Below are 54,350 nucleotides of genomic sequence, written 5' to 3'. Positions count from 1 at the left end.
CACAGGGCACCACTGAAATTTGAGAGCCCAAAGCCCACCACTGCCTTTACAGATGGCCCCATCGATTTCTCTCACCCTCTGTTTGTGTGGAGGTGAGTCTCCCAGAGCTATGGTCATATGATTGATACGGGATGACCCAAAGATTATTTTGTGGTACAGGGCTATACTAATGCAGGCTCTTTCTTTGCCCCCAGTGCAAAGTAATGGGACACCATGCCTGAAAGGACGGCAAAACATTAAGACAGAAATGTTGCTAGGACACTTCTAAGGAACATGGCATGGACCTGTGGCATGGAAACATGGTTTGGGATGGCCCGAGGCTTAATAAGCGATGACGACATTTTGTTCAGGCCCCAGTTCTTGATTTGGGCTCCACCTAAGAACATATGAGGAGCTCTGCTCAGCCAGGCCAAAGGTCCATCTAGTTCATGATCACAGTGACCAATCAGATGCCTACGAGGAGCTCACAAGCAGGATCTCAGTCCAACAGCATTCTCTACACTTGTGATCCCTAGCAATTGGTATTCAGAAGCATACACTCTCCAACAGCAGATGCAGAATGCAGCCCTCTATAACCTTATCCTTCATGAATTTGTCCTGAACGTTTGCATTCAATTAAAAATTGTGGAGTCACACACCATATGCTTCTTTCTATTGGAGAGGAGGGATTTTGACTGGGGAAAATCACACTGGGTGGTGGGTGGGCTGGGGAGGATCCCTCCCTAGCTCCACTGCTGTTCTTAACTAAAAATATTAGTACTTAAAAGTCAACCTGGGATTTCCCTTTTCTTGAAAAGAACTAATAGACACGTTTGGATTAAACAGGACCATGTTGCCTGAACACATGGCCAATTTCATATCGATCAATAGTCTCATATTCACACCCCCTTCAGATCTTTCCAGCCATTCAGAAGGCAAGCTTTTGAGAGGACTCAGCCAATCTCCCTAAAAATACAACTGCACCTAGCAATTTTGCTGGGTCTAGTAAGGCATCTTCTAGCTTCATTAACACTCTCCTGGCCACCATACCCTTATCTTACAAAAACATAGCCACAGCACAGTTTTTAACAACATGTACACAGAGGCACACTGTAAGTGACATGCATCCTCCCCCCTCCACTGACCTGGCACACCTAGAGCTGTATTTTTTCATACACAGGCATGCCCAGTGCCACAGTCTATCCATGCGCAGAAATACATGCACAGAGCCCAGAGGAGACCAAACACCGTTCTTCCTCTCTCCCAGACAGGCAAGGTTAGTGTGAAATGGTGCATAGTCTGCTGATCCAGCAAAACAGTTCTCTCCCCTGCCTAGTAATAACAGTGGCGGAAGATTCCTCTTCAGATTGAGTTGCCTGGGCAACTCTACACTTGCTGGAGAGGGCTCTAGGTATATTGGGCTTCACCCCAGCGACAAGACCATCCCAGCAACTTCTCTGCAAGGCAGGCCAGCAGCTTCTGCTTCTGCTTTTGTAGCCATGCTGCTGTCATCGTCATCTTGCTCCTTTGCTCAGAATCAGCCTTGGACAAACTCCTAGTTAACAAACAAACTAAATTGTGGTGGTGACAAATGCTTGGCTCATCCCAAAGCTGGGAGGGAGGTAACTGGTCGGTCAGAGAATGGGAGATTGATGGAAATTTCTCCCCAAACCTCTTTAGATTATGATGGAAGGATGTATGCGATAGGAAAGTCTGTGGCTTTGAGATGGGCGGGTGGGGTGGGGGGCTTCTTAAAAAATTTGCTTGACATTTTGCTTGGTAGGACTCAACGCTGGTTGCCCTAATGGACCAGTGCTTCCTGGCTTGAAACAAGAAGTAGGAGAAATGAAAAGTGGAAACAACACAACTAAAAGTCTGGAATTCCAGACCCTCCAAGTGTCCCTATTTTCCAGGGACAGTCCTGGATTTACAGAAGCCGTCCCTGTTTCTGATTTGATCCCAGAATGTCTTGCTTTTCCTTAGGACATCCCTATTTTCATTGGAGAAATGTTGGAGGGTATTGAGTTAGGCAACCCCTGAGCCAAGAGGATAAGTAACTATACAACATTTAGAAGACATCTTTAGAAGGAAGCCCTGTATAGGAAAGTTTCTTAATGTTTAAAGTTTTATTATATTTTTATATATGTTGGTAGCTTCCCAGAGTAGCTGGGGCAACCCAGTCAAATGGGCGGGATGATGATGATGATGATGATGATGATGATGATGATAATAATAATAATAATAATAATAATAATAATAATAATGGAATGGGATGCCCCTATTTTCATCAGAGGGTATGGAATTCAGCAAAGTCAAATTTCAAAGGTACCCTCTCAGTTAACAAGGTATACTAGTAACTTTGGGGGGTACTCAGCCATACTAGGCCCTAATTCTGCACATACTTGTAATTCTGCCTCTGGCCCTTGATGATCCTGTGACAACACAAGAGCAGCCAGTGCCTGGCACAGAGCGCACAGAGCGGGAGAGTGTGATCTGTGAGACAGGATTGGCTTGAGACCATCTCAGATGTTGCAGGGGCAGTTTCCCCCTCCCTAAAGGAGAGCGGCTTGCAAGGCCCGCCATCCCTCAACATTCACCCTTGCAGAAAGGACACAGCCCCTGTACCAAATCATTCAGGTAGATGTGTTCAATATAAAGCACATTGGTTGCTGTTATCAACCCTTCTCTTTCTAACAATACAGAAAGATGGAGGTCAGAAGGCAATTGTTTGAATTTGTACGGCCTGAAGCAAGTGTCTCACATTTTTTCATTGGTAAGGCAAGTCCCAAACTCCGCAATCTGCCCCACAGAATACTGCCTTTGGGATAAGTTTATTGAGGACTATATTCTCCTGTGGTATAAATTTCAGTGCTGATGAGACACTCGGATGTGAGTTGTTCCTCTTCTGTTGAGGGCCACCTCCACAGCATCCGTCAAGTGAATGACTCTAGCAGAAAAAGTGTTTGGAGCTGGTAGTCGAGGGCTATTCTTCCAGTATCTCATTCTATGTGTACTTGTCTCTGATGCTTTAAACCCCTTTACTAGATGGCCTTTGGGGTCTCTTACAGTGCTACAAGTCCAGCAGTTTGGAAGCCACTTCTGCATGAAGCAATCCCAAACTGCAGGGGGGCAGGGGGAGATGTGTGAATAATGCAAACACATTGAGGGACTCACCCAATTGCCCCAACCCATGTACTTGCATCATTCCCATAACATGCCCTCCTTAAGACACCAGAGTGCATCATGTGGGGGTGGTTCTTAAACTGCAGGTGTGAAGGGGGCCTTAGAGCAGGGTTGGTTAAACTGCGGCTTTGGACCAGCAGCAGTTCTCGGTGCACGTTCAGATAGTGCTCTCACTCAAATGTTTAAGAGGCAAATGCTGAAGTGTTAGAGCGTTCTTTGGCATGCCCACATAAGCTGAAATTGGATCAATGTTCAGGTTTGATTTTAAAACTGTTTTCTCCGTTTCTGATGTTCAGGCTCTGAGCGCTGCTGCTTGTGTTGCCAAAATGGCACCGTTTACACACACAAGAGGGAAGCACCAAGAGGCTTGAGAGGGCCCCAAGGCTAACAAAAGTACAAAAACATTTTTAGGGCAAACACTCTAACGATGGGAACCCAAAAACAACCCAATGAGTGCTACATTCAGTAACAATGGAATAGTTACTGGCTGTTGTGGGGACTGGATGGGTGGAGGAATGGAATGGTACTGAATCTTCAAGAGGGCAGGCTCCAATGTTTAAGCTGAAAAACAACTGCTTTGGAGACTCTTGGTGGCTATCCTCAGAGTTCGTCTCATTGTCTGCATATATTGCATTATAATCTGGAAGCCTCTGAAGCAACCTCCCACATGGTGTCCGTAAGATAAGACAATGGGGTGATCCACAAAGATCAAGCAAGTGCAAATAGTGACCTACAATAAAATAAATTGTAAAACAGGTTGCAAGGAAGGGGGATGAAACAGCTTTGCAGAAAGGATGTAGGAAAGTGGGGGGGGGGGGAGGGTATAAATCCAAAAAAATCTGAAGCAAGCCAACAAACTAACTTGAAAAATCACCTCCATAATTGATTTCACCAGTTTTGAAAGCAGGAAGGTGCTTCTATCAGAAACCTTCCTTTTATTACTACTTGGCAGTTTATAGGGCTTATACAAGTATATATCATTTATACCCTTTATTCCTCGCTGATGTATCAACCACTGAATTGTCATTTTAGACTGCAAACTCCTTTTCACCAAGGTAAGGCAGTTCTTTCCATTTCTCCCCTTGAGCAGCTTTTCTACCACAACCTTCTTTTTTCTTCGCTCCTCTTTGCACTCATTTCAGTTTCTACTCTCTCTCCTTGAATGCAGGTGAGCCAATTTTGACCTAGCATTTCAAGCAAAGGCTTTGCTTGTGCCTTAGTACCAGGGTATTTCTAGATTTCCCTGCCTCTTCTGGAATGTCACACCCAATTCATTGCAGATAAGAAACTGGACAAGATGAAGGAAGCTATTTCCCTCGAAAGGTCCAGGGAGCCCGTTCAGTGGAAGGGGCTTGTATTGCTGAGGAACATAGGAAACTGCCATAAGCCGAGTCAGACCTCTGGTCCAACTGGCTTAATTTTGCCTGCACTAACTGACAGCAGCTCTCCAGGGTTTAAGGCATACTGGGAAATAAACAGGTGACCTTCTGCATGCAGAGCAGATGATCTGCCATTGCACTTCTCCTTACCAGATGAGGTATGTGCCTTTGCCCCAATGCTGTCTCAGACCTACGACCTCCCCAGAAGGACCCACAAAGAAGTCACTCACCTAAGTCGAGTGAGGCTGATGGTCCTTCACTAGCCAGCAGCATCTCTGACTTCTGTCTCCTCCAGAGCAGCGAGTTCTTCATAACTTCCCAGCAAGGGCAGGAGTAGCGGCTTCAGATCTCACCCCTCCTTCTCAGGAACTGACAGGCTTATCAGTTTTCCATGCTCTGCTGTGATGTCCATTTTCCTAGACAGCAAACCGGTGATGCTCCGCTGGCTTTCGTACCAGCTCCATGAACGGAGGGGGGGGGGGGATAAGGACTATTGTCCTGTTTACAATGATCTGCTTTGTTTGTGGAATCAAAGTCCTTTCCTGCTGCAGGGAGAAGACAGCTTAAGCAAGGCAATTATTGCACCCTGGAGGTAGCCCAAGACTAGGAAGGGGGTGCTGCTGTTGAATTCTCCGCACCTGGAATGGGGCTGGGAGGCTGCTGCTGCTGCTGCTGCAGTAGTGACTGCTGTTTCGCTGTGGATGGCACAGGCTGTCACATCTGGGCTTTGCCTGGCCTTTTAAAGCGCTGTCTGTCATTCAGAAAGAATTCTACTGGGTCCTAAGCACCTCCCCCCACAGAGATACATAGGCTTGAGTGACCCAGGACACCCTGTTGTAGGAAATGGGTGTTCTGAGGCTGCTGAACCTCTGGAATTTTCAGCTCTGCAAGGAGGATAATTGGGCCAGGCCATTCCATTCAGATTGTACAAGCGGTACCTAAGGGGTAAAAAGAGAAGCATGATGCAGAGGTGTGTATGGTTTTTCCCCCTGCAGTGAAAGCAGAGCAAAGACAGCTCCCTGCTAGTTCACTGAGGCCTGTGTTACCAAGCGCAGGGGGTTTTTTTACTAGGAAAAGACAAAGCAATCTCTTTCCAATTGATGTAGATTTTGCACATGTTCATTCATCCTGTCCCATTTCCACATTAATATGATTTTTTTAAAAAAATTAAAACATGCCAGGAAATTCATATTTAAGTACTTCTATATGAATTTCATCACAAAATACAGATTTATGATTGCACTTTATCTCAATGTATGTAAGCATTCATAAATGTATTTTATCCTAAAATACCGTTTTTTATGTGTTTCATTATGTTTTATGAATCACAGAATCATATAACTGTAGAGTGGGCTATCTAGTCCATGGGCAGGCAAACTAGGGCCCAGGGGCCGGATCTGTCCCAATCACCTTCTCAGTCCGGCCCACAAACAGTCCGGGAATCAGAGCATTTTTACATGAGTAGAATGTGTCCTTTTATTTAAAATGCATCTCTGGGTGATTTGTGGGGCATAGGAATTCATTCATATATTTTTTCCAAAATATTGTCGCCCCCCCCCCACAAGGTCTGAGGGATAGTGGACCAGCCCACGGCTGAAAAAGTTTGCTGACCCCTGATTCTAGTCCAACCCTCTGCAATGCAGAAATCTCAAAGCATCCCAAACAGATGACCATCCAACCTCTGCTTTAAAACCTCCAAGGAAGGAGAGCCCACCACCTTCCAAGGGAGTCCATACCACTGTCAAACAGCTCTTACTGTCGGAAAGCTCTTCCTGGTGTTTAGTCGTAATCGCCTTTCTTGTGATTTGAATCTATTGGTTCGGTTCCTAGCCTCTGGAGCAGGAGAATACAAGCCTGCACCATCTTCCATGTGAAAGCCCTTTAGATATTTGGCATTCATATCTCTTCTCAGTGTTCTCTTTACCAGGCTAAACATACCCAACTCCTTCCACAGTTCCTCTACTTTTCAGTAGAGAGCTGTATTGCAAAATTCTGAGAATGGTGAAGCCTGAACGTTAATTAGGTTTTGATCCACACATTAGTCCAAGTGGACTTCACTTCACTTCAAAATTCAAAGAAGTCAAAATCCTCAAGCACCCCTAATTTCTTCCCAGCCTACTTAAAATAATACTTTCCAATTTTACAATATGTATAGCTTGTCATGTATATTTTATCTCGGACTCAGAGCCAGGTGACAGGCAAATGTTAAATGTGCGTACATTTCCATGAATTACCATAGCAAATGAGCAATGGCTCTTTGTTTCATTTGATCTATGTGACAACATTATTCTCATGATTGGCTCATAGATTAATAGCCAGCTGTCATGAGGGGATTGTCGTCAAAAAAAAACCAGGGACATGTTTTACTGTCTCCCTTGTGGTGGTGGAAGTGTGGAGCTCTATTTGCAAGAGTAAGGAATCCCTGGCACACCCCTTCACTAGATCCCCCTGATCAGTTAGAGGGACAGCAAAGGCCATAGGGACAAGGAGTTTGAGAAGAGTCCATACATGGATCTTCCCCTCACAACAGCTGCAAAAACACAAACCATCATCACAGCTCAGTCATTAAAGAGAGAATTTCCGTAACACTTCAGATTCCTGCAAACAGCTTCTGCATTCAGCTGAGAATCATCCAGTGATGTTTTCAAGTGATGTACAGCCATTGCTGTCACCTAACCAGGCTACCTGGGGGCCAGAACTCGGGGATATTTAAGTGCAGTCAAAACAGCTATTCTTGTTTTCCTAGATAGGCACATGTTAGGAGCTAAAGGTCACAGAATTTCTCCTGTAAATTTGCTAGAGACAACTCTGAGAGACACTCCCACTGTGCCCTGACTGAAAGAGGGCATAGCTATATATCCTCCTCCTCCTCACCCCTCTTTCTGCTTTTTCCACTTTCACAGGCCAGCAATGTGAGAACACCTGCAGTCTGAGTTCAGACTCCATTTTAAAGCTACTTAAGTGCAGGTCCCCCCTTGAGCAGGGGTTACATTCTGGGCCCCCACAGACATAAGTGAACTTGTGTATAGTGGGCAGCACCTCTAAGCACCCGTTAAATGCCTTCTCTTATACTCTCTCTCCATTCCACACCAAAAATACTGTAGCAAAAAGGACCACAACTTGAATTGAAGCTCTGGGGCTGGCAGGAGTCTGGAGGACGTGTGTGGAAATGGCGACTTCTGCTTTGCTACCCCAAACATCAGCTGTTAGGCGGGGAGGCTGAGCAGCCTAAACAAAGCCCCACTGTGCTTGAAGTCTCTTCTGGGCTTCCTACGCCCTCAATGACATCTTCTTTGGGCTCCGGGGAAGGTCTCCTCCCAAGCCACGAGAACCTTCCAGCTCTCACTCGCCATTTCTGGGTTTGAATTGAATTATTTAATGATTTCCTGGTGCCCCGTGTAAGGGGTGGGGGGAGATGCCTGCATATCTTTGTAACCGAATTACATTTTAAGCCTGCCCGAATAAAGCTTCTGTATCTGTTGCTCTTCAAGAAGTATTCTGAGTGTGCAAATGTTATTTTTACCTTTTACATCCTTGTTTGTGTGATTATTGATTTATGGGGGGAGAAAAGGGAAATCCCGTCTACCTTAAAGCATCCTGGATTACTTAAACTAAAAGGCTAAAACTAGCCAATCTCAAACTTCCCTTTTAAGCTGCAAAAGGGATGGCACTCCACTGAACTCACACACATGAGGAAATCAGAATAATATCCAATACCCCCTCCTAGTATCTAATAACACCCCAACAAGAACACTTGCTTTTGTATCTGGGGTGATGCCTATACTTGCTGCCTCTTCTTCAGGGTAAATAGTACACAGCTCATAATCAGATTATGATGGGCACTGCTGGCTCCAAGTTTGAGGGGGAAGCATTTACTCTTCATCAGTGATCAGCCCTTTTGAAAGAGGGGAGAAATGAAAATGAATTTTATTTATTTCATAAAATTTATACACTGCTTGATTGTAATAAAAACACACACCTCACAATAATTTCATATCAGAAACTGTGAGAGGGCTTTCTGGCCTTTAGGTACTATGTTAAAGGTAAAGGACCCCTGGACTGTTAAGTCCAGTCAAAGGCGACTATGGGGTTGTGGCGCTCATCTTGCTTTCAGGCTGAGGGAGCCGGTGTTTGTCCACAGACAGCTTTCCGGGTCATGTAGCCAGCATGACTAAATCACTACTGGCGCAGCGGAATACCATGACAGAAGCCAGAGCACACAGAAACACCATTTACCTATTTATCTACTTGCACTGGTGTGCTTTCGAACTGCTAGGTTGGCAGGAGCTGGGACAGAGCAACGGGAGCTCATAAATGGTGTGGAGGATTGCTAGGTAGTACTGTCATTCACTTCTGAGCTACTTTGGGATGTGATAGTATTGGAAGCTGTTAATTGGCCTTTTAGTAAACTTTATGCTCACTTAAATTTGAGATCTTTTAAATGAATCGTTAATTGTTGAGTTGTTAAGTGTTTAAGGCTACTAGCCAGCTTTGACACATGGCTGGGACCACTCACCTGAAATTTCTATTGACAAGCAGATAGTTACAAACAGAATATTTCTATACTTAGAGCTCAGCTCAGTGACATCAATTGTTCGTTCCAGTTCCGGGGTTAAAAACTCCAACCAATAAACAAACTTAAAAAGCATGCATTTGTAACAAACGCTAGCAATATTCTTGCTCATGTATTGATTGAACACTGGTTAATTTTTAAAGCTTCCAATTTCTCTATCAGAAGGGTCAGAGATAAGAACTGTCACTGGTCTACAGTGGCTCACTTCCTTTTGTTTTCCATTATCACTGATTTGCATGTAAGAAAGTGTTTTCTCAGACCTTTCTGTTTGTCCAATTAATTAAATGTTTGCAAAGCCCTCAGTAAAGAAGATTCAAAGAAAGCAGGTAGCAGTCCCTGCCTTGCTTCCTTCCTAACAGCACTGATAAGAACCAGTGAAGAAAGAGAGGCTTGCATGCCCTGAGAAGAAAGGGAGGCCTGTAGCTCACATGAACACACAACCCGCAGCCAACAGCTCTTCATACTTGCCGAATAATACTTAGTAGTTTATATACTGCTTCACCTAAAAAATAATTTAAAAGGTAAAGGACTCCTGGATGGTTAAGTCTAGTCAAAGGCGACTATGGGGTGCTCATCTCGCTTTCAGGCCAAGGGAGACAGTGTTTGTCCACAGACAGCTTTCTGGGTCACGTGGCCAGCAGGACTAAACCGCTTCTGGCGCAATGGGACACAGTGATGGAAGCCAGAGCGCACGGAAACACCGTTTACCTTCCCGCCCAGTGGTACCTATTTATCTACTTGCACTGGCATGCTTTCGAACTTCTAAATTGGTAGGAGCTGAGACAGAGCAACGGATTTGAACCGCCAACCGGATTCCGATTGGCAAGCCCAAGAGACTCAGTGGTTTAGACCACAGTGCCATCCACATCCTCACACAGCTTCACCTACATTGCTGTTTGATAGGGGATACTAAACCAACCCTACTTACCGCTTTGCCAAACACCATGACCAAAGGCTCTTACCTTTACATCTACCCCTCCCTTCACAGCTCACCCCAAGTGCCCTTTTAAAAGAGGGGGAGCTGCTTCACAGAGAATTGGTGTGTGGACTGCCTCCCTGCCTCCACTAAACCTTGCTGTAGGCGTGTTCAAGCTGTTAAACCGTTCACATAGGCAGTCTGCCACTCACACTGCTTCCTTCCTCACCTACCTGCCATTTGTCATGCTGCAGTTGGTGTGGCCACCAATAGGCAGCTATGTGATCTGCAGCATGATGACAGCACTACAATTTTATTTCCATAGGAAGATATTGACATACGGGACAATTTACAGAATATAAAACAACACATCTACTACAGCCCTGTGGGATGGGCCAGTCTTATTTCCAAGTGTCAAGACTTAGTAGATAATTTGGGGCATTGGAATTAGGAGAGGTGAGTTAAAGCCTGATCAGCTCTGGCCTGCCTGGGTAGCTGCCTCTTTCTCTCTGTTGCACATGCTGACTATGCCCTAATAGTAAAACAGAAATGTTAATCAATGGTCTGCATAGAGTTGCTCTGAGGATGGTTACAATTAAGTTCAGTAAAGTGGTCTGTGTATTAGAAAAGTGCAGTCAAAGGTGTCAATAACTCTAGAACATGCTCATTGCACAACTGCATACTGGTTTTCATCCTCTGACATGGGTACAGTACCACAGAAAAATCCAGACAAACATCTGCCCTGGGTGATTTTAGGTACAAGGTATCCAGGGAGCAGATTGGACCAGAGAGTTTATAGGCTCCCTTCTAAATATATATGAATTATAGAACTTGGCAGAGCAACAACAATGGCTGTCATAATGGGCCTGTAAAATGTCAGGCTGTCTCTGAAGCAGCACTGCTTCAATGTTCCAAGGAAACAGGAGCCATCACTCATCTCCCAACTCTTGCAGGAAGCACTGATGCAACCCAAAGTTCAAATTGCTACTGTTATTCCGCAGATGTTGGCAACCTACAGTAGCTATTACCACCGACAAAAGGAAAAATAAGGTACTTAGAAGAAGAAAGGAGAAAGTCAGGTCAACCTATGATTTTGTTTGCTGTTTTGCTGAAGCAGTTGCCACTGTAGGAGAGATACATTTTATGCCTGACAGCTGGATTTTAATTTTTTATCAATATTGCAAACCATTCAGAACTTTATTATGTGGTTAAATGTAAATATAAATATAAAATCAATTTGGTCATGTCCACAGAATGGAAGATGGCAGGATCCCCAAGGCCGTGCTCTGCACTGCTTCAGGCATCAGGCCCATTGGCAGACCAATTTTGTATTACAAAGATGCCTGCAAATGAGACACAAAGGCTGGCAACATCAGCCCCACCGTTTGGGAATCCCTGGGAGAAGGCCGCAGTGCCTAGAGACAGACAGATGGATCATGTACCCACAGCAATGACCAGAGGAGAAATTACTGCTGGGAGGAGCGCAGAGAGAAGAAATGTCATGCTATGCCTGCATCAGTACAACTGGTTACCTTCATCTCCTCCATTGTCTCCCGAGATAGATGGATGCTAGTGATGAGAACTGCTGACATACATTGTTTGAACAAAGCCTCACATGCAGCTCTTTGCACCTAAAACTAAAGAGCATAATTGTACACAAATCCCCAAAATTATATAAACTGGCCTCACATAATTTGGTATCCTCCTGATGTTTAGGACCACCACACCCATCAGTCCAGACTATTGGCCACATTGGTTAGGGCAGATGGGATTGCTAATCCAGAACACCTGGAAGGCTGATCTAAAATGCCTGGGCAAATAGGAAGGTGCCAAAGGTTGTTTGATGGTCCTGCAGCAGTTTTATCCTGTGTATTGTATTCACATTAACATAGGCAAGTGTCCCTTTCTTTCCAATTATCTTTTATTCTCTCCCATTGAGCCTCAACTATATGCATACGCCCCTTCTCAATCTACTGCATATATTTGCTGAAGTGTGCTGTCACTAAAGCTAAACTAGTCTCTAGGGGCCACAGTATCCTGTGTGTGCTCTTAACCCACTCTTCCTGGAGAATCTACTCTCATGTCTCTTGTTTCAAAGCATTTTAAAATTCTGAAAAAACAAAACATTTGCATTAAAGGACCACGGTGCATTGTTATTGCTTTGCACAGTGAATGTGAGGCTTTAGAATATGAACACAGAACTGCTTGTTTGATGCCCAAACTTTGATTCCTAGAGCATGTTTGCCTTAAAATTGTTGTTTGCAATTAGGTAGTTTAATCTCTCGGCCCTTCAGTCTATCCTGGGAACTGTGCATCCTAATTTTATTGGGTAACAGAAGACAGGTGCATATATCAGATTGACCTAATGGAGTGCTGTGGTTTTGTTCTGGTACACTAATGTTGCTTTGACTGATCAGTGATGACATGTTTCTGAGGGAACAGAACAATTAATGGCAAGTGACTACTTGCTGTTGTCAGACACTACTTGTTGTTGCAAAGGGACAAAGGGCAGCTTTGTTATGTCATAGTATTGATGTGGATTGTAGAACGCACGCTCAGTGAAGTGCCGCTGTCATTTTAGCTCTGACTTCTGAGACATCTATGCCTGGTCAAACTAATGCCTTCTAAACTAAGGAAGGACAGAGCTACTGCAGCATTCAGGGAAGTCACCTGCTTAGCTCATGTCAAGGCATCATCCTGAGTTTTGTTCTCCTTGGTTATATAATTACAATGGATTATGACTGCAATCGTTCTTTTCTACAGATCCAGCTATGGTGCATATTCAAGTAAAAAAAAACCCAAACCCCTTTCAGTTTAGCATGCTGTTTAACACGCTAAGGCCTGTGCTCTTAAAGATACAACTTCAGTGGCTTTTTTTTCTCTGCCTGCGACAGATGGTTCATTGGGTGGCAGCAGCAGCAGGGGATTGCATGGGTTCCCATGCCCTGCAGTCTCAGTGGCTAATTTCTGCATGTTGTGTGGTTGTTGAAGGCATAGAAGGAGGCCTAGCTGGGAGTTTTAAGGCAAGCCGAGGGCTGCATTCAACTAGGCTTTAGTCAGTAGGCCCATTGAAATTCAATGCCCCAAGTTAGTCATGTCAGCTCTGAGTAGGACTTAACATTGACTACAACCATTCGTTTTCAAAGCAGAGGTTGCCAGTATCTTTGGGTCAATGTGCACATTTAGATTTTCAAGGATGTGCTGTGGGCAAAATGGCTCCCATGAAGTGTGTGGCAGAAAACAAAATGGCTGCCTCATAAAAAAGAACAGATAAAGACACAAAATGTAGATGAACTGGGATAAACGCCTTCCCATGTGTACTCCTGTGCAAGATCACAGAGTCCAAAAGACACAGGTTTTTTCAGGAGTGTGCTCTCACGGCACCCAAAAACATGTGTTTGGGGGCATCATGAGGGATTGCAGCCCTGAAAAAGCACTTGGGGGACAAATTAACAGGAAGGATTCGAAACCGACGGGACCAGAAATTTACCAAAGACTGGAGTAAATTTATGAAGTATATGAAAAGTATTTGTGATGATCAGACGACGTTTGTAGGTTTGCAAGAAGTTCTGTGAGGAGTATTGTTGGAAATATTGTAAATAGTGGAGATGGTAAGTTAAGAGAGGTAAAGACAATATAAAATTAAGTAATGCATAAAAAGAGGTTAAGACGGAAGATCATCAGAGGTGCTGATGGAAGTTCAAAAAAAAAGTGTATTTGTAATAATTTGTGTGGTACCTTTTATAATTTGTATGTTAACATTAATAAAAATGTATTCAAGAAAAAAGAAAAAAGAAAAAGCACTTGGGTGGGGGCAAATCACACATTATCCCGACACCCAAAACTGATGTACTCTCGTGGGAAGAAACAGGATGTCCCAGTTTTGCCAGGACACTTGTGGGGTATGGTACAAGGTGCCTGATTTAGTCCTTTAGCAGCTCCAGATAAAAATGTTCCCAGCTGACTGATGCTTGGAAATAATTTTGACCGAAACCTTATAGAGCAGCTGTCAAATCAAAGACAATACTGAGTTATATGGACCGATGGACTGACTCCTAATGGGGCAGATTCAGAGATTCACTGACTGCTCCTTACAATGAGCTTTGACTAGACTTTGTGAACCAAAGTTAAGAGCCCAGCTTAAAGACCGAGGCCACTTTCACATGATACATTCAAAGCACGATGACACCACTTTAAACAGCCATGGCGCCCCCCAAAGAAACCTGGCACCTGTAGTTCATTAAGGGTACCAAGAGCTGTTAGGAAACCTTATTTGCCTCACAGAGCTGCAATTTCCAGAGTTCCCTGTGAAGAGGGATTGTTAAACACTCTCGAAGGGACTAGGGCTCTCCTAACAAACATCAACACCCTTAAGAAACTGCAGCCCTCAGGATTCTTTTGGGGGAAGCCATGACTGCTTAAGGTGGTATCAAGAGTGCTTTAAATGCATGATGGGAATGCAGCCTGAGATTTCATTCGGCAATCTTGGACAAACTCACTCGCACAAATTAAAAGCAGCCCTAGAATGTAATCTAGCATTTCCTGCTTCAGGCTTCGAGCATGCAGAGGGTAAAAAAGACAGAGCCATAATTGTTATTTCCCTCTGTAAATACATGAGAGGCTCGGTGATGCTATGGTGATGGAAGCTACAAATATATAATTAGATAAGGAGAGATTATGACTCCCAGACATTTGCAAAAATAAAACCCATTCATCCTTTTTATTTTAAAAAAGGCAGAATTGGGAGAAGCGTACAGTGAGCCTCATCTTGGCTTACACCAGCTTCTACAATTGTAGAGTTGGAAGGGACCCAGAGGGTCATCTAGCCCAACCCCCTGAAATGCCGGAGTCACAGCTAAAGAATCCCTGACAACTTGCTTAACTTGTCCAAGCTCAGAGTAAACCATATACTTTTCCTATCATTCCATCAAAAGGCAGAGACGAGGAACCTGTGACATTTCAGATGTGGCCAGACTCCAACTTCCATCAGCCCCGGTCAGTATGGTCAATGGTCAGGAATGATTGGAGGGGCACAAATTCCTCTCCTCAATCTAAGGCGAGCAGTTTATGGCCATCCTTGGAAAACACGCATGTATCCATTTCCCCTGCATAAGACAGTTACTAGAAAAAGCCTCATGGTGGCATTCCGTTCTAATACTGTGTTTTTTCCTCCCTGAGAAAAGTGTATGCAGGAATACGATAGCAATTCTCCCAAATCAAAAGAGATTGCCAGGGAAGTTCAAGCTCTTTCTCCAAAGTGTTCAGGTATGCCTTCTAAACTAGCATGCCTGTTGTGTGTACCATTTTGTGCAGACAAAATATTTAAGGACTGTGTGACACCTAAGCCCATTTGTGCACGTATGCCCATATCCTCCAAGAATATAAATACAGTGGTACCTCGGGTTACATACGCTTCAGGTTACAGACTCTGCTAACCCAGAAATATTACCTCTCGTTAAGAACTTTGCTTCAGGATGAGAACAGAAATCGTGTAGCGGCAGCTCATCGGCAGTGGGAGGCCCCATTAGCTAAAGTGGTGCTTCAGGTTAAGAACAGACCTCCAGAATGAATTAAGTTCTTAACCCGAGGTACCACTGTACAACTATTTATTATGGCAAGCTGTTGGTTCAGTATACATTGGCACACCTCTTACAATCCTGTAACCAAATTTTTCATGATGGTTCCCAAGATCAAAGAGCAGGTTTTCATCTGTGTTCAGATACAATTGGATTGAAGCGGGCATATTGACTTTGGATCAACTGATAGATAATGAAGATGAATTTTTAACATACGTCATGTTATGAAATAAACATCAGCTATTGGATGTAACCCAATGGCAACATCTACTGCTACATTTGTTAACACCTTTCTTTGGACCAGCAGCATTTTCAGCTTCTGAGACACCCGAAATACTAGAATTGGTTAAGTTATTTAACACTAAATAAACTATGATTACTTTTTATAGATATTTATTATAAATAGGTCAATTTGATATTAAGAAATGAATGGAATAAAGAATGAGAGGTTCCTATATTGCCTCAACAATTTTTTAACTTCATGGACAAGAAAAATGAAATTTAGATCTCATTTATACAAAATACAGTAGCTTAAAAACTGTAATTGTTAACAATTAACATATGATACCCTATACCCTCTGTTTTTATTTCAAAAAGCTCACTTTCTAATTTATTGCATTTAATTTTTTTTTTAAATCCCAAAGTAAGAAAAAGATACCATTGGACACAATTTTGGATCAAGATGAATGTGTGAACTGATTTTTTTTGTTTGTTTGTTTCTTAGAATTCTCAAGCAATGCCATTTATGAGGCTAATAAAAAATAAGTAAACCACACCTTAGTTCAATCAACAGAGAAATTCAAGCTGGAGACGATTTTCCATAAGTTTGCCCAAGGACAAATTGTACAGTGGCTGCAGAGTCTCTGGTGCAAACATTCTCTTTTATTGCCCTTGTGCACAGTGACATTCGAACAGGCCTTTTACAGGGGATTGATTGCCTGGCTGGATTTTGACGATTATTGTTGTTGCTGCTCCTGTGGTGGGTTTTATCCTCTCCTTTAATTTTCCTGTTCACATTTTTCATTATTGCTTCTCAGTGCGGCATTGCATTGCGACGACAGGTGGGTTGAAATATTTTAAATAAAGTAAATGCAGTAGCAGTTCCTTGACCACATGGAGGAAACAACAACAAAAACCCACCCCATATTCCTCCCACTCATTTGCACTTTGCCAGATGTGCGACAACCCATTTACCTCAGGCAATGCACAAAGGAATACGTTTCAGTATGACTCAGAGGCATATCATACAAATTATGCTGGATTACTTAGTGGAAGATGTGACTACAGTGGGTTTAGGTCACAGGCATGGCCAAACTTGGCCCTCCAGCTGTTTTGGCACCACAACTTCCATCATCCCTAGCTAACAGGACCAGTTGTCAGGGAGGATGGGAACTGTAGTCCCAAAAACAGCTGGAAGGCCAAGTTTAGCCATGCCTGGTTTAGGATGCTTAGTGCAGTGGTGTGTAACTGCATTCGTGTCTGAGCATGCCACGTTTGAACCCGGTCACAGCCTTCAGAGATTCCTTTTCTTCATTTAGCCTCCCTGTGTAACTTGACTTCTACAGTGGGTGGGCCATATACGTGGATATTAGCTATGTGCCCAGGTAGACAGTAACAGGGAAGGAAAGACATTAGGTGGGCTTAACATACATTCTTTTATTTACAGCCCTTAAAGTGCTCTGAAAGGAGGAGGTGCCACTTGTCAGCATTTGGTTGTCTTCACCTTGTCAGACTTTCATCTGTATTATGGAGCCTAACACAGTCCTAAAACGAACTTGGAGAGTGGTTCTGCTTTCCTCAGCCCAGCTGGGACCCCAGAATTCATGAGTGAACCACTAAGAGCTGACAAACATGGCTGGCTACACCAAGGCAGTCCGACTGTGGACTGCCATATCACAGTCACGTGCCTGTTCAGTGCTAGGCAGACGAGGACCTCCTTGCTGCATAGGCGGGGCCTAGCAGGCGAGCCGCTCAAGAAACACCTCAGAAGCGGAGCTGAATAAGGTAGCGAATGCGGCACTGACTCTCCTGGTAGATCAGGTACTCGCTCTGGGAGAAGCAGGAGCTCTTGTACTTAGCCATAGGAACAGGCTTTCCTTGGGATACCAGCACTTTTTTCCCATCCAGGATTATCTCTTTATCCTGCGCAGGGTCTGGGGATAGCACAGCAAGCCAGAAACAAAGAAAGCGAGAGGGAGGTTAGCATACGATTAACAGGCTGCAAAACATCACAACTGTTTCTTTCCAACCTTCAGGCTTACCTGGCTCAGTCACGCCGCGGGCCACGACACTGTCATAACCGTCTGGGGGCTTGCGGAGCGAACAGTCATCCTGGGTGATGTGATGCTCTTTGCCAAGGGCCACCTCGTTCAGGAACATAATCCCCACCCTATTGGAGGTGGTGCCAACTGGGGGGGGGGGGGAATAAGGAAAAAGAGGTCCCAGTGGTTAAACTGATGGACAGCAGGTCCCCTGCTCGAGTCACATACACCATACTGTATCCTTCCCTGTGTTCTGCTTCACATAGGCAGACAAATCCAGTGGGATTAGGAAAGTAGGAGGATGATTATATCATGAACATATTCCAGCTTTCAAAAAATAATAATAATCTCTGCTGAACAGGACAGACAGATCCCATCATGGATAGTATTGTTTTCAGATGGCATTGCCAATATCCTCTTCAAAAATGCAACCACAGGTTTCATCCTCCTGAATGGCATAGGATGAAAGCAAAGAAGTTGCTCTTTCAAACTGGGGCTGCTAATTTGGATGTCTCCGACTTCTGTGAGGAAGGAATGGCTAGTGCACCAATACTCTGTATTGGTCCAATCAGACATGCACACGTTTTAGATCTTCAGCAGGATAAAAGTTGCTAGCAGCCTGCTGCGCCACATCCCATACTGTTCTGGACTGTCCCATAACTGTCAAAAGCACTTTTTCCAGTGGGCTGGGGTGGTCTTATCCAATTAGTATGGGTTGGCAAAAAAATGGGATGCCCTGCTTCTGGAAGGGGATGTGCTTTCCACTAGAGCAAAACCAAAGACCACCATGGTGTACATTCTCCAATCTGGAACAGGTTTTCACCCAATTGGCGCTAGAAGCCTCTAAGGTTCATTTCCAGTTTACAAGGTTACAAAAGACCTAAGTGCTTGTGGAAAGCGCCAGAAGGGACACAGCCAGGATCACTTAATGGAAATAGTTAAATACAGGTATATAAATGCACACTTTTCAGTTTTACCTCCCTTTCTCATATCTATATCTATATACGCGAAGCATATCTATATCTATATACGCGAAGTAGCAGTGGCAGCTTTTAAAAGCATGTCGACATGGACCAGGGGTATCTGTATGGACCTGCCTTCTGCCCTGCCACTATTAAGACCAGAGAAGCAACAGCAGCAGCAGCAGCAGCAGCAGCAGCAGCAGCAGCAGCAGCAGCAGCAGCAGCAGCAGCAGCAGAGAAAGGCAGCAAACCACTAAGAAAATGGTGGAAAGAACAAGAGGGGCAGCAACCCTTGCAGCCCAAAGGGAGCACAGAGTCTTGGTTGCCTCACCGTATCCTGCCGATTTACTGTTCTCCGATGCAAAGTAAAGGCCCTTGCCCACACGCCCACCGGAGTGCGGCATGATGCGTAGACCACTCTTCAGGATGGCTGCAATGACAGCCACGTTGGTGCCGTGCCAAAGCAGTCTCCTGTTCTCCAGGTGGCTGTGAGCCTTGAAACGGTTGCCCTGTTAGCAGAATGGGGTGGGGATAGAAAAAGAAGTTCAGCAAGCAGAGCTCTCCCTCCATGTGAAGGGTGCAATTTTATGCTTATGGGCAGCAAGATAAGCCTTCTGTTGGGAGCACCGAGCATGGCTTGTACACACTGCAAAACTGAACTGTGACTAGTCAGCCACGTGTAGCAGGGCGCCTATGGAGCATGAACTGGTGAGAACGTGTCCTCTTCCCCACTCCCTCCCAACACCAACCTACTGCCTACCAGCGGAGACACCTTTACAGAAAAAGGAAGTGGGGAAGACCAGTGGCGTAGCGTGGGTTGTCAGCACCCGGGGCAAGGCAAGTAATTTGCGCCCCCTAACCCGTGGATTTGCGCCCCCCAAACCTGTGGATTTGTGCCCCCTAACCCTAACCCCCAGATGTTGCGCCCGGTGCGGCCGGGTCCCCCTGCACCCCCCACGCTACGCCACTGGGGAAGACGTTTCTCTTTCGGTTGTTGGTTGTATTTTCACTCGTATAAACTGGGGTCAGATAGTGAGGCATGGAGAGCCACGTCCCATCCCCCCGCGTCCCCCTGACCTGAGTTTCCCCATCCCTGATCTACAGTGACAATCCTGTGTTAAGAGGCAAAGAATCCTCCTTTGGGGTTGTAGCTCGACTAGAGGGTCTCTGGTTTCTTCTGCCACCATGTAGCCACTCTGGGTCTTGGGAATCCAAAGCTGCCGTTTCTCAACTCAAGAGCACCTCCAGAACCACTGACAACATTTGGGCACTGCCCCACAACATACAAGTTCTCTAGACAGCATCGGTCTGCTCTGGCTGGCACCCGCAGTGCTGTGATACCTAGCCAGTAACAGAGGGTTGTAGCTCTTTACACAAAAGCATCTGCTAGGTTCATTATGGGCCCTGCTGCTATACAGACTGACGGATGCCAAGGGCTGCCAACCAGCACAATGGGGGAAGGGCTGAGGCTCAGTAGGAGAGCCCATGCTTTGCATGTAAAAGGTCCCACAGAGACCCCTGCCTAAAACCCAGGAGAGACACTGCCAGCCAGTGCTGGAATTCTGAGCTCAAAGGGCTCCATTTCAGGCAGCTTCCTATGTTCCACAAGGGACCCTGGCACTGCTGGAACCAAAGGAGAATAAGCCAGGAACTGCCATTCAGGGCCTTTCCTTGTTGCTATGCTCCTAGGTCTATTCTGTCTGGTGCCAAAGGCAGCTGCAAAGTGAGATGCTCTGGGTGGTTTTGCTCAAAGACAGAGACAATTTCAGGCAACTGGCAGAAGTACACATAGTCAGTTAACAGAAGGGAAGGGGCCCTGCCAGTAGACCTTACCTCGCCCTCTCTGTTCACCTTCCAGATGTTCAGGACTTGAAGCTTCTGATAAGTGCAGCCTGTCTTCTCTACGTAGTTTACAATCAGCTAATTGCAGGGAGCAGGAGAGAAGCAGAGGAAGAAAGTGATCATTAAAGCACTGAGGCAGACAGAGGAAAATGGAAAGTGCAGAGAATCAACATTTCCCCCCTGCATGCTGCCCCCACTTTTCAGAGGTCCCGTGCTTCCAACACAGGAGTGTGCATAGTACAGTACCACAGCAACCAGACTGGGAAGCTTCCTGTAGGGTCACCCTACCTTATAATCCTCCGATGATGGGTCTACCAGGGTGAGTTCGCACTTTAAGAGCCCATAGTCCTTGTCCACTGGGTGTGGGACCTCTTCCACCTTCATTTCCTCCTCTTCTTCCTCTTCCTTCTTCTTCTGGGCCTGCATACTCTGGGCAAGTTCAATATCTGCCAGGACCTATCAGGAAAGGGAACCAATCTTCACAAACACTGGTGGTGGGAGGAACCATTTGACACTTACACTGTCATCCTATGTGAGCCTCACATCCAAGGAAACATATCTAGGACTGTTCTATTGGTAGCCCATTTCAGCTAGGGAAATCTCATTGGTGCTCTAGCTTGAAATCAAAAAGGGGGGGGAAGGTTACGGTTTTTCATATGTTTTCAATATTGCTATTGGGGGTGGTGTGTGTGTGTGTGTGTGTGTGAGAGAGAGAGAGAGAGAGAGAGAGAGAGAGAGAGAGAGAGAATTCAATAGTGTTTCTTTGTTTTTGGTTGTTAGTTTGCTAATATTAATATTGTTTTGTAGATTATGAACGCTGTAGTGCTTTGTGAATCTTATAATATGACTTGTGGTTGTGCTGCTTGGCTATGTTTGAGTTGCTTTGTTAATAGTGTTTTACAGAAGGTGGTGGTTTTACAGATGATTTCTAATTGCTTTAATGATGATTTGTTAATTATTTTTATATGATTTATGTTTTAATTGCGATGTTCTATTATGTTATTGCTGTTTATTGTTTGCGAGCTGCTTTGTCAATTGTGTGAGTGAAAAGCCACATAGAAATGTAACGAATGAAATGAAATAAGAAAGAGACTCTTGAACTCAAGAGTGGAAGCGATTATTAACCCTGAAGGCTGCACCCACTAAGCAGCCATTTTGGGTACTGAGGGCTTATAGTGCAAAATCATAACTGGACCAAAGTTATTGGCCTTTTTGTTTTGTTAGTTCTCAAGATTATACCCTTCAGTTTTGAAAGGCTGCAGCTTGTTGGCAGAACAGCTGCATGCAGATGGTCCATCTCAGGGAGCTGCTGCCAATCAGTGTAGACAACATGGAGCTACATGGACAAAAGGTCTGACTTCGCATAAGGCAGCTACTGTGTTTCCATTGTTTGCAGGCAAGGCTATGGCTTAATGGTAGAACATCTGCTTTCCATGCAGAAGGTCCCTGGTTTGATCTCCAGGTAGGGTTGGGAAACCCCGGGGAGCTGCAGTTATTCAGGGTCAGCAGTACTCAGCTGCTGGATGGATTCATGGTCTGACTCAGTATAAGGCAGATTCCTATGTTCCTTTATTTTTGTAGTGGTTTCAGCTCTCATTCCTATAGTACTAAACACTGCAGTAGCTGGGACAGAGCAACAGGGGTCATTTACCTTTCTACCTTTACTAAACACTGCAAATTGAACTGCTATAAAGGCTTCCATTATTATGTTTAATATTAAAATATTTATTCTGCTATCTTTTAGCACAGGTAGAAAAAGACTGTGCAGTAGACACAGCATGGGACCGAGTGAACAGAACCTATGGCCACTGGAGTTCCCTCTCAAACATTTAAAACACATTTCTGGCCAATTACCCACACACCATTTTTCTCGTTTGACAGGGTCATTGGGCAGCTTTGGGCCCCAGACAGAACCTGTGGCTGTCAGAGCAGGTAAGGAAGCATAGCAGTACAGAATTTTTGTGTCAGTGAGGATACTTCATTGCTGCATAGGCAAGACCTTGGTCTCGCAGTCTGAGCATGCAAGACTCTTGACAGAGCCTTCCACAGCAAAGAGATGTCTCTTGCTCTAATGGCACGGGGATTGGCCCAGTTCTCGGAGCTCCTTACCAGCAGCATGTCCTTTTTGGCTTGGACAACCTCCTGAGTGCTGATGGGTGGAGGCCGAGCCCGGCCAAAGTTGTGGGGGATGATGGTGTAGAAGCGAGAGGAGAGTTCCTCCAGCTGCTTCTGAGAAGGCGGCTGCTTCTGCAGTGCTGTCTCAATGGCCTCCAGAGCTTCAAAGCCTTTGGCAATTTGCTGCTTGCTCAGTTTCCCCAGGGGCATCTTCTTCACATCTGGGAAAGGGTGACATGAGGAAGTTTGGCAGAGATCTGTGGACTTCCAAGAATCCTACAAATCAGTAGCTGAAACCACCCAGATCAGAATGCCACTACTTAGTTCAATTCATGCCACTTTTCACTCTATAACTGAACCACTTTCTGCTCTTCCCAGGTTGGTCTTCATTTGTGACCAAGGACCAAAGAATCAAATCTCACCAGTACAGGTGACCTGAGCTTCTCTCCCTCTCCCTCCTTCCCATAACCGAGTTTTCTCTCACTAATTGGTTTAGCTTGATGTTGTTACAACTATATATACCAGCTTTCTCTATTAGCCAAATGGCCAGCAAACCACAATAAACAGATAATGTATGTTTGATGCCAAGAGCAGGCAAGATGGAGATATCATAGAGTTGGGAGAGACTCCAGGGTCATCTAGACCCTGGAATGCAGGAATCTCAGCTAAAGCATCCATGACAAGTGGCCATCCAACCTCTGCTTAAAAACCTCCAAGGAAGGAGAGTCCACCGCCTCTCATGGGAGTCTGTTCCGCTGCCAAACAGTTCTTAGAAAGTTTTTCGAATGTTTAGTCGGACTCTCTTTTCTTGTAACTTGAAGCCATTGGGTGCTTCTCCCACCTGCGGCAAAGCAAACAACAACAACAACAACAACCCAACCCACCACCAAAAGATCCCTTGACCCTTTACCTAAATTCATGGTCTGCATGGCATCCTTAAACATGTCGTTGCTGAAGATGAGGGAGACCAGCTCCTGAGTAGGCTTGTCCAAGGTGCAGGGCCGTATCCTTTGCTTGGATAGCTTCACTCCATCTACACTGTCCACCTTGGAAACAGCAAAGAACCAACCTGGGTCTGGATATACACACAATTCAGCTTCTTCTAGTGGGCCTGGACTTCACCCTTAGATTCACAGTAGGACACACAAGCTTTTACCTTTCAAAATAACAGGACTTAAGCAAACACCCTTGAGCAAATGGACCTGCACATGGAAATGCTAACTGACTTCCATTAACTTCACCAACCCTGACGCAGTTCACTCACTACAAGGGATTATCCATGTTCTCTAACTCACACAGATCTTGAAAACCTGCAGGAGTCCTCTAAATCACTGATAACCAGGAGATAGACTGTGATTAGGCTGCTAGGATAACTTTGTGAGGATTGGATTAGTGATCGAAGATCGCACATAGCCTCAACCAGGAGCCTTAACCAGGTGATGGCACTCTGCCCGGCTACTGACAGCATTGTTGCCTCTTACTACAGTGGTGTCTCGCAAGACGAAATTAATCCATTCCGTGAGGCTCTTCGTATAGCGGTTTTTTCTCTTGCGAAGCAAGCCCACTGACAGCTTAGCGGATTAGCACTATTAGCGGTTTAGCGGCTTTTAGCAGATCAGCTGATAAGCGGCTTATCAGCGGATCAGCTGATAAGCGGCTTAGGGCTTAGGAAAAGGGGGGGGAGGGAAAAACCCCCGCAGGAACTCGCAAGACATTTTCGTCTTGCGAAGCAAGCCCATAGGGAAATTCGTTTTGCGAAGCGCCTCCAAAACAGAAAACCCTTTTGTCTAGCGGGTTTTCCGTCTTGCGAGGCGTTTGTCTTGCGGGGCACCACTGTAATGGTGTGGGGCAGAGACAGAATGGCAACTTGGTTGGGGCTGTGCAGGCACACCAGCAGAACTCATCTGGCACTCTCAGCGCCAGATTCAGCTAAGTAGTCCCACCAGTTGAAGCCCACCCAAGTACTTTCACTAGCGCAATGGGGCTTTCCCCCTCCTTCCCTCCCCCGGCACCCCTGGGTCTGGTGGGCATCAGGGGAACCCCTGGAACAGTGGGCGAGAGAGAGGAAAGGGCAGATAATTCAATCAGGCAAGCAGAGTTGCTTAATCTATGCTGAACTCCTTCAGTCACTGGTCGGCCCACAAGAGGTGCCTGATGCTATAGTGCTCAGGGATCAACCATCTGGCTCTCCAAATGAGGCCTCCCACTGGTCCTTGGGCCAAAGCTATGGTGTGTGTATGGGTATGAAAGGACAGGGACCAGATTCTCCCAGACACATCCAAAGAAGAATTGTAGAGTTGGAAGGGACCACGAGGGTCATCTAGTCCAACCCCCTGCAATGCAGGTATCTTTTGCCCAACCTGGGTCTTGAACCCACAACCCTGAGATGAACAGCCTCATTCTCTACCAACTGAGCTATCCCAGGTCTCTTCCCTGAACTTTGTGCTTTCATTTCAAAAAGTCCACAGCACCATATGTTCTGAAACAACCAAAAAACCATATGGACAGTAATGAATAAGAAGTAAACCCACTCCTGGGCTTAGCGTGTTCTGGACACTGTGTGCCAAAGTATTGGGACGACTGATAAAGAAGCAGTGGACCACTATTTTTTAGTTTGATTAATCTGTTACTTATTTTACCATAGTGATTTACCGTGCAATCTTAGGTATGCTTACAGAGAAGTTGCATTCAATTCAATAGGACTCTCTTGCAAGTCGGATTGCACAGCCAACAAATCAACTAACCTAATTTTAAATGTATTAGTCTAGACTGTTTGCAATTAGGCTTTGTTTGTTCCTGCTGTTTTGCACTGACTTATGCCTCTCCCCAGTGTGCCAGTCTGCTCCCAGTGTATTCCTTGGCTCAGTACCTTCACAGTCACCTCCTGCTCCTCTTCATCATCTGCATGTTGCACCTCAATCAAGGTGTACTTGCCATCATGAGCCACAAAGTTCTCCCGGTCACCCCAGCTGTTCTTGGTCTTATCCCGAAATTTCTTCTCAAAATCCTTCTTGGCCGCCTCCAAGGATGGAAAGGCGTTGAGTTTTGACTGCCCGACTTCTCCCTGCAAGCAACAAGAGGAAAGGAAACACACATCAGCAAGAGACGGAAACTTCAGCATCTTCTCCCACGTATCTTGTGCTTCCTTTCTTAGTCTTACAATGAAAGAAGGGCAGGAAAGGATGGTCAAGGACACGGCCATCCTCACAGGCAGGAACACTCATACCTTCCACAAAGTAGGGTAACCTATAGAGGGGGACATGTCCTTGTATGCAATTGTACAGTTTAGAAGGACATTTGTCTGCTGGAATATGTAGGTTCTGAAGGGACCACAACCTCTTTGTGGAAAGCACAATCCACCAATCCAGCCTTTGATACATGTTCTTCCACCAAGCTTCAGCCCTTCCCAGAGGAAACAGATAGCCTGCCAACTGAACACACAATGAGTCTCTGGTGCAGGCTTCTCTGTTGTACACAACGGTTCCCTGAAGTCCTTAATCTCCACTTTGAAGTGGAGGTAGATTTCCTTGCCCACTTAGTCCCATTTGCATTCTTTGCTCCCGGTCTTAGGGTGTTTAATCCTCCCCCCCTCCCCCACCTTCTGTAAGTGCAGCATATTTTAGAAAGGTGAAAATAATCCAGGAGTGGCTTCTCTTGATGTCTGAGCAACGATGAATTGTAATAAATATAAAGTGCCTCCAGAGTGGAAACTCAATTTAGGTCATTAGCAGCTGGAGTCTGGGGGCACACAGATTTATCACCTGGGTGTCTCAGAGATGCTTTTACAAAAAGAAAAAGAGAAAAATACTGCCCAAGAGCCATTTTAGCATTTCAGGCGGCCATCTTCTAGCCACTTACCTAGGTGCAAGCCCTACTGAACTCATTGGGACTTACTCCTGAGTAGACATTGTTTATGATTACCCTGGTGCACTGCAAGAGACTTGCAGAGTAGATAAAATCATTCTCTATTTTTCCTGTTACCTCTATTTCTTACAGCACCTCAAGATTCTCATAAAAGTTTTAGTGAAGTAGCTAATAACATGTGCCTAATTCTGTATTTCTTTTTTCTCTCCCCACTCCTTCTCCCTTTCTCATTTTGCCTGGAATTTTCTGAGATCAGCATCTGTTCCTAAATATTGGAATCTCTCTCCAACAAAAGCAAAGGCATATGATGATAAAATTATCCTACTAATTTGCACTGTTCTGCAAGGTTTGGGATACACCTCCTAGAGACATATATTCTTCTTGCACCAGGTCCTCTAATCAACTTGGCTTTCAGGTTTTTAGCATGGGTATGTAAACAGCTGTACATATTGTTCCTCTTTAAATATTTTATACGCATTTTTTCCCTACTGTAAAGGAAATTTTGTATTAGTTTTTATAGAATGCTTGTCATCTGTTTACAAGGGACGCGGGTGGCGCTGTGGGTTAAACCACAGAGCCTAGGACTTGCCGATCAGAAGTTCGGCAGTTCGAATCCCTGTGACGGGGTGAGCTCCCAAATGGCATTTCCGTGCGCTGCTCTGGTTCACCAGAAGCAGCTTAGTCATGCTGGCCACATGACCCGGAAGCTGTACGCCAGCTCCCTCGGCCAATAAAGCGAGATGAGCGCCGCAACCCCAGAGTCGGTCACGACTGGACCTAATGGTCAGGGGTCCCTTTACCTTTACCTTTGTCATCTGTTTATGGAGGCAGTTCTGGCCAGGGGACTCAAAAGGTCGTAGAAGGTGCAACAGGTCAGCACAGGAAACTAACCTGGGGGTGGAATGAAGCTTAGTTACCATGTCCATGTGTGAGTGTGTGGGGGGGGGGGAGAGTAACTTAGCAAAACTGTGGACTCCTCCAGACAACCTGTTCATTGAGCATTCATCTCAATTTGCTTGCAAACAAATCCTTCTGATTTGTTTGCAGGAAGATTATATGACAATGAGCATCCATCCTTATCTGTTTACAGGGAAGTCATATGCCTGCCTGTCCATCTGTTTTTATCCAACACTTTATAGTGCATTTCCCTGTCACTTTCCTAACTGCAAAAGACATCTATATAACTATATCTGTATTTATGTTGTTTAAAAAGTGGTTTTGTTGCACCTGAGCACTTGAATCCACTTTCATTGCGCAAACCTAAATTTACAGTGTGCCTGTGTCTGGAGTTGGCTTCTACTGTCCTTCTGATTGACTAGGAGGCTGGAATGATGAATCATACATATAAATGATGCTGGCAAACAAGCAGAGAGAGATGGGAGAGCTAGGAAACAGGAAAAAGTCACAGTCGCAGAGAATCCAGATTTCAGGGACAAAAGAAGCTGAGCTGAAAGCACTGAGATTGACTGGGGCACTGCCAATGAATTAGGATGGAGCAAAAGGAATTCCTTTATTGGTCTTAAGCTAAAGTAGGGAAGCACTTTGTATAAGCCTTACGTAGATAGACTATAAAAATAGCATGGGGGGAAAATGCATCTAATTGCTCTTATCGGCAACTGCTAAAACCACAGGAGCGACTAGGTTAGCTGGTTTGTTCATCTGCTCCTCATGGAGAAGGTTGCAGCCATGCTACTATAATGTCAGCTACAGCGAGTATGGAAAGTTAAAGCTATTGTTAGTTTCTGTTTGCCATCTTTATTTATGCCGAATTAATTCAAAAGGGGTTTCTTTTGGCTTGGATGCTCCTTGACAGCAGCCATGAGATTTCTTCCTAGCATCAACTTATAGCGATTTTACCTAACATCTTTTTCCTTCCCCACCACCTCAGCTAGAGCATAGAGGGACCACTCTGGAATACACAGACATGTATTTGTGTTCTCTGAAGAACTGCAATGGGCCTATCAGAGCCATTAGCCTCTGGAATAAGAGAAAGCTAACTAATAACTTCAGCTCCTTACCTTGGTTTCCAGAGAAGTATGTTTTGTGTTTCCGCCTAAAAGCCCAAGGATGGCGGCGGCGGGGTGTGTGTGTGTGTGTGTCTCTTATGTGGCAGTCACTGTAGAGTGTATGTGGTATGCAAACAAAGCAAGAGGGGAGGACAACATGTGGTGAAAATTAGCAAAAGGGTGGTGGCAAAGAGCCTATTCTGATGGATGACTCAGTACAGCTCCCACTCCAGGTTCTCAAGCACAGAGTCCCTGCCAAGTTATGACAACCTAATTCCAGGAATAAAAGCCTTTTGAAACCTGAGCCTTGGAGGAGGAAAAGACAACTGGGAGAGAACAATCCTAGCCACCCACAACCTCAACGGTCAGGTAGGCAAATAAACTTGGGTCTAAAGGCCTGACATAAAGAGGGTTTCACCCAAGGGGGCACATCAGGTGAAGACAAACTTAATCAGCTTGCATTTATGTCTGCCTCACAGGTTACAATAAAAGGTTGCTTTAAGCTGGACACACAGCTGAAAGTTTTACTCAGAGGAGACGTCTTGAAATTAATGGTCCTAACTTAGTCACGTTCATTAATCTCAAGGGATCAAGTCTCTCTTAGTAGAATACCACCCAATGTTCCTTAAGAGAGATCCCCCCACAGCAGAAAATGCTGGATCCCAACTCCCAATAGGTTGTCAGGGATGACAGGAGCTGCAGTTTAGCAAACCTAGACACTCTGGGGTCTCCCATCTCTGCCTATAGCTTCAAGAAACACTATTGCCCTGGTTACAAAATTCCAGCTTGGGGAACTGGGACATGTCCTAGGAACCGGGACACGTCCTAGGAGTTCTACTGAGAAAATTAATTAAGGCTGCAGTCAGACACCCACTAAAGACCCACTCGATCCAAAGGGACTTCTGAAAAGACGTGTGTGGGATTGCACCCACGGCTGTTAGGAAATTTCAACTGCTGAATTACGTTGCAATTTAACAACAACAACCTGATCAACATAAGATGTAAACATTTCTTTCTCAAGAGCACATTGTCTCAATGTTCTGTGTATCGATTAGTTTACTGCAAGCTCATATCTAATTTTAATAGATAACTGAAGAATGAACTTGTGCAATTTTGCCATTGCAACACAGGTCCGGAAGAAGCAAACAACAATTGCCTTGCGTTGATTGTCCAAGGTCACTGGCCTCTTGCTAGATTAAATGCAAACAGCTTGCAAAACAGACTTCAGGGGGATGACTCTGAAAGCTCTGAGCCGAGAGTACCAGGAGCTGCACCAGCGAGCTCTGGATGGGAAGTGTGCTTAAGCTCCCAGTCGTTCCTTCGCAGTAAGGCTTTTGCCTCTTCACAGTTTGGGTTAAAACGCCCCCCTGGGCCTAGTCAGGCTTGCAGGTCACCTCTGACATCTAGTGACTGTTGCTGTTCTGTGTTCCACAAGGGCATAGTCAGAGGACAGCTGCCCCTCAAATCAAGTAAGTAAATAAAAATACTTAACTGACCAATCGCAACACAGGTAGCTCAATTCTGCCCCCCGAAACATAAATCTGGCTGCGCCCATGGTGTTTTGCCTTGTTAATTTAAAATGTTTTGCAATATTAAGAAAGCAGGGCAAATGAAAGGGAGAAATGTGTGGCAGTGCCATTAGCCCAAAGCATGGTGTCCTCAAGATGCTCCTATGCTACAGCTTCCATGATCTCTGACCTTTGGGCCACACTTGCTGGGGCTGATGGGAGTTGTAGTCTTAACAGCATCTGGAGGGCACCCTGTTTGGCTACTCCAGGCTCAAGAGTTAACAGGGAGTCATTTTAGAAGAGCGTACCTGGATTAGACCAAAGGTCTGAAACACGGGACTTTATTACTATTGGAAAGAGGCTTATTTCCTCCCCCCAATCGCAAATGCTCAGAAGCCGCAGACCAAGAGAGCTGCACACTGTGGCCATCCTACCTATTACCCTGAAGTGGTAACACACTGCTCCAAGACAATTATTTTGTGAAACCATTATCTGTGACAAGTCTGCTGAAACACTGTGCCTGATATACCAACAGCTCTAGGCTAAGCGAAGTGAGAATCCACATTACCAGGCTAAAGGTGTTTACAACCTTGTAAATAGTTTTATGGCAGCAGCAGTAGTCAGCCTGCTTCAGCATAAGAACTGGATGATCTCAGCTTCATAGCCACTTAACCCCAGGGAATCTTGTACCACTTAAATGGTGCCCAGAGGCCCCAACACTTAGGTGTCATGTATGTGAACTCCTGCTCATTTGACTTTCTTGACTCACTTTCTCCTGTGTCTCAATGGTCAATGAGGAATGGTATTTTCCAGACTTTCTTAATGCTAGGCCCACCACCTCGCATCTTTTAACCAACCTGGGGAATATTAAGCAATAAATATGGCTAGGAACACTAATAGCAAGCACAGGGTCTGGACGTGTTATGGCTCTGCAAACTGTCATTCAGGAAACATTGCTGGAAGAGTTAAAGCTTTCTTTTAAATTGGCTAAGGTCTGGGCTATCTTTCTCCCTTTATTCCAGTGCTAGGCATCACTATCCACAGCTGTATATAATTGTGTCAGTCTTAGAGACCCCCACCCACACAGATTTTTGAGAAAAGAACAACTGCAGGGGCCATCTTGAGGGCAAGCTACTCACCACACGGCCCCAGCGGTTCCAACAGCTGTACGTCCCATTCTGTTCTATGAGTTGGATGATGTAGAACTTGTTGTTATTGTGGCCAATGTTGGTCTGGTTCAGCATGCAGTCGTAGTCCTCATGAATCTAAAATCGTAAAAGGCAACATGAATGCCCCTAAGACACCCACAGCAACCTCTGTGTGGCTAAATTCCAGCCTGTGATTGACATCTGGCAAAATGGGAGTACAATCAGAGCCCAGCACTTAAAGAGTATTGCAAGAACTAACAAATACCAAGTGCTATAACAAAGTCTAGGCTGGAATCCAAGAGGATAAATTCTGGCTGGACTCTCCCAATGGCATCCTCACCTTGATTAGTAGTTTTTGCTAAAAGATCTATGCAGCAGACAAATGGGCAGAAGGAGTCCTGAAGGACAGAACACTGTCCAATCCTAATAAGGCTCTGGCGGGATGGGGCGGGACGGGGCGACGACAATTTTTGGTTCCATTAATTTCCCCCCTCCTCTACTTGGGACAGGCATAGGCAAACTTGGCCCTCCAGATGTTTTTGGCCTACAACTCTCATGACCGCTAGCTAGCAGGACCAGTGGTCAGGGATGATGGGAATTGCAGTCCCAAAACATCTGGAGGGCCGAGTTTGCCTATGCCTGACTTGGGACATGCAGCCCTGGATGCCCTGCTAAAGGAAGGCAAAGAAAAGCTTCAGGGAAAGAGAGATGCCTCAAGATTCAGTGTGTACTTTGACCTTCACTGCCCCACCACAGGTGCCCACAAGAGACAGGAGGACTCCCATTATGCTACACTATCCCATTGCAGGGCCAGGTGAAAGTGGGAATGACCCCTTCCCCACCCCCTAATGGATACCGGACACAGGGAACACTTCAGCCAGAGCTTTGCTCTCACCTTGGCGCTATCAACGTCGCTCAGCTGACAGGCAGAATCAATTTTGGCCTTGAGCTTCTCTTTGGGAGCTGCCTTCAGTGCCTCCACAGTGGAGCGGAAACTGTCTTCTTCAGGTTCAGCCTTTAGCTCCAGCTCCTGTTTCACTTTCTTGCCCTTGACTGCTGCCCTGGTTTGGGCAGGGGCCTTGCGCTTTGGCGGCATCGTTCCCTTCAGAGCCTTACCCTGTTTCCCAAAGGAGTCAGGCTGCTGCTCTTATTCAACTGCAAAAAAAAGGGAGGCAAGTTAATTCTTGACTCAGGTGGTCACTAGAAATACCAGTCCCTAAATGACTCACACTGACCTTCTCTGTGATTTCGTTTAAGTGAGAACAGGGAGAGGACTTGTCTACTTCAAGCACTACCATTAAATAAATTTTATAAAGGAATACTGGAGTAGTTCCTTTCTGCCGACTGATCAGGCTCTTCTATAAAACTCTGGCAAAACACAGACTTTCCGAAAGACTAACTTAGCAGCAACAGCACACCGCTGGGTATTACAACAGCCAAGACCCCAATGTGTGCTCCTGCTAGCATAATGTAGCTCCAAAGACTTCTGCTTTTCTTTCCTGCCAGATTTGGATGACATTCCCACATATCAGGACTTCCGGAGGCGGCCCTCTCCTCTAGCCAGGAGAGGGAAGCTCCGTTGAAACGGGTTGTCCGCTACGGCGAAGCGGAGACCCACATCGGAAAACCGCAGGCGGCAGAAGCCTGCGGTCTTGGACCCGGCGGGCGCCAGGAGCTGCCCCCAAAACGTTGAAGGAACCCCGTAAGGGGCTCCGGATCGCGGAGGGGGTAGCGGCACTGAGGGTCGCTCCGCAGTCAACGGAGTGAAGCCGCGAAGCTGTTGCCGGTGAGCGCTGACCTTTCTTCCTGGAGTCTACGTTACGGAAAGCAACAATCCGTGAGTAATAAGGACTTTCAAAAACTTTAAAGTTTTAAAAAGCAACGGAATTTGGCTGAAAGCGGATTGACGAAAAAAAGGAAGTCCGTCTTCCGCTGCTACTGAACTTCAAAGCAAAGAGCAGGAGGAGTGGAGGCAGAGAGTGAACTTTTAACCTAATGGATCTGAGCACCCACTGGACCTCCTTTGAAGCAGAATAGGACTGTAAGCATTGGATTTTTGCGTTTCTAATTTGGACTGTGACATCTTCTTCTATTGGAATTACAACTTAAGTTAAAAACCCAGGTGCTGGAACTGCCTGAGTAACTGTGGCAGTCAGCCTGCAGATTTGGATACTTTGAATTTAAACTTGGAAACAATCTGAGGGGTCTGGAATTGCTACTTTGAGGCATCATTTGGAATACCAGCAAGCACTATTTGAGACATTGTGTTTATTTAATACCAACTCTGCTAAAATTTACTACTTGAAGGTCCCTGGACATTAATTTTGATTTTATGAACTTTATTGGAATTGATCTCTTCCCGAAAGACTTTTAAAGCTCCCCCTAGAGGTTTTGGAATTTACAGCAGTGGCATTGTTTTACTTTCTCTTTCCCGGCCTCCTGTTTGACTGTTACCATCTGGGCCGTCTCTTTCTCATGGGAAACAACTCAGCCTGACCTTGACTTTTAGATAACTTTGGAATGAGTGGTGCAAGAAAAAGGAGCCTAGAGAAAAGGAGCCCAAAGAAAAGGAACATAGAGTAAGAACTAGACAAACAACCTTAGCCACAGCCTTACAGCCACGTAGATCGTCTGTGCCTATTTTACTTTCTGAGGAAGAAGCTGCATCCCTGCCAAGGGCAGGAGAAGGAGAAACTGAGGAATTACAATTGGAAGATATGGCCTCTGGAACAACTGTTTCTATCTTAGAGAAAATCTATGAAAAATTGGAATCTTTGGACAAGAGAGTTGAATCCTTGGATAAAAAAGCTGATGAGCAAACATTTAAAATCGATCAAAACACAGAATGTCTAAATAGATTAACTGGACAAGTGGCACAGAATGCACAAGCAATTGGAGAATTGAAGGAGGCTACAGGTGAAAATCGGAAATTGGCTGAAGATACCAGCCAAAGACTTGGAAAGCTAGAAAAAGAGGTGAGACCACTCAGTAAACAAGTAGGAGAACACCAGACCTACCTTTCTATGATTGAATTACGGAACAGGGAGACTAATTTAAGGATAAGGTCGGTCCCAGAAGTGGAAGAAGACAACTTAGCTGAGTTTCTGACCAAAATTTTTTCCAAGTTCTGGAACTTAGAAGAAAAAGACTTTAAAATTGTATCAGCTTTCAGGCTTGGAAGACTTACAAAGAAAGACAAACCCAGAGACTGTTTGATAACATTGAGATCAAAGGAGGAAAGGGACAAGATCCTGGGCCTGCATTACGGAAAGTCACTGGTCATTTTGGACAAAAGAATTGAAATTTACAAGGACATTCCTAAACAACTTTTGGATCTTAGATCTGAGTACTTGGAACTAGCAAGACTGCTGAGGAGCAACGTAATCATCTTCAGGTGGGACTTTCCTCAAGGACTATCTTTTACTTTCAGAGGGAAGAAGATTAAAATTAGAACATTGGAAGATAGAGATAAATTTCTAAACGTGTACGGAGAGGACCTTCAAAAAGGACTTGAATTACCTTCAGGGCCTGGAGCACCAGAGGCACCGACACCCTCGGATTCTGAAGACCCAGCCAACAAGGTACCACCCCCAGAAAAATAACCAGATTTATTCAGGATGTCTCTGCAACTGTTGAGTTGGAACATAAATGGCTGTAATATTCCGGAAAAAAGGAGGAAAATATTTCATATATTAAAAAAGGAACAATTGGACATTATTTGCCTACAAGAAACACATGTGACTAGGCTCCATAGAAAAGTGTTAATAAACAAAAGACTTGGTCAGGAATTTATATCCTCAGACACAGTAAAGAAGAGAGGCGTGGTGATTTATGCAAAAGAGAGCCTGTCACCTAAATTTCTATTTAAAGATGAACATGGAAGAATTTTGGCAATCAAAATACAACACCAAGGAGAGAAGATTCTGCTATTAGGAATTTATGCACCAAATGAAGGAAAATCGGAATTTTATAAGAAGTTGCATGAGACTATGCTGGAGTATCTGGACTATGACAACATCATTATGATGGGAGACATGAATGGAGTCGTATCAACTTACATGGATAAGTCACAAAGCCAAAATGTTACGAAAGATGGCAGACTACCAAAGACCTTTTTTGAAATGACAGACAATATGGACTGGATTGACATTTGGAGAACGAAGAACCCCTTGGGAAAAGAAGGAACATTCTTCTCTGAAGCCCAGCTGACTTGGACAAGAATCGACCAAATATGGATAACTAGAGGTCTGGCACCCAAGGTCAGGAAAGTGGAAATCTGCCCAAAGACCTGCTCCGACCATAATGTACTGAAAATGGACATGACACTTCTACCAACCGGTTCCTTTAGATGGAAATTGAATGACAATTTGTTTAGAGACCAGGAGATTATCAAGAAGGCCCAAAAAGTTTTGAAGGACTATTTTGAGATAAACATGAGCACTACGGTGGAAAAAAGAATCATTTGGGACGCAAGCAAGGCCGTGATGAGGGGGTTCTTGATACAACAGAATGCTGTTAAAAAAAGAACACAAAATGAGAGGAAAGACAAGATCTTGGAGAAAATTAAAGAGTTTGAGAAGAAGTTAAGATCGAATCCGAAGTCACAGCTGATTCTGAGAGAAATTAAACTCCATCAGGCACAATATTCTAAACTGATGAACCAGGAAATAGAATGGAAGATCAAATTAATGAGACAAAAAACTTTCGAATCAGCAAATAAATGTGGGAAACTGCTGGCTTGGCAGTTGAAGAAGAGACAAAAGTTAAATGTAGTCACAAATTTGGAAATTGAAGGAAGAAACATTCAGAACCCCGTGGAGATTAGAAAGTGTTTTCAGAAATATTTCAAAAAACTATATACTCAAGGGCCGCAGAATGAGGCTGAGATTAAACAATTTTTGGAAAAAAATGGACTTAAAAAACTTTCACAAGAAAATAGATCACTCCTGAACAGCAAAATAACACGACAAGAGATTGAACAAGCCATTCAGAACATGAAATTGGGCAAATCTCCAGGGCCAGACGGCCTGCCCTCCAAGTATTATAAGACATTAAAAGATTATTTGATACAACCATTGATGGAGGTCAGTAACGAAATTATGGAGGGAAAGAAGGCGCCGGAATCGTGGAAGGAAGCTTTCATCACATTGATACCAAAATCGGAAATTGAGAAGACACAACTCAAGAACTATCGTCCCATCTCCCTTTTAAATGTGGATTACAAAATATTCGCAGATATTTTGGCAAGCAGACTTAAAAGAGTTCTAAACGAAGTAATTCATAAAGATCAGGCAGGCTTTCTCCCAGGTAGACATATGTTTGCCAACACAAGGAACATCATTGACATTTTGGAACTTTTGCAGACAAACATAAATACAAAAGCAGTGTTAATTTTTATAGATGCGGAGAAGGCCTTTGATAATATCTCTTGGAAATTTATGAAGGGAAATTTAAAAGAAATGGGAGTGGGACGGGGTTTTGAGAATGGGATTGATGCAATATACTCAGAACAGAAGGCAAAACTGATAGTTAACAATGTGGTTACAGAAGAGTTTAAAATTGAAAAAGGTACACGACAAGGCTGCCCGATTTCCCCTCTGTTATTTATTTCGGTTCTGGAGGTGCTCTTGAATAGGATTAGAGGGGACCGGTTGGTGCAAGGGATTCAGGTCGGAGCGAAACAATATAAACTTAAAGCTTTTGCAGATGACCTAGTCTTGACTTTGCAGGAGCCAGAATCTAGTACAAAAAGAGTATTACAACTGATTCAAGACTTTGGTCGGGTGGCGGGATTCAAATTAAATAAACAGAAAACCAAGGTGTTGGGGAAAAACTTGACAGATACAGAGTCAGAACGGTTTCAGAGAGAAACAGAACTAACTGTGGTTAAAAAAGTAAAGTACCTAGGGGTAAACATAACAGCAAAAAATTTGAGTCTATTTAAGGATAATTATGAAAAATGTTGCTCTGAATTCAAGAGAGACTTGGACAGTTGGTCAAAATTGAAGCTTTCTTTGTTAGGCCGAATTGCTGCTATTAAGATGAATGTATTGCCAAAGATGTTGTTTTTGTTTCAAACATTGCAAATTGTGGACAAGACGGAGTGTTTCCGGAAGTGGCAGAGAGATATCTCTAAATTTGTCTGGCAGGGCAAAAAGCCCAGAATTAAGTTTAAGATATTAACTGATGCGAAAGAAAGAGGGGGCTTTGCCCTGCCAGACTTAAAACTGTACTATGAAGCCGCAGCTTTCTGCTGGCTAAAAGACTGGCTACTTCTTGAAGACACTGATGTGTTGGATTTGGAAGGATATTGGGCATAACATTATGTTTGAGGACTGGGAAAGGTTGTGGACCACTGGGCTGAACTTCACTGCATGTAATGCTTTGAAGGAAAATGTAATGAAAATGATATACAGATGGTACATGACCCCAGTTAAACTTGCCAAAATACACCATTCGTCTGATAATAAATGTTGGAAATGTAAAGAAAATGAAGGAACATTCTTTCACCTCTGGTGGACTTGCCCTAAAGTGAAGGCCTTCTGGGAAATGATATATAATGAGTTGAAAAAGGTATTTAAGTATACCTTCACTAAGAAACCAGAGGCCTTCCTCCTGGGTATTGTCGGCCAGAGGGTGCTAAAGAAGGACCGAACATTTTTTATGTATGCAACAACAGCAGCAAGGATACTCATTGCCAAGAATTGGAAGACTCAAGATCTACCCACACTGGAAGAATGGCAGATGCAGCTGATAGACTATATGCAACTGGCAGAGATGACCGGCAGAATCCGAGACCTGGGAGAAGAAAGGATGGAAGAAGATTGGAAGAAATTTAAAACTTATTTACAAAAATATTGTAATTTGATTGAATGTTAAGAAGGATGCTTGATCATAAATAATTGGCCACTACTAAACTAGATTGGGAGAACTATTAGATTATATTTAAACGAGTGGATATAAGATTGTAAACAAGATGATAATTTGCTTGAAAAAACTTTTTAACAATGTAAGTGGGAGCAGGAGACGTGAGGAAGTCCAAACAAGTTATGAAATTTTGTGTATGATATAAGCAATGTTGTTTGTTATTTATGCTTTTCTCTTATAAAAATCTTAATAAATATTTATATATTTTAAAAAAAAGACATTCCCACATATCAGAATTCTGAGTGTGGCTGTGCACTCTGCTCAGATCTAGCAAAGGCTGCATATAGATATAGGCCATGGTAGGCAAACTAAGGCCTGGGGGCCAGATCCGGCCCAACTGCCTTCTAAATCTGGCCCGCGAACGGTCCAGGAATCAGTGCATTTTTGCATGAGTAGAATGTGCTCTTTTATTTAAAATGCATCTCTGGGTTATTTGTGGGGCATAGGAATTCATTCACCCCCCCCCCCAAAAAAAATATCCTGGGAACCATAGCTCTGGGAATTGTAGCTCTGTGAGTGATAAACTACAGTTCCCAGGATTCTCTGTGTGGGGTGTGTGCGCGCTTCAAATGTATGGTGTGTGCACAGCCATAGAATATTATGTAAATGTACAAGCTCAACATGCAATTTGATTACGTATGAAACAGCAGCAGCACTCTAATCTAACCCTGTGGAGGGAAGTGCAAACCTTTGGGTTAACAGCCAGGTGCACTGACCCACTGTGCCACAGAGATGAACATGTTGTCTTTAGTCCTAGGCCCACAGGCCCACACCCTAGGCAAACAGCCATACAACAACTATCAGAGCCAAATGCCGGTTTCATAGCTGACTCAGCCCCAAGCCCTCTCCTTCCTAATCACCCCAATCACCCTGTTAGTTCAGACCTTTATTCCTTTGACAGCAGATCTTCCTTTTAGGTTTTTAACTGTATCAATCTGTAATCAAATCAGCCTTGGGAAATCTGGAACCTTTGGCTGGACCTTATTATGCTTCCCATCACCTGTAGGTTTGTCAGCTACTCCAAGCGTTTTAAATTCTGATTTGCTAATCCAATGCCAGGAACAGGCAAGGAGCCAACTTTTAACTTGCATACAGCTGACTGGCAGTCAATGGCAGCAGAATATTTTCCTAATGAGTCACAACTGAAAGTGCACGGTTATGTTCATGCTATTTCAATAACAGTGCACAGCTTTCACTAACAAGTCACAGCTTTATTGCACAAGAGGAAACTGTCTTTTCTAGGCCTTAGAAACAGTATACTTGCATACAATATAAAGGATTTTGCAAGCATTATAGCCAGAAGGTAAGACTTGGAGAGGAAAGGTGAACCAATGGATGCTGTTTGAGAACAGGTGAGATAATGCTTGAACACAGCAGAGGAAGGAGTCCGAGAAACAGACTGATTATCTGGTGGAGGTGAGAGAGAATAGCAGGTGAGATGGTGGACGGGATCAGATGGCATCAAAAAAGCATGCGCAGGGACCAAGTGAGGAATTCCCAAACTATGGTCCATGGGCTTCAGTCAGGTGGTCTATGGAGCATCTATGAATTGGTGGCTAATGATGAGAGAAACAACACGTCTACCTCACTAAATATTCACATTGATTTTTAACTGTGTTTTGGCAGCTTTTTTATTTCTTACGTTTTATTATGTTACAATTTGAATTCTACAAAATTCAAATTGTAATACAATAAAATGCAACAATAATAAAAACAGCCACATAGCTTCTAACACAGCACATCACAATTGCTACAACAGTTAGGAAAAACATAAATGGTCTGCCCAGACCCTCATCAATTGGTCTGTGGGGAGCTTAGCCACAAGACGGGGGAATAAACAAACAAGTTTTCTAAAAGCCAGGTACAGTGATGCAAGGTTTTGAAATGTAACATCATTGCTATGTAGCATGGTTGGAGGCAGAAATATAAGACCTGCTAACAACAGATGAATGTATGATATCCAGCAAGCAGTCCTCTAGAGTCTAGATGCACCAGTGCTCTTTGAACTCAGAACAAAATTATTTGAGTAATAAGCAGCTCAAAGTCTGCCAGTGCTCCTGGGCTCTGCCTATCTACATACTGTGTTCCGGGAGACAGTCTGCTAGGACTCAACCATGTGTACATTCACTAGTTTCACTACAAAACCGATAGAGATACCAAATAACAGAAGTAGACAGATCAATATTATGCAAATGTTCTTATCTTTCAGGATCACTGGACTTGCCTCTATGCTTTGCTACCTATATTAATGAAGAGGCAGAGGCAACTTCCTTTGCCTTCATGCTAGTAGCCTCCTCCTGCTTGGATTAAGAAGAGGTTTGCACCTTGAACTGAGGAATTTAGTGCAAATCTAGTAGAAAATCCTGTTCTTTAGTATTGTTTAACATCTTAAAATTGGGAGAAATAGCTGCATCATAACAGGGTTGTTTTGTTATCTGCACCTCCCGACTCTGTAAAACCAGTCTACACAATAATAATAATTTTTACTATTTATACCCCGCCCATCTGGCTGGGGTACCCCACTCAGCTGACAGCATACAGCAAGCTCAACAGTTCTGGTCCAGAAAGGAGCTTGCTGAATAAATAGCATACTCAAACAAGCAAGCCAAACCACACAAAGCAAATATTTAAAAAACAAAAAATCAAATCTTACCAGAGAGAAAAAACCTTCTGAGTCATGTAAGCAATCATCCATAGCCTGCTGTATGCAAAATGTATAGCATACATACTCTGATGATGGAAAGTATGCACTCTTGATGCACAAATGAAAAGCGCAAATGGGCTTTTTGGGGGGATGGGGTGGGGCAATTAAGAGCCCATATTGGCATCATACTACAGATGGGCAGGCCACTGGCTGCTTTCACAGGTTGTCTCCGAACTGCACAACTTTTGGAAGACTTGCAAATAATTTTGCCAAACGTTTCAAGCCATGCAAGAATTTTTGCTGGCCCACCAATACTGTACATCTGTATTAATAATGTGGAACATAGTGTGTGTGGGGAGGAAGGGGAAATAATTTATTTACTGTATTTCTCTCCTGCCCTTCTTCCTCAAGACGAAGGTGGCAAGAATCAGCACTTCCCCCAATTTACCAGATAGGTGTTTACACTCAAAGGATGCTATGTGGGGATTTGCCCCTTTAAAAAGTGGGTAGCGACCCATTAACTTGCGGAGGAGCGTCAAAGCAAAAAGCGCACAGTCCTGTCAAGTACTCGCTTAGGATCAGCGCCAGCGAGGGCGCAACTACAGCGGAGGTTCCAGCCCGGATTAAAAGGAATCCGCAGTACCCCGTTATCAAGATACAGAGGCTCTACGTTGTTTGGGGACGTCTCCAGCACCTCTCTCTAATTCGAAGAAATCAGATCCGGTATAGACAGCTACGGATTCTGTCCACGTTCCCGGACTGTCGCTTTGGGAACGAACCAGAGACAAATAAGATAAAGGGCCGCCACCCAGCTATTTATTTACTTCTCAAACCCCACCCCACCTCCCGCCTGCCCAGAGTAGCAAAACTCACCGGTGGGTGGTGCACCGGCTCTTCGTAGCCCGGTGGTCCTCCTAGACGCGGAGGGCCGGCAGAAAGAAGTCAGGCAAAGTGGCAGGGCAAGTTTGGGCAAGTCGGAGGGCGAGATCTGCCGCTTGGGCTTTCCCTCTTCCTCGCTTGCCGTCCCCTCCTCCCCCCTAGTGACCTCAGCCTTCGATCAGCGGCTGCAGCAACACGCCTCCCGGGGAAGGAGCCAGCCCAGCGCAGAGTCAAGGAAGGGGCTGAGCAGCAGAGCCCGGCTGCACGCCGAGCTGTCCATCAACGCGTGCTAGAACAGCCGGATCAGGCAGGCCCGCAATAGGGGCGCAGAAGAGAGCAAGCAACTTCTTCTGCATCCACTCACTTGTTTGGGCACCAAAAAAACTCCCATGCATGAATGAACAGATATAAGAGCACCAGGGATTATTGAGGGTTGTGCGTGTTCCTGAAAACAAGGACACCCAGAAGGGGAAATTCTTGATTCATGTCATCCCGTGCAAACTAGCAAACTGCATGGGCAATCTGCGGTCTCTTCGCTCCCCCGGCTTTGAATAGCTCTGTGGTCCCCCCCCCCGCGAATTCCAAGGGCTAAGCCACGTCCCCACCCACTCCGCCAGCTGGCGTTTTGTGCCTCCCAGGGCCGCCGCCTTCCCACCCCTCGTCCCTCCCCTTCTGCCATAAGCCTTCCCAAAGTTCGGGCATGCAAAGGTGCAAGCACACCCGTCCCCGCTTGAATTGCTCTCCCGCTGCCGCCGCTCCAAGCCCGCCCCCAATTGGTGCGCGAAGCACAACGAAGAAGCTGCGCGCGCCCTGTCAGCGCGGAGTTCACCACCTACTGAGCAAACGGGAGCACACCGCGCATGCCCAGTCCCCCGCTTCCACAGCAAGACGAGCGGCTTAGCGGACCATTAAAGAAGGCAGGTAGCTGACTCTACGGACCAATGAAAACGAACTCTGCGAAAGGAGGCGTGACGCTGCCAACCCACCCTTCTCAGCCTTCCTTCCTCGGGAGGAATCTCAGCCAGTGAGGAAAGGCCGGAGGCGTTTCCGCCCAATAGGAAAGCGCAGAGGGGGTTGGCTCGGCGAGCCGCGTGCAGGAAGTGCGCTGCGGTGAAGCAGCAGTAGCAGCAGCTCCGGGAACGGCATGGCGGCGGCGGGGATGAAGAGAAAGCAGCAGAGGCAGCGCGGAGCTTCCGCTTCGGGCTCAACGGCGGGGGGCGCAGCGCGCAAGAAGCGCAAGGTCAGTGGGGAGTGCGGTAAGTGGGGGGGGGGGAGAGGGGAGAGCGGCCGAGCCCCCCACCCCGGGGCGCCGCGTGGCTGAATTACTTTGGCGGCACGCGCTCCCCTTTCGGCCGTCGGGCTCGTTTAAGGGGTCCCCCCTCCACTGCCCTAAGCAAGTTATTCTCACGGGGGCAGAGACCGAGGGTGAGGAGGGTGATGGGGTAGCGCCACGTGCATGTTTCCAAAACAGTAAGGAATAGGGTGGGATGAGCACCGGCAACTGTCCAGTGAGCCTTAGCAAGTTTACTCGCGAGGAAGTCCACTGGTTTCAGTCGAGTATGTTGCTCTTTTCGCTAGCGGCCGTAAGCGGTACTCGAGGGTACCTCGCAGGCTTAAATTACTTGTTAAATAAGCAGGTAGGGGTCATGATTCTGTCGTTTGAGAACTTGCCATTAGCTTTGTACTTCATACCCGTACTTTGGTAGTTATGAGAATCCAGAGAGAGAATTTTGCATGTAGAATGGGTTTTGGTTGCAGAATTAGTCAGTTCTCCAGTTACTAGTCACTGGCCGTCTTTACCACTTAAAACCCCTGTTCCTCAATACTGTATAGCAGTGCTTCATCTTAGTAGACTTGCAATTGTTTTCTGAAATGATTGTTTTACTTCCTAGCTCCCTGCTGCCGATGAGAAAGCGTGGCAGAAAGCTGGCTCTAAGCTGAATGAGGAGATTTCCAGTGATTCTGAACCAGACACGTAAGGATATGCATTGCTCTCCCTCTGTAGCTTAGAAGGAAAGATGCATGATCTTGAATAAAGATGCATGTTCTCAGAAAAATGAATTCAGAGAAGCAGACTTGGTATGAATCCCCTCCCTAAGGTGGGGTAAGATAATAAGAGAGTTGGGTGAGAAAATTGTATTCTCCTTGCTGCAAAGCAGGCTGTTATGTTCTTGCATAGGTCTAGACATTTGTGTAATACTTTGCAGTGCAACTCGCAGGGATTCTTGGAATACAACTCTTTCTTGACCCTTAGGGGACACCATGGGAGAACTGAAGTCTCCTCTGAGATTGTGAGAATGTTATTTCTAGCTAATGGATGATTGTAAGAGAGAAAGCCTTATGGATTGTATCTTTCCCACCTGTAGCCCAGCAAGGAAAAAGAACAACGAAGCAGCAGATGAAATTGAGGAGACAGCACAAGAAAAGAAACTAAGATTAGCAAAGTTATATCTGGAACAGCTTCGACAGCAAGGTGAGATGTTGGATATGTTGTGATATAACATGACTGCAAACTCTGTGAAGTATTATAAAATATCAGCCAAGATGGTTTAAAAAAGTAAGAGAATCTGGAATGAAGGGTGAAAGCTCTATGAGAAGCTCATGGTCTTTTAAAAAAAAATGATGTAGAGGAAATGATTGCAGAAATTTACTGAGACAGTATAGCTTAGGTTGCTGACATATCTCAACTCTTTGACTTTAGAATCTGCTTAAGAGAAACAATTAAAAAAAAAAAGTGTGTTGGGAAGGGAGATTGGTTTGGGGTACTTGTTCTCCTCAAAGTGTCTGGAATGGCCTGTGTTTGGGGTCGATTCCTGTGGTTATGCAAACAAACAACTCTGATTCTCTTTGCCACAGCCACTTTATCTGATAAACCAGCTTTTGCCAGGGAACTGGTACACCCAGCAATTTCAAGTGGCAACCATGCATTTGTGGGATATGTACAAATTGACCCCTAGTACCTTGACGAATAGCTGTTCTAGGACAGTATTCTTCAAACCTTGGGTTGCTGGACTGAACTCCTGTCATCCCCAAATAGTTTAGTCAATGGCTGGTGATGGTAGGAGTTGTGGGCTGCATTCAGGCAGCACTTTATTACATTTTCCCAATGTTTCTTTACTTCGTAATTGCTGTTTCTTACGTGATCTGGAAATCTAACAGAATGTAGTGGAAGTTTCATGCTGATTTCTATGCTAATTGCTTCCAGAAAAAAATAGTTTGTGTTGTAATTTACCCACTGTTTGTCACACTTCACACTATTTGATGAAATTTAGCATGGTTTTCCAGCCATGGCAATTCTTTCCCATAGTTTTCATGGGTGAATCAGGGAGGAACAGAAACACACATGTACATCAAGACATTCACATGTTCAATGACATTCACTCTTTGAAGCCTTGGGTCTTATGCCCTGTTTGTATGTGTTTCCCTGAGCAGAAGAGGAAAAAGCTGAAGAAGAGGCCTTTGAGAAGGACCTGGTTGCTGGCCGGCTGAAGGAAGATGTGGTGAGTAGGATACTTGGTAAAAGGGTGCTGGGCTTCAGAAGGTCAGAGGAGAGGCAGATTTTCTAAGCTAATGAATAAGCTTTAATGGGGTATTTTCATTAGAGAGTAAAAGAAAAATTCCTTCCACATTGTAGCTGCTGACTGGGGGCTTGGCCCCTTCAACAGGCCCTCTTCCACATAGTAGCGAGTAGCTGGTTGGTAAGGAGGAAAATCAGCAGTCCATCTCTGCCTACCCATGCTTGCCTTTCAAACAGCAAGTGGAAATGGACAGCAAGGGCTGCTGTTGTTGATGGATACGTGTGTGTAAACACATACACATACAGTTTCCCACCCCTATCTTAAAGCATATTTGTAACTACAGTCCTCTGATACTTATCTCCACACTCATGAGAGCTAGAAACATAAGATTTTTTAAAATTAAAGAGAAGACCTATCAGTTCTGTTAATTTTGAGCAGTGTTGCTTGCATGTTGTTAAAACTACTTGGGTTTTGGGAAGCGGGAGAGAGGATTCTATTCCATCCAATTTTATTTTACTCTTCTCCATAGCTCGAGCAGAAAGGAAAATTGCAGCGACAAATTGCCAAAATCGTAAGTAGATACAGCATCCCTTGAGCCTCTTTTCCTGCAGGATTTCAGAGCAGCTATAGCTCTGTTACTTGAAGGCGAGGTGGCGTATTAATTTACCAGATTACACATGACACTCTTTCTTCTACTACTTGAGATTACTTGGAGATTTAGTCATCAACTTTTAAATGAAAATTGTTCTCTTCTCTTCTCCTTGGCCATTGTAATGTTCATGGAATAGTTCTGCCAGAAACTATGCAGTTTCCAAATTCTGATCGTTTCAAGTTAGTTTTCAAAGAAGTTGGTTATTTTGGTGGCTGAATGCTCCAGTTTTATTTAACAAATCTGGCTTGGTATTAAATAAGAGCATTTAGTGCTACTATTCTGTTTATCTAGTATGGAAATAGGAGACATAAAGGGCCTCAGTTTGCAGAGTCAGTGGAATGGAATGTTTCCTTTGTATACTGCAAAGCAGATAAAGTTTTATCACCGGGCATGAAATTGTTTGTGATGCAGCCTCAAATATTGCTCTAACTGATACTCTTTGAACAGTTGCAGCCTCCAGCCGCATCTGAAATCAGGATACTGCGAGGTCACCAGCTCCCCATCACCTGTTTGGTCATCACGCCAGATGATAAATACATCTTCTCTGCAGCCAAAGACTGTTCAATCATCAAATGTGAGTCTTATTCTATACAAAATGACATAGTGTTAAGACTGAGTGTTGAGTTGAACTTGGCAGTATACAACCCTGTGCTGTTGTTTTAAATTTCACCATCTCCTCCCTGTGTGATCTCTGCTAATTTCTATTTAACTACTGTTAGAAGGCACCTTATTTCAAAAGGAAATCTCCACGTTTTTGCCTCCTCAACCATGGACTGCAGAACTCAACTCCTTGAAAATGACTGTGTGGTATCAGCCTTCTTGTCCAACTCATTTTAGCCCTTGTTGTATCTTAGGGGATGTGGAGAGTGGGAAGAAGGTGCATGTGATCCGCAGAGGAAAGAAGGGGACAAAGGACAGTCACGTTGGCCACACAGCACACATCCTCTCCATGGCTATCTCATCAGATGGTAAATACCTGGTAAGAGAAACTGACCCCCCCCCCCGAGATGGAGGACTATTTGAGTTCTCAATCTTTGCTGCTCAGATTTCACTTTGAAGAGGGAAAGCCAGACAACCCCTCCTCCAGTTGTCCTTATTGCTCCTCTTAATCCGCTTGGGTGGGCTTTTGGCTAGCATGATGTCCCTTTGGCAGGTGGTTGCTAATCAAACTCTTGTGTTATTGGACATGGCAACATGTGGGTGCACATGTGGTTCTCAGACATTCCTGCACTGTATATCTGTCCTTTCACAGGAATGGATAAAGTTAGGTACTTCTGTTGTCAGCTGCTAATAGGGTGGTAAAAGCCTGCCTTATACCAAACCAGACCCTTGATCCATCCAGCTCAGGAATATCTACACTGATGGGCAGTGTCGCTCTGGACTTTTGGCTGCAAGTCTTTCCCAGCTCTATTTGGAGATCCCAGGGACTGAACTCAGGACCTTTTGCATGCAGAGCACTTAACACCAAGTGGAGAAGCTACTGGCTTGGATTTTAGTGTGCCCTGGGCCTCTCTAGAAGCTTGATCTAAAAAACTTAAGTACAGTAAAGGGGAGGGAGCCCATCCAGCAGCCAGCATGAATTGTTGTCGACTGAGTGTTTGTCTTACTACTGCTGACACCAGTAAACATGTACAATGTTACTGAAGGCTTGTGGGTACTGATACGCATCTTGCCTTGCCTTTTCTCTCTCAGGCAACAGGAGATAGGAACAAACTTATTTTGATCTGGGAAGCTGCAACCTGCAGCCACCTGTATAAGTTCACAGGTCACCGTGATGCCATATCGGTAAGTAAGTTCATTGCCTTGGTTGTAGTGATGCTGTAGCTTGGGCAGGCACAGGATTTGGGTGTGGGCTTTCTGGATTTCTTTTTTAAAATGTGAGCTGTGTTCAGTTATATCTTTTAGGAAAGGTGGGGGAAAATATTTTAAATTCAAAGAAATTACTGTTAGATATAGATAAATGCGGGACGCGGTTGGCGCTGTGCGTTAAACCACAGAGCCTAGGACTTAACCGATCAGAAGGTCGGCGGTTCGAATCCCTGCGAATGGGTGAGCTTCCGTTGCTCGGTCCCTGCTCCTGCCAACCTAGCAGTTTGAAAGCATGTCAAAGTGCAAGTAGATTAATAGGTACTGCTCCAGCGGGAAGGTAAACGGCGTTTCTGTGTGCTGCTCTGGTTCGCCAGAAGCGGCTTAGTCATGCTGGCCACATGACCCAGAAGCTGTCTGTGGACAAACGCTGGCTCCCTTGGCCTATAAAGCGAGATGAGCGCCGCAACCCCAAGTCGGCCACGACTGGACCTAATGGTCAGGGGTCCCTTTACCTTTATAGATAAATGCAATGATGTGCCTTTTAAAAGGAATTAGGGACTTTTTGCCTGAGGGCATGTTGCAAAATAGGTGGTGTCCTACATTGTGTAGCAGAAAATATATCTCGGCCCTCCTTTATTTTTTGGGTCAAGTGCCATGTCACTTGAGTTTAAGCTCTTGTCCCCACCTGTAGTTTGTGCCGGTTGCTTGTTCCATAGCTTTGAAATCTGCTCTGGAGAGGAGGCGAATTAGGTCTGGCAGTGAGATTCAGCTCTACCATGATTGTGAACACCAATCAAATCCCTGCCTATTTTCATTTTTTTATGTATGTATATATATAATTTCTTTTGCAATGATTTTGACTAGACCAGACTAGACCCCTGCCAATCTTGCCTCCTCTTCTGCACCACTGTCCCCCTTCTCCTTACTTTCCCTGTTCTCCAAATGCAGGGCCTGTCTTTCCGGAAGGGGACCCACCAGCTGTACAGCGCCTCGCATGATCGTTCAGTCAAAGTGTGGAACGTGGCTGAAAATGCTTACGTGGAAACTCTGTAAGGAGCTTGCCTTTCCCCCCTTCTTTTTAGTGTGCTTATGGGATTACAGAAATAAACGGATGGGATTACAGAAATAAATGCACACTCCACAGCTGAATCTCATCTACTTTGCTATTCCCATACCTGCTTTTCTCCCAGGTTTGGTCATCAAGACATGATCACAGGACTGGACAGCTTGAGTCGGGAGTGCTGTGTGACGTCAGGAGGGAGGGACGGCACTGTCAGAATCTGGAAGATCCCCGAGGAAGCCCAGCTGGTGTTTTATGGGCACCAGTAAGTACTTACATAGAATTGGTGGGGGGAAGACAGGTTGGTGGGCTACATGCAGCGTGTCACACATCCAACAAGGCACCCTGTGATTTTTGCTGTAAGCTGACCTACACTGAGTCAGACTATCAGTCAGTGTCGACACTAGCTAACAGCAGTTCTTCTGGATTTCAGATGGGATACTTAGCCCAACCCTTCCTAGAGATGCTAGGCATTGAGTGTGGGGCCTTCTGCATGCAAAGCAGCTATTCTACCACTGAGCTATGGTCCTTCCCCAGCGCCTAATGTATATAAAAATAGGACAGGAACGCTAAAGGCTGGAAAACCGTGTTGTATGCACTAGTTCATTCACTGTGGTTATGGACCTAAATGCAGGACTATTTAAAAGGGGGGCTGTGAAGGCGAAGGTTTTAAATATGGACATTGTTTGAGGCACCCAACATACATGAAACTGCTAATGCAGGGGAAGATAGCAGAGATTCTTTCCTGCATCAAAACGAGCATCCCCGCCCCCTTCTTGACAGTGACCCCACACCTGTAGAAATGGCAGTTTATTGGTCTCTATCAATGCGGACCTTTAAGTGGGTCTTCAAAACAGATCTGTATGCTGTGGCATTCTCATGCTAAGGCTGTTGAATCTGCAACGCTGTTCTACACTTTCATTTTTTTAAGAAGTAGGATCTGTGGGTTAATGGTTGTTGTTCCTTGCTGGTATTCATTCATTCATTCATTATTTGTAAAGGATGGCTGTGGACACACATCTTGGGAGAGCTTGGTCCTAAAAGGTGTTTTATAAGTACTGCAGCATGCCGTCTTAAAAAGAATAATGGCTTCCTGTTTTGAATTAGGGGCTCCATTGACTGTATTCAGCTGATCAATGAGGAGCATATGGTGTCTGGTGCAGATGATGGGTGAGTACTTCCTCAAGCCTTAACATTGCTGAACTAGCACTTTCACCCCATAGCCTCTTCTTGCACATATTTCATATAATTGTTTGATATTTCCTGAAGGTCAGTATGCCTCTGGGGTCTCTCAAAAAAGAAACCGCTAACCACAGTGAAGAAAGCCCACAGTCTCCATGGCACAGAGGGCCTGGAACAACCATACTGGATCTCTTCGGTTGCTGCTTTGCTGAACAGTGACCTTGTAGCCACAGGTACTTCATACTTCGGTCTCATTCGCACATTATTGTAAACCCTAGTTAAGCTTCACTGTGCTTTAAAGGTGAAGGTGCAGTATGCTGGTGCGCAATGTTAAAATGGAAGGCGCTTTGTTTCTGCCTCGCTCTTGCTGTGTTTCTGGGAGCTAAGCCATGGTTTGGTCTACAGTTACATCTGAACTCAGGCTGGTGGAGAAGGAGTAAATTGCCTACAAATTTTATTCCATGAATCACCATGCTGTGCATCCATCGTTAAACCAAGATATCCTTTAAAGCAGATATCTTCAATTGTTTCAGACTCAGGACCACTTTTAACCCAAACATTTGGGCACCAATTTCTTAATCTATTACCATATACTTGTATGGTGTTAGGGCTCCTGTTGTGACCCACGTTGCTTCAGGCAGAGACCACTAGTGGATCGACATCCACCAGTTGAAGACTGGTGGTTTAAAGTGATGTGTGAACCCAGCATCTGAAACCCTTGCCTTGCTTTTCCTATTGTGCTATAAAAGAAGGGAGGTGATTTTTTTTTAAAGGCCTGCTATAGTAAAAGCTAGCTGTGTATTTTAGGCTGCATTTCTGTACTTATAAGTAGGGCTTATTGAACTCAGTGGGATTCAATGCTGAATAGATTTTTGGTTGCACTTGTACACTCTGCTCAATGGGAAGCCTGCCCATATTTGGAACATTGAATAAAGCCATACAGATCCGTTCCGGAGTCCCATTTGCAACATGAGCAGAACGCAACCCACGTCTGTGCGTGTGCACGGGTCGCGATTCGCTGCACCTGTGCATGTGTGTGACTTCATTTTGCGCACCTGCGCGAGCGATGAAACCCGGAAGTAACCCTTTCCAGTACTTCCGGGTCGCCGCAGGACACAACTTGAAAAAACATATAAAGCAAACACAACACGAGGTATGACTGTATTCTGCTTTAGTCAAAGCCTGCCTAACAGGTGTGGGCTCGGATACTATTTCATGATGCATTTCAAGATCATTGTTAGGTGTAAGTGGCCCAGAGTGGCTGGGTATTATTATTATTATTATTATTATTATTAATTCTTCAGAAGAACTACACGTTAATAAACCTCCCTCGTCTTCTGACTGCTGCCATGCGAGTGTCCTAAAAACAATAAATAATCTGTTTGGGGTTTTTTGGTGTTGGGGCGAGCTTTTATATTTACACATATAGGTGAGTTGCTTCACAAGCTTCTCTTCTGGGTTCCATTTAGCAAGGATGCCACTGTCCTGGCCTGTGATGTTAAAAGACATGGCCGGGTTTGTGGGGAAAACTTCATTCTAGTCCCTGAATGTGACAACAAACCCTGACACGCTTTTGTTCTTGGCAGGTTCGCACAGTGCCAGTGTGAAGTTGTGGAAGTGTGGAGAGGGATTCCGGAGGCTGGAGCCACTCTTTGAGATTCCCCTGGTGAGGAAATTGGGGGCATGGAGGAGGATGGTGTTCTTTTCATCAGTAGCGTTCCATTGTAAATCACAGCACACACTGTTGTTGATAGGCTGAAAGTGAACCAAGGGACTTCTTTGCACAGAGCTCACCTTGACCGTGAATTCTGTTCATGGCCCCAGCCTTTCTCTTAGCTCCTCCCCTTGCAATATGCAGATAATTATTCTAATGTCCCTGGCCCTGTTGCTGCAGGGATGATGGAGATCATGTGTATTAAACACTTTGAAGGCTGTAAGTTAATAAATTTATAAATGCGTATTAATTGGGGGCAGTTGAGTGGTAGATAAACTAACCATTGTGTTCAGCGGTATATCCTGCTGAGTAGTCATGTGAGCTTACTTTGATATAGAAAACCCGCCCACTTTAAGTTTCCAGCAGCTCCAAACTGCACTGTGTATAGCAGAATGACCTCTTCAAAGTTTCCAAAACAGTATTCCCTTTTTTCTGATAGTGTTCTGGCCCAGAGGCTTCAGAAGGAGAGCTGCTAGCTCAGAGCTCTTTTGAGTTAAGGAATCCTTTGAAGCAGTTGCCATGTTTGCTACTATACGGAAAACTTTTAGGTTGGCCATAAGGAATAGTAAAATACTGGCTTAAACTACAGAAAGGGGGCAAGAAGGTTGGGAAGTCCTGGAAATCATGAGTGAAAAATAAAATAAAATGGCAGTAGGACTGTGATATAATGATCAAGACCCTATGCCAGCTCAGAATATACAGAGCACTTTCAAAACATCTCAGACTTTCCATAATTGTGGTGTGCTGGTGGCTCATTTGCACATTTTGGGTGGAGGTGAAATGGAAACTGTCTGCCATGTCAGCATATCAAAGGGAGGCTTCTAGACCAATCATGTCATTTTCTTATATCAGTAAATAAGATTTGTGTAACCTGGAATCTGAAGTTTATATCTCTGGGTGTGTTTCTCTCTCAGGTTGGCTTTGTTAATAGCTTGAAGTTCTCGAATTCTGGAAACTTCCTAGTTGCTGGAATTGGACAAGAACACAGGTATCCCGTACTCCATTCCTGTTTTATTACAATGTGTGCATGATTCTGAATTGCATTCTCCATCTTTAAAATAGATGTAAATAGCTTTAAACTGTCACAGTGTGTCCTTACTACAAACTATCTTGAGGATCTCAGTTTCAAGATGAGATTACAACTGCCTTGCAGAATTCTTAAATTTCTCATGGAGTTAGGTAGTACTCCTGAAAATTTAACGGTCATAACTTTTTAGCACTTCTGTGCCCCTAGAGAGATTTGTTCCATTTTCCATGAAAAAATATGCCTTGCTTAGCACTCTCATGGGAGAAGTCTTTGCAATTCTTAGTGTTTTAAACTTTAGTTAAATCTAGGTTCCTCTGTTTTTAAGGCCAGGAGTGAGAAATATATGCCTCTGTCTTTTTCTTTTACTGATGATGGCTTCTTGCACCATATAGGAGTTGTGTAATGTTTACTTGATTGTTTAAATTCAGATATACTTTATCACAGCACCTAAAAGGAGTGTATTAGTAGCAGATAAATTTATTTCACCTGGGTTTTATTGCAGATTGGGTCGCTGGTGGAGGATCAAAGAGGCCAAGAACAGCATCTGCATTATTCCACTCAAGAAGACTATAGCAGGAAACTCACAGATACCTGATGAAGGCTCCTAATATTCTATAACCTGTTTATTAAAGCCATATTTTGTGTTTGTAAAATGGTAATGGCCATCTTTTAATTATAGTTTCGCTATTTTCCCCACAGGAATTGTGGATGAGGTTTTCAGGAACAAGGGGGCTGTGGTTTCTGAAATAAAAAAGCAAGCATCTGTTGTGGTCTGGAGGCCCCTTTAAAACAATTGTGTTCTACTTTTTTCTTGAAGAATCTGGAAAGTATGTGACATTCTCAGGCTGATACTAGCCAGATCCAGATCTTCAGAAATATTTGGTAACTTAAGGCCATTATTTGAATATTTTACTCTGGCCTTCATTCAGGAAACCAGGAGTCAGATTATATAGTCAACTACTGTTCATTTGGACTGGAAACAACTCTCTCAAGATATTAGGTAGCAAGATCTGCCCACAGCTTTTTAATCAGAGATTGACAGTGCAGTCCAATGCATGTTTGCTCAGAAGGAAGCCCACCTGAGTTACACCCCCACCCCCACCCCCCTCCCTGGAAATACAATTGCAGCCTAAACCTAGCAACTTACATTTGCAAAGGGTGTGTGTATTCTTGTTCTTTCATTCTGCTTCCAGAAGCTTCTGGGCTTCTAGCTAAGAATTTTGTCTATTTTCAGATTTTGGCATTGCATGACTTATGCAAAGTTCACATTCAGAATATTGAGTGCTAATTAGTTCTTTTGTTATGAATAATGGCACTTAAGCATGTTTTCTCTCCACCAGGGGAGGCAGTGGGAGAGAGATGCATTTGCAAAGGTCCTTGAAGTTGTGATAAGGGTTGCCTGAGTGAAAGCGGATTAGACAGCATGCTGCTTTGAGGGATATCAGTTGCCCATCACTAGCAGCTTCGCAAACCTTTTGCTCCATTCTGCTCCTGGAGCTTCAGCTGTGAGAGCCTTATCAGGGTGAATTCATTGCTTTTGTGTTGCAAGTATGCTTCTTTCTTTATTGGGTTAGGCCATGAGTAGGCACACTAAGGCCCGGGGGCCGGATCCAGCCCAATTGCCTC

General features: G+C 44.6%; 3 protein-coding genes and 1 long non-coding RNA gene across 8 annotated transcripts in view; 2 read left to right on the top strand and 2 right to left on the bottom strand.

Moving 5' to 3' along the window:
- GPR62 (G protein-coupled receptor 62) overlaps nucleotides 1-7,181 on the bottom strand; it is a 12,040-nt gene extending 4,859 nt beyond the window's left edge. Inside the window, exons 1-2 of the mRNA XM_083726632.1 lie at nucleotides 6,298-7,181; nucleotides 4,772-5,479 (exon numbers count right to left, since the gene is read on the bottom strand). The gene's annotated coding sequence lies outside the window, so the exon portion shown is untranslated. The remainder of the gene's footprint in view (nucleotides 1-4,771; nucleotides 5,480-6,297) is intronic.
- A 10,061-nt stretch (nucleotides 7,182-17,242) lies between these two features.
- On the bottom strand, nucleotides 17,243-42,600 carry PARP3 (poly(ADP-ribose) polymerase family member 3). 3 transcript variants are annotated; one of them, XM_083726601.1, is made up of 11 exons: nucleotides 41,757-42,600; nucleotides 32,208-32,467; nucleotides 31,304-31,429; nucleotides 25,656-25,850; nucleotides 23,697-23,832; nucleotides 22,781-23,007; nucleotides 20,960-21,127; nucleotides 20,663-20,749; nucleotides 19,161-19,338; nucleotides 17,868-18,014; nucleotides 17,243-17,759 (listed from the first exon to the last, which is right to left on the bottom strand). In XM_083726601.1, exons 2-11 carry the CDS (start codon nucleotides 32,406-32,408, stop codon nucleotides 17,590-17,592), a joined length of 1,635 nt encoding a protein of 544 aa, XP_083582727.1. In that variant the 5' UTR covers nucleotides 32,409-32,467; nucleotides 41,757-42,600; the 3' UTR covers nucleotides 17,243-17,589. The 3 variants fall into 3 exon arrangements, with proteins under 3 accessions (XP_083582727.1, XP_083582728.1, XP_083582729.1); XM_083726602.1 differs by lacking the exon at nucleotides 41,757-42,600 and adding an exon at nucleotides 41,265-41,409; XM_083726603.1 differs by lacking the exons at nucleotides 31,304-31,429; nucleotides 32,208-32,467; nucleotides 41,757-42,600 and adding an exon at nucleotides 26,693-26,902 and having other exon boundaries at nucleotides 25,656-26,639.
- Nucleotides 21,134-31,236, top strand: LOC310838860. 2 transcript variants are annotated; one of them, XR_014561177.1, is made up of 4 exons: nucleotides 21,134-22,603; nucleotides 23,165-23,216; nucleotides 26,902-29,025; nucleotides 31,187-31,236. It is a non-coding gene; the product is annotated as an uncharacterized lncRNA (long non-coding RNA). The 2 variants fall into 2 exon arrangements; XR_014561178.1 differs by lacking the exon at nucleotides 31,187-31,236 and having other exon boundaries at nucleotides 26,902-27,078; nucleotides 28,890-29,015.
- Nucleotides 42,601-42,750: 150 nt separating the features above from the next.
- RRP9 (ribosomal RNA processing 9, U3 small nucleolar RNA binding protein) lies at nucleotides 42,751-53,377 on the top strand. Of its 2 annotated transcripts, none has more exons than XM_083726616.1 (15): nucleotides 42,751-43,002; nucleotides 43,655-43,737; nucleotides 44,129-44,235; nucleotides 45,195-45,262; nucleotides 45,810-45,851; nucleotides 46,380-46,506; nucleotides 46,787-46,911; nucleotides 47,625-47,717; nucleotides 48,690-48,790; nucleotides 48,932-49,066; nucleotides 49,909-49,971; nucleotides 50,071-50,216; nucleotides 51,570-51,649; nucleotides 52,612-52,685; nucleotides 53,227-53,377. In XM_083726616.1, exons 1-15 carry the CDS (start codon nucleotides 42,907-42,909, stop codon nucleotides 53,330-53,332), a joined length of 1,446 nt encoding a protein of 481 aa, XP_083582742.1. In that variant the 5' UTR covers nucleotides 42,751-42,906; the 3' UTR covers nucleotides 53,333-53,377. The 2 variants fall into 2 exon arrangements, 1 of the variants encoding a protein (XP_083582742.1); XR_014561169.1 differs by having other exon boundaries at nucleotides 42,834-43,002; nucleotides 50,076-50,216.
- Nucleotides 53,378-54,350: the final 973 nt, after the last annotated feature.

Source organism: Podarcis gaigeae (assembly GCF_964106915.1).
Source record: "Podarcis gaigeae genome assembly, chromosome: 2".
Classification (NCBI taxonomy): Eukaryota; Metazoa; Chordata; class Lepidosauria; order Squamata; family Lacertidae; genus Podarcis; species Podarcis gaigeae.
Note: the sequence above shows the minus strand (reverse complement) of the source record. Positions and strands in the feature narration are given on the sequence as shown.

What these genes read in the sequence shown, in the direction of transcription:
- PARP3 (XM_083726601.1), bottom strand. Translation starts at nt 32,408, where the DNA reads ATGCCGCCAAAGCGCAAGGCCCCTGCCCAAACCAGGGCAGCAGTCAAG. An exon ending in CCAAAAAGGACATGCTGCTG is followed by an intron (nt 21,128 to 22,780) that starts GTAAGGAGCTCC and finishes CTTTCCTGATAG; the next exon opens with GTCCTGGCAGATATTGAACT. An exon ending in CAGTAAATCGGCAGGATACG is followed by an intron (nt 18,015 to 19,160) that starts GTGAGGCAACCA and finishes CCCCCCCCCCAG; the next exon opens with TTGGCACCACCTCCAATAGG.
- RRP9 (XM_083726616.1), top strand. Translation starts at nt 42,907, where the DNA reads ATGGCGGCGGCGGGGATGAAGAGAAAGCAGCAGAGGCAGCGCGGAGCT. An exon ending in AATGCTTACGTGGAAACTCT is followed by an intron (nt 48,791 to 48,931) that starts GTAAGGAGCTTG and finishes CTTTTCTCCCAG; the next exon opens with GTTTGGTCATCAAGACATGA. An exon ending in GTGTCTGGTGCAGATGATGG is followed by an intron (nt 49,972 to 50,070) that starts GTGAGTACTTCC and finishes TATTTCCTGAAG; the next exon opens with GTCAGTATGCCTCTGGGGTC.